Raw genomic sequence first — 72,089 nt, 5'->3', positions numbered from 1 at the left:
ACCTCCCAAAGAAACAGACTGGGTAAAAATAGACCGAACACATCAGGAAGCGAAAGAATCAGTCCATGCCGACTATGAAAGACTAATACTAGCTTTCAAGCAGTTTAGCGGAGATGAGAATCTTGGTGAAAAGGACCTGAGTCATTTTGTATATAGATTTGAATTTGGTTTACGTCCTGAAATCAGTGAGATGATTAAGCAGCACACAGTTGACTGGCAAAGCAAGAAAATTGATGAAATCCTGAGACATGCTAAATACTTTAGTGATGAGATTGAGGCAAAGCAACGAAAGCTGAAGGAAAAGGCAATGTGGGCACAAGTGAAAGTTGCAGAAAGACAAGAAGCTCAGTTAGTCAAACAAGCAAATAACGCAGGAAACAAGTAGAGATTTGGCCCAGGAAAAGGGAAAGGTAATATAGAAGAAGCTAAAAAGAAGTTTCCATGCCACAATTGCGGTAGGTTAGGGCATTGGAAATCCGAGTGTAAGTATCCTCCAAGTACTGATAATGAAAATCCATCATTGAATCCACAGGTGCAGTGTGAGGGGAGTGGCCAACAGCAGCAACAGCAGAAGGCTGTTAAACCACAGAATCAGGTGCCAAAACCACCTTTACCACAAAGCAGAAGCAAGCAGAATTATAGTACTGAAGCGGGATTCTACGATGAAGAGCAGGTAAACAAACCGCAACGCACAAGCGCTGTTTCACAATATTGGCTGCAAAATGACGAGAGTGATTCAGAGGAGAATTTCTGATGGTACCGAAGGGAGGAAGAAGAGTGCGTGCTTGGCGCAACTCTAGAGATAGACCAGACAGGACCATTTGTAGATGGGAAGGTTAATGATGAAAACATTACTTTTCTAGTCGACACTGGGGCTACGCGATCAACTGTCAGGTCAGCTGATGTAAAGAATCTTCCTCTTTCGGATGAAACAATCCAAGTAGTTGGTGTGTCAAACACACAGATTAGAACATACCTTACAGAACCAGTAAATGTCAAAATAGGGAAATTTTCAGAAATGCACCGCTTTGTTGTGTGCGACACCAGTCCTGTGAATTTGTTAGGTAGGGACTTGTTGTGCAAGATGAATTGCACTATATTCTGTACTCCAGATGGAATAGCTTTTGAGACACCAGATGAGGATGTCCTGTATAAAATGACCATAGCTAACAGAGAGAATGATGTTTCTGAAACATACGCCATATTCAATCCTGATGAATTACCACCAGAATTAAAACAGACAGTGAAGGCAGGAGTCTGGGATTTTACTGGAGAAGATGTAGGCTTTATGAGAAATGTAGATCCAGTAAAAATTACGGTAAATGAAGGAGTAGTTTATCCAAACATTCCACAATACAGGTTGACACCTGAAATAATTGAAGGAGTAACTCCAATAATTGAGAAAATGATCCAGCAAGGAGTCTTGAGGGAAATAATGAGTAGTCCATGTAACTCACCTATAATGGGACTAAAGAAGCCTAATGGAAAGTTCAGAATAGTACAGGATTTGAGAAGGATTAACAAAATTGTTGTGTCATGTTGTCCCATTGTACCAAATCCATCAGTGATTTTGTATCAGATTCCCCATGACGCAGAATGGTACACAGTAATCGATTTGTGCCATGCTTTCTTTTCAATTCCGTTACATCATGACAGTCAGCAAATTTTTGCATTTCGGTTTAGAGAGCGTATTTTGGCATGGTGCCGAATCCCACAGGGGTACACAGAGAGCCCCTCAATATTTAATCAGTTGCTGAAGAAATCTCTGGAAAGTCTAGCAATGCCTGAAAATTCAGTTTTGGTCCAGTACATTGATGACCTACTTGTGGCATCGAAAACGCGTGAAGCTTGTGAAACAGACACAATAACTTTACTGAATCATTTGGCCGATGGAGGACTGAAAGTGTCCCCAGCAAAATTGCAATTCTGCAAGAAAGAAGTACAAAACCTAGGACACAATATTGAGAAAGGGCTGAGAAAAGTGACAATAGACAGAATCAGAATAATCAAAGGAATGAGAGCCCCTATGACACAAAGAGAAGTGAGAATGTTCCTAGGGATGGTTGGCTACTGTCGTCAGTGGATAAGTAACTTTTCCCTCATTGCCAAACCATTGGTAAAATTGACAAAAAGTGAGGTTAAAGACCCTCTTGAATTAAACAAGGAAGAAATGGCAGCATTTAGACAATTGAAAGACAGTCTTTGTGAAGCACCTGCTCTGGGTATGCCAGACTATGAGAAGGAGTTTGACTTGTACTGCAGTGAGAGAAACGGATGTGCACTCTCAGTGTTAATACAGAAACATGGAAGATTGAGCAAACCAGTTGTATATTTCTCGTCAATGCTAGATCCAGTGGCTGTAGGGTTGCCAGGATGTCTGAAAGCAGTGGCTGCTACATGTCGAAGTCTAGAGCAAAGTGAAGGAATAGTGATGGGATATCCAGTAAAAGTGTTTATACCTCATGATGTGGCGATCCTTTTAACAAGGAGACGAACACAGTTCATGACACATAGTCGGCTTACTAAGTATGAGAAAGTCATTCTAGGTGCAACAAATGTGAGTCTTGAGAGATGTGTGAATGTGAATCCAGCCACACTATTGCCAGATGCTGAAAGAGTGGAGGTAAGAGATGATGTTGATCATGATTGCTTGGATGTGCTTGATTTCTGTACAAAACCCAGGCCTGACATAAAAGATCTGCCATTGCCAGAAAGTGATTACGTGTTGTTTGTGGATGGATCATGTTTAAGAACGGATGAAGGATTGTTGAGTGCAGCATATGCAATATGTACAGTTTCAGAAGTCATGGAGGCATCACACTTGAAAGGAGTTAAATCCGCTCAAGTAGCAGAACTAGTGGCATTGACAAAAGCATGCAAAATTGGGAAGAATGTGAGAGTGACTGTGGTAACTGATAGCCAGTATGGCTTCGGAGTTGTCCACGACTTTGGCCAACTTTGGCTGCAGAGAGGTTTCCTGGCCTCTAGTGGAACTCCAATAAAGAATGCAGAAGTGGTTGGAAAATTGCTTGAAGCGATACAGTTACCTAAAGAATGGGCTGTTGTAAAATTTGCTGCTCATGGTCAAGGTAGTGATTACATCACTACAGGAAATCATTATGCCAATGATATGGCCCAGTATTGTGCAAGAAATCGGTATTCAATCAATCGGGCAAAGGAAAAAGAAATGTCTTCTTGCTCCTTAATGTTTACTAACGTTGTGGGAACATGGGAAGAAGTGAAAGCAGTTGCAGGATGAAGCAGTAGATGAAGAAATGAAACAGTAAGTAAAAGCAGGTTGTGCGCCAAGGGAGAAAGACCATGTGTGGGTCTACAGGGATGGAAGACCAGTAATGCCTGATAGCATGATGTCTACCATGGCAAGGATGTATCATGGCCAGGGAAACATAGGGAGAGATGCCATGATAAGGGCCTTTAAGCAGACCTGGTACAATGCAAAATTCAGGTTGATAGCAGAGAGTCTCTGTCAAAGATGCCTGATATGTCAACAATACAATCCTGGAAGGAAAACAGTGGTGAGCCTAGGCGCAATAGGCCGTGAGGGAGGACCTTTCACCAGAATGCAGATAGATTTCATTGAAATGCCCCCTTGTAATAGGTTGAGGTATGTCTTGGTGATAGTTTGTCTGTTCTCCAGGTGGGTGGAAGCATTCCCAACAAGAAGAAATGATGGGCTAACAGTGGCTAAGCTATTGTTAAGAGAATTCATCCCAAGGTTCAGGTTCCCAGTAACCATTGAATCAGACAGAGGAAGACACTTTCATAATGAACTAATGGGATTGATCTGTGAAGCATTGAGTGTACAGCAAAAACTACATTGTGCCTACCGACCAGAGGCTTCTGGTGTGGTTGAACAAATGAATGGTACCATCAAAAACAGAATAGGGAATATGTGTTTAGCCACAGGAATGAAATGGCCTGATGTCTTGCCTCTAGTCTTGATGACGATTAGGTCTACTCCTGACAGAACTACAGGTTTGAGTCCTCATGAAATCATCATGGGACGCGCCATGAGACACGTGTGTGTTCCAGTCAACAAGTTGATGACTATAACTGATGACATGGTTTTGGATTACTGTAAAGGCCTGGCTGACGCAGTCCATTCTGTGTTTCACCAGGTTGGAGCGGATGCCACCACACTTGAAAGGAAACCAGGCCATGATCTGAGCACAGGGGACTGGGTGAGAATAAAAGTCCACAGAAGAAGAAATTGCTTGGTTCCAAGGTGGGGAAGGCCACGGCAAGTTGTCCTGATCACAACAACTGCTGTGAAGTGCGCTGGACTAAAGAATTGGATACATGCAAGTCACACCTTGAGAGTTCCAAGTCCAGGTGACAGCATTGGCAAATAATATTTTGATTCAGAATCGAGTGCTGATTCAGATGATGAGAAAATAAAAACAAAAGAAAATCCCGAAAGGGGGGAGAAAAGGTCAAAACCAGTTCAAACTCCATGAGAAGAAATCTTGAGGAAAAGACTGCAGATTTCAGATATAAGTTCAGATTCTGGAGACGAGCAGGAAATACCAAGTACCAGTAACAAACACAAAAAAAAGAAAAGAAAAGAAAAGAACACTTCAACAGAAGTGACATTCACACCAGATGAGGGAGTAGGAGAAGTCCCACCAGAAATAATTCTTGAAGAAGAAGAAGGGACAGGTACAGAGAGAGAGGGACAGATTGCGGAAAACCCCCGAGGAGGTGTAGGGACAACCAACACTGAGTTAGATGAAGGGACAAGTAGCCAGCAGGAAGATTGCGTGTCGGAGACCCGAGGAGGGACAGAAGTAGGGCAAACACAAGAGGTGGAAAAAGAAACTGTTGGAGGTGAAAAGCCAATTGAGACATAATCTGAAGACAGTGAAAGTGGAATACCTGAAGGTCGAGTTCTGAGAAAGAGAACTTGGATCGAGGAGAGAAACAACAAAGAAGGTAAATCAAGAAGAAATGCTAAAGGAGACCTTTGGCCCAACAAGATAAAAAGACTGAGATATCGATTGACACGAGTTAATCACTCAAAGGCTGAACAAGTAAATGAAGTGACAAGTCAGAACCAAGCAAAAGAGGGAGAGACAGGGGTGTCTGAAGAAAACAAAAGAACAAGAAAACCAAACCAGAACTTTAAGTCCCCTGAATGGACGTATGTGGCACTACCTGAACAAGGAGAAGAGGTAGATAGTCAAGGAAATCCAGAGGAGACTTTACTGAAAGTGGTTGAAGAAGAAGAAACAGCGGGAATCCTGAGAGTTATCTTCTCCGATATTGGGGAAGAAGCGGAAGATCAGGAATTTCTCTTTTTGCATGACAAAAAGGAAGTGAAAAATGATGAGATGCCAAGCTGAGTTATCCCAAGAAGGCATTTGTGGAAGAAAAATAAAGAGACTAAAACTAGAACTTGAAGGACTAGAATAACCTGCTAGGTGCTTAGTGCCTTAAGGTAGAAAACTCAGTAGTGGAGTAGAAGAGGCTAAGTCAAAAGACACAGTCTATTTAACAAGATGGCTAACATAGATGATAACAAAAGCAGATGCATCTTTTTGAAAAGATGGTGTAAGATGTGTTGTTGCTGTACAGGATTATTAATGCTTCTTCGGAGCATACTTGCTCTACTGATCTCTTTCAAAGTAACTTTAGATACATTAGAAGGGCATACTGAAAATATGACTAACATAGGGAAAAGTTCTCAAAAGATAGTTCCGGTTAAAACAAGCACTGAACATATACATAAGGATAGGTCTATAACTGATTTTTCTAGTAATGTGTTTTCAAAATTGTTGTATGAATATGTAAAAACAATGGATGTAAGGGATTGCTACGTATGTATGCAGTTACCTGCCTCTGTTTCAGAAGGAGTGACTTATCATCACCTCCCAGAAACTTATGGAATAACATGTAGTGTGCTAACAAGTATATTTTATCAAGTAAGGAAATTAGAATATAATTTGTCAAACCTAGATAATATTCTTGGGCAATTGCCTATGAATAATGAGTTAAATCCTGCTAAAGCTGCTAATGTGTTGGGTGAAATTTTTATAGAAACTAAAGAAGTAACATTAGAATACATTTTTAGAAACAATTTAACTTGCAGTTTGAAGAAAGAAGAGAACACATTTTTGGATATGGTTGAGGAAAGAAGATTAAAAATGCACAGAAAAGCAGAAGGAAGTAAAATGAGTAAAACTGTGTGGGACATAGATGAAGGAAAAGAGCTGAAAAATGAAGCCAGTCCAACAATGGCTATAGATACACCACAGAAAGGCAAATTATGTATTATGAGGGAAAGATCACAATATGATTATTATTGTATAGGGACTAGTAAGTGCCATGATACATATTTTATTGCATCTGAATGGGGATTCAGAGGTGGAAATGATCCAGTCTTTCCTGGATTATACTACATTTGTGGGAACAAGGCTTATTACAGGTTGCCTGACCATTGGTATGGCACATGTTATGTTGGCCTGGTCTTTCCAAAAATCTTTCATATGGATAGAGTAGAAAATAGTGGACAAAATAATCTACTAATGCGCAGTAGAAGAGAAACTTGGTTAGAAATAGTAGATGATATTTTTGGAGCCTTGATACCAGCAGTGGGAATATCTTTGAATGCCAATAATATTCGGAAATTGTCAACAATAGTGGATCGCTTGTCAACAAGCACCGCTGGAGGATATCTTTTGGTAAACACTGAAATGGTTGCTATGTGTGCCATGATTATGCAAAATCGACTTGCCTTTGATATCTTATTGGCAAAAGAGGGTGCAGTCTGTGGAAGGCTGAAAGTTCAACATTGTTGTACTTACATTCCTGACGAAAGTAAAGATCTAAAAGTCTATATCAAAAACATTACAGAATTGCATGATGAAATAGTACCACTGGAGGTTGAAAGTATCTGGACTAAAATGAGTAATAAAATGGCTGCTATTAAGAATTTCTTAGCTAGAGTAGGTAGTACTATATTAGGAAAAATATTATTTCCGCTAACGTGTGTAATTTTCATATTATTAATATTTAGACTAGGATGTATGTGTTGTAGACATAGAAGAAATAAAAAGAAAATTAAACGAGAAATGATAATAAAGAAAGAAAAGAAACAAGAAAGAGATTTTGAAGAAATAGAATTGGAGGAGTGGAAGGAGAGTATGTATGACAAAGCAAAAAGAGAAGATGAAGGGGAAACAGAATTATAAATTGAGCAAGAAAACATTCCTTGAATTTCCGTAAAAGGGGAAAAACAAATTGAATTTGTGGGTTTTGTTTTGTGGTGATAAAATCACCAAAGGGGGGATTGATGGAGCGGGTAATATGTTTTCTTTTTATATACCCAATCCATTTTCGTATGTTTATATTAAAACGACTAATGAATAATTATAATAATTAATAGTTTGATGGTTTGAAATTAACCAACCTTATTAACAGAAAGAATACACGTGGGAATGCATTTTGCATGGCTAAAATAATAAGTGTACCAAGCCTGTACGCATATTAATATGATAAGCGTTGCGTGTGTAATGTTATTTGTGATTTGTGCCTAAATAATCAAGTATTAATGGCTTTGGATGTTGCATATGGCTAGATAAATGCACACACATATGGGTTTTAGCAAGGGAATAACACTGTTATAATCATTTCAATGTATTAATTACGTTTTTGTGTTTTCTTTGCTTAAGTTGACCATTTGGGCCTGCCATAAAATGGCTGCCGACTGAAGCCTGACTAAATTTATGACATCACTACTGGAACAATGGAGAAAGGCGCCTGTACTGACTTCAGCAACCGTGTCCCCTGTGTGACCGGAGAGTCTGTGCCCATGAAGGCCACCTGGGCGAGGCGCCAATGCCCCTAAATGCGGAAGAAAAAAGAAACATTTAAAACTTATGAATCCAAACTGATCATGAATGGACGATACTTTCTCTATATGGGAAAATATTCCGATGTTGCCTGATGAACTAAGATGCATTCAAATGAGCCAATCAGAACACTGTGAAATGTCGAATGTAACATTGTGTATGTAAAATTTAGTATAAATAATGGTAGACTAGAGTAGTTCGAGAGCGTGACGGTTGAGCAGATCAGATGAGGGTTCATCGTGACGTCGTCGTTTCCAGTATCATGATTGTTATGCTGATGGAGAGGACGGTGACTTTAACAAATTAACTGAGGACCAGATTCTGACTTAGAAAACGACAAATAGCCAGAATAGGTAAATATGACAAAAGATGATATTGATTTATTAGGATTTAACCTGCATTTGTTTTAGATAAAAAGAAAAACATTAATTGAATTCATGTGTCGGGTTGTTATTTCATTGAAATTTAATTTTGAATAATTTAGAGTGTTAAGGTATTGCTAAACTCAATCCAACTAAAAATGATTCATCGATCTTTATAGATGGAAGTGACATTAGGGTGATTTAGGGAAAGTGGTACTTCCATCTGAAGAAAGCAGTGTGGATCGGAGAAACCGAACAATCTCCCTTTGGTTAGGTGCGGATAGTTTGATATAATGAATGTTGGTGTTATGGGCCCCACCAGCGTATTATGTGTGTGTGTGCATGTGACTGAGAAATCATTCTGTCCGTAGAAGCACAGGGAGATTGTGTAATCCGATCTGGATCACAACCACATCAACTGTTGCGTGGCTAAACACTTACACGGTGCCAAAGGCGAGACCTATAGGCTATGCCAATGCTTGGTGTGGTTGTGTGTGTGGTTGTGTGTGTGTGGTTGTGTGTGTGTGTGTGTGGTTGTGTGTGTGTGTGGTTGTGTGGGTGTGGTTGTGGGTGCGGGTGCGGTTGTGGGTGTGTATGTGGGTGTGTGTGTGGTTGAGTGTGGTTGTGTGTGTGTGCTTGTGTGTGGTTGTGTGTATGTGTGGTTGTGTGTGTGTGGTGTGTGTGGTTGTGTGGTTGGTTGTGTGTGTGTGATTGTGTGTGTGTGTGTGTGTGTGGTTGTGTGGGTGTGGTTGTGGGTGCTGTTTTGGGCGTGTGTGTAGGGTTGTGTGTGTGGTTGTGTGTGTGTGGTTGTATGTGTGGTTGTGTGTGGTTGTGTGTATGTGTGGTTGTGTGTGTGTGGTGTGTATGGTTGTGTGGTTGGTTCTGTGTGTGGTTGTGTGGTTGTGTGTGTGGTTGTGTGTGTGTGATTGTGTGTGTGTGTGTGTGTGTGGTTGTGTGGGTGTGGTTGTGGGTGCTGTTTTGGGTGTGTGTGTAGGGTTGTGTGTGTGGTTGTGTGTGTGTGGTTGTATGTGTGGTTGTGTGTGGTTGTGTGTGTGTGGTTGTGTGGTTGTGTGTGTGTGGTTGTGTGTGTGTGGTTTTGTGTGTGTGGTTGTGTGTGTGGTTGTGTGTGTGTGTGTGGTTGTGTGTGGTTGTGTGTGTATGTGTGGTTGTGGTTGTGTGTGTGTGTGTGTGTGGTTGTGTGTGTATGTGTGGTTGTGTGTGTGGTCCATGAAATTTGGCAATTCCACGGTTAAAATTAAAATATATCCTGTTTGGTAAATCTGTATTTTTTCCCTACTACCTCCGGGTGGAGAGTGGGTTTTGGGAACCTGCCAGCTCCATTACATTATAGTACTAACCTTTACTTTTCTTTGTAATGAGCGCGTGTTTTGCTCCAAAGTTATCATTTCCCAAGCAGCAGTGGAGCTGGCTCTGAACATTAGCCATACCATTGATCAAGAGGAAGGCTAATCAGTTCAGATTTCTTGCTGGCAGCGTACCTTTGTGGTCTTGCACATAAAAGTGAAACCTGAGAGGCTTCAGCGTTCCAGGCTCAAAGCCGCTAGTTTTACTACAGGGCTGCAGGCACGCTGTGCTGCCTCCCCTGTACTTGACCTCCCGTGACCCGGGCAGCTGCGTGCTGACGTAGATGCGGAGCTCTGCTCCGTGAGCGGCTAGTGGTCACACACATGACCTTTAATGGTCAATAAAATAAAGATGCCTTGTCTAGATTGGTTTTCCTGTACTTTAGTCTCCAATGCGATAATTTACCTCTGCTTATTGGCCTTGTCAGTTCATAGAAGGAGGCTTATTCAGCAGTAGTAAAGGAAAGGGAATACACTGATTGAAAGTCGACGAAATACACTTAGAAATTGTTTCAGTGTTTGCCTTTCACCTCTGATTCAGAAAGTAGCTGGAAGCATGGTAACCAAGACACGGGTAAGAAATTGACATTAATGCGAGGAGAGGGGAGAGGATGTGGACTAACGGCCAGAGTTGCAGATCTTGGAGCTGGTGATGCAAGTTCGACCCTCGGCTTCGGCTCAACACCCTGTGATTCTGGGCAAATCAATCACGGAATCTCTCCCTGCCTATCAAAACTGGTGCTCATGTAAAGGGCTCCAATACCTTCAGGTCGAGTTCGCGCTATGTAAACCTGAAAAAAAGCGTTAGTCTGAACTTATCAATGAGACGTAAAACACGAGCTTCTCTGGGAAAAGTCGGCTGTTCGTTTATACTTTTGTCAGCCCTAAAGACCGGGTAATGCACTTCATTGTATTACGGTTCAAAGCGCCGAGCCCAAGCATGGGTACCGCTGCCAATGCCTCATCATTCAAGCCATGCCTCCCGCCCCTCTTTAATATGAAAGCTATAAAAGAAAACAAAAAAGGCCCAGGAACTGTTATTGTTAAAGCCAAAAATGAATTCGTTGTTGCCTCGTGTCGTTACATAAATCATAACATAACACCTCGCGATGTGTTATGTGAAAAGTCTCTTGAAATAATGGCCTGCTTTTTCAGATTTTATAGGTGTACTGAGTGTAGTTTTCGCTGGTATTTCCTGTTTCCCTTGCTAGGAAACTGGCTCACGGAGCACATCAAAGTGGCCCTGCGGCCGCGAAAGTGATCGCAATCGCAATCAAACATCAAAGCGACCGTGCGGCCGCGAAAGTGAGGGGCGCACGCCCGCACACATGCACTCTAGCTCTAGGCCACAATGGTAGCACTTTTTGGAGCCCTCACAAAAAGTTTTGCCAGACCAGCGCATGCGCTGGGTCAGACGAGACCTAAAAAGGGAAGGTGACAATACACATTCCTGCTCTCTCAGCTTCCTCTGCTTCCCACAGCGTACCTGTATATAGTTATTTTCATGAAACTTAACTATAATTGCTAACAATTGGGATGTCACACCCATTGAAGCAAGAGATTCCCATTGTGCCTAGGGACCAGATCAAATGCACCCCTCAAGTTCACAAATGCAACGTTTACATTTTCCTTTGCGGATGTTGGAGTACTTCCATTGAATCAAAGAAAACCAGAGCACTTGATCAATATTGTCGACTCCAGATGTGAAGCCAGCTTTGAAAGGGGATAAATCATTTTTTTCGCTCATGTAATACTGCAATATATTTAGAAATTTTCTTGCAAAGATTTTATGAAAGTAATCCGCTACACTATTGGTCTGCAAATGGTTGTATGAACCGTATCAACCTTTTTATCAATAGAAATAATTTCCACCCCTAAGCAAATATCTGGTACATCGCACCAGTCCCTATCGAATTGGGGAGAAGATTATGTAAGGCACCCATAATGAAACTTCAGAATGAAAAGGTCCCCGAAATTGTATTGCGGACTGGTTATTTACCCACTTTCAAAGACTCTATATCAACCTTCATCTCTTTAACAGTCAAAAGCATGTCAACTAGATTTGTAGGTGTACTGAAGTCCTCTGGGATATTGTATCTATATTCTGACTTATGTAGTGTTAGAGATTCAACAGAATAAAAGACCTTAAATTTGTGCACTCAAAAAACAGCTTTAATAAAATGATCAGCTGAGGTGTTACTCTCTTTGCATCCATGGCCAAAGGAGCTAGTGCCGAATATAATACATTATATATATATTTTTGTATTTCCTCACTGGCTAATATTCTTGTTCCCAATTTTTGGTTCAATAGGGATCTTGCAGTTACGTGAGGGGGAGAGAGTCAGTAAACTACAACTCATGGAAAGGTGCAGTACATAGTGGTCACTATCAATTCTAGGAATCACTCTAAAATCTATCTTTTTGCCCCATAGGATTATATCGAATGGGTAATAATCGATCCTGCATTTCTATTCCCTGCGTAGAAGGTACACAATCTTGCAAGATCAAATTTCGACTGACTATAGCAACCAGTAAGACTGTGAGTGAGTCTCAACTGGGCAAGTTGCACAGCCAACCCTGTCCCGGGAACACACAAGACAGTATTCAATATGAGAATATATCTCACTTCATCTTCACCTTCAGTACTAAATGCATAGGATCCAGAGGTTCAAAGGTAACGTTGAAATCTCCACCAATCAAAAGAGTGGGCTTTGGGTTTAGAGTTGACAAACGCAAGTTTAACGCAGCAAGGGTTAATGACACCTTGTTGTGTGTAAGCACCTAATTATAAATACAAGTACAAGTTTAACACAAATCCATTTGCCCCTAATGAGCTTAATCCCAGGATATCTGGTTTATCAATCGGCAGGTGTTTGATGACACAATTTAATGTTATTTTATCCAAACAACTAATCTCTCATTGTGCATAGCTTGACCAGCAGCTGAATAACTAGCACTAATGAAATAGGTTTTAACCCGAAGTCTATAGACTGAATTAGTTAGTCATGTTTCCTGGAACATTAGAACATGGAGGGTCAACTAACTGAAGCCATTTCAGATGATCCAGCTTGTGATGCAGCCCAGCACCATTTCAATACATAATAAATAGGGGATACACATCACCTGTGTCCTTACAAAGACAACTAGGGTCAGAACTCATTGTATAGTCACCCTTTCCACGCAGAGTACGCAAACCTACCTCTCTCTCAATATCGAGTAGGGGGCCATTTAACTCTACTATAGAATTATAATCATAGAAAGGTGCCAAAACAGGTTTAGGGGGAGTCAGTTAAAGTTGGTGCTGTAGGACCTAATCTTGGCGAGAAACGGGTGTGACTGGACTGAGCATAGCTTTTTTTTATATGTACATTGGGGCCCAACATCCTGATGAAGGGAGCCTTGGTAATGGGGTTGGTTGTTTCTGGGCTAGGTATGGCCCCTGTAAAGGGAAAATGTCTCAGTAAAGGCAAAGTATTAAATGTATTCAACTTAAACTGGATCTTGAGAGAATTTGGTGGGATCGTGCATGAATACATAGTGCTGGAATTGCTGTCATGAAGGGTAAAACCAGTTGGAATAAATAATGGCAGGGTCATTATATAAGTGTGAAGAAGGAAGTACGTTACGAGCTGCAACAGTATTTCCTTCGGATGTATTAGGGTTCGGTGGTGTTTTTTTACTTAGTTTTAATAGTAATAAGAGAGCCTTTCCCAAACCAGGTGCCACCCCTTGTCCTGTTGTTGCTAAAGTTTTTTACTATAAAGATTAAGACCATATTTTGATTCAGGCTAGACACAAAGGGGTGAATGCCCTTTAATGATAATGCTATTTGGAGGGATGAAACCAGCCTAATGGGCTAAGGAAACAAGAACCTAGTTATGTTCTACCTGGATGGCATGGGTCAACGCAGGAAGGTGCCGGAGTGAAGCCCCCTCCCCCCGTTTCTCCAAGATTGTGCGTATAAGACATGTAAGACTGTTGCCTCTTTAGTGGCTAGTTTGGATGGGGTGACTTCACTTCTTGTCCTGATGCTTGGCAGTTGGGTTGTTATTGTTACGTTTCTGGGGTTGTTTTGTCTCACTTACCCTGCCTCCGGCACAACTATCCTTGGGCGACGGTGAATAGACTTCATCACCAAGCTCGATGCTCGCATGCACATACCTAACTTGCACTGCTACCTCTTCGACCTGCTTTGGCGTCCGCCTTAACTTACATGTTTAATAGCTGGAACTCCAGAGCCTGAAAAGCATGTCCAAAGGATATAAAGACCATGCATGCCTTACACGGTGAGGGGCACATGTTGCCTTCCTCCAAGAAACACACATCACTGGCCTTGAACGGGATGCATTACACAAGAGATGGATGGGCAGTTATTCGCCACTACTCGCTTTGAGTTTGCCTGGGGGTCAGTAGCGGTCCGTGGAGGGAGTTCGGTGGGGCAGTGAGGCGGGGCGGGGAGGGGCAGGGTGGGGAAATGTAAACACCGGAATATGGATGAACGGAGGTAGGTACACATTTAAATAAATAAAACGAATTCCTTTGCGTGCGCTGCATCGCAAAATGCGATGCAGCGCTCACAATGAAATTCGTTTTGTTTATTTAAATGTGTACTTACCTCCGTTCATCCATATTCCGGTGTTTACATTTACCCACCCTGCCCCTCCCCCGCCTCACTGCCCCACCGAACTCCCTCCACGGACCGCTACTGCTGGGGGTCTTCATTTGGGTTCACCCGAGGTTCAGTTTAAAAAAACACACAAACTCATAGATCCCACTGGAAGATATGTTCTGGTGTCAGGCAGGCTAGCTGGGCGCAACCTGACTATAGTAGGACTTTACGCACCAAACTCAGAGCAGGGGGGATTCTTTGATGACTAGTCGAGGAAAATGGTGCCACACCTCATACAACCTATCCTATTAGGTGGAGATTACAATATTGTCGCTGACCCTTTACTGGATTACTCTCATCCACATTAGGTGACTCCCCAGTCCTGAGAACAGCATGTTCCTTAAGAGACAGGCAGCAGTGGTGGTGACCCATTGATTTCTGGTGACACATGCACCTGGAGGTAAGAACTACTCATTTTTGTCAGGCTGCATGACCTCCATGTCCGACTGGACATGCTCCCCTGACTTACAAGGGCAAGTCTGTAACTTGGAATATTTGTGACGGACGATACCTGATCATAATTTGATCATTTTTATATTGGACTGGAATGGGGAGAGACTATTGATTCCTGGCTGTTATCTCAAGGTGGAGGCCTTGGAGGATCCAGTATTCCAGCAAACTATTGGTGACGCCATTTGTGACAATTTTGCTGATAATGCAGATTCAACGGCCTCTCTCCTAACTGATTGGGATGCCTTTATGGCGGTCATCCAGGGCAGGGGCCTTTTTGAGGTAGTGGGAGTCTGTTGCACCTGCTGTCTGAGGTGGAGGCCCAGGAGGACCAAGTGAAGGACATGGAAAGGGCGCACCCTGGGCAGGTGCACCTACAGCCCCACCTATTAGAGGGCAGGGACCTCCTTGCCACTTGCACTGAGAGGCTCTTCTGATTTCACTATTGTGAGTACATGACGTGGCGCACGTGGAATGATATAAAGTGGGAGCTGCTGGCGTGTTTAGCCAATCTGGTGCCCAGGAGCTGGGTGATACCTGAAATTGACTTGGGGACTGACGATATGGGCAAAAGGATATGAACATTAGCTTTAATGACTATTACATGGCCCTGTATGCCCCACGTGCCAGTGCTGGGAGCCCTGGTGGAATTTCTGGACCCCATATAGCTACCCCACCTTGATAGGAAGACCAACGAGGAATTGGGGGCTGTGTGACTCCTCAAGAGGTCTGTGGTGTAAGGTAAGGAACAAGGGACATGGCACGAGGTAAGGAACCAGTGACAGATGGATTCCAAGTGGAATTTCATGTGAGAAATAGAGAGGAACTGACTCCCAAACTCACCAAAATCTATGATGCGGCTTGGGAAGCAGGAAGACTCTTGACTACAACTAGCAAGGCACTAGTGATCCCATTACTGACACCAGGCAGACCTCCTCAATATGTGCGGTTCTATCATCCATTATCAATGTTGAATATGACCTATAAAATCTTAAGTCGTATCTTAACGACTCACCTACTCCCCCACATGTCTCCGCTTATCCACAGGGATCAAAGCGGATTTATACCAGGGAGAAATGCAGCTTTGCATATTTTGCAGGCTGCTTTCTATATGGAGACAACCGGACCTGATGATGACAATGCGGCCATTGTCTCCATCAATAAAGAGAAAGCATTTCATAGCCTAACTGGGATTACTTGTACCAAGTGCTGAACAAAATGGGATTAGGTGAGGGTTTCATCCAGTGGAACAAGCGGTTCTATTCTAATCCGCACACATGTCCGCACTGACATAGTGGTGTCCCACTCCCATGTCGTTGGGAGAGGTACCAGGCAGGGTTGCCCTTTCTCACCATTGCTGTTCACCATTGCAATTAAACCTCTGGCCAGCGGTTTGCGCATGGGGAATCATTAGAGGAACCTCGAGTGGCACGAAATCCTCCATAAAATTGCGTTGAACGGGATGATATGCTCCTCTTTATCCAGTGTTGAGGAGGACCAGCCTTGGGCGATATCATTGTTGGGGCGGTTTGGGGCCCATTCTGGTTTCTGCTTCAACTGGCAGAAATCACTCATACTCCCCCTTAATCACACCATGCCTATCCCATCTGAACTGTGTGGTTTATCATGGGAGAGATCATGCATGAAGTATCTGGGAGTTAAACTATTTCATGATACGTGCGATATCCTAGATGACAACATCGGTCCAGCCGTTCGGATGCTCCGTACCAATGTGAACTTCTGGGGGCTCTCCCTCTGTGGGTGGCTGGGTGGGTAGCTCTCACAAAGATGGTGGCACTTCCTCGACTGCTTTACTACTTCTCGACATTGCCCCTTATCATGCCCAGCAAAACATTTGCAGAGGTAGATTCACTGTTGCTAGAATTGATATGGGGTGCGGGAAGACTCAGAGTAGCCCTGACCAAGCTGCAAAGGGGGTTAGCAGCATCAGAATTTGAGGCTTATTACCTGACAGCCGAATTTCAATGGTTCAACCAATAGCTCCATGACTGCATGCATCTGATGAGGGGGTCTCCAGTTGTACCTCCTGATCTCCCTTTGCTCTGCAAGATTCTCTTGGCCTCCAGGGGCCCCCAACCAGGGTATTCGGGGGACATACCAGTTGTGTGACATGACTGGTGGTTCTGCCTGCAACACACTTGATCTTCCCTGCCTCACACACCTGATTTGCAATTGCAGTGTCTAACAGCGCTAAACAATTCAGGAGCACTGAGAAGGGTCACAGACTGGTTGGAGTTGGGAGTGACCGATGTGGGAGGTCATTTCCAGGATGGTAACCTACTATTGGTTCAGGAATTAGCAAACCTCTATGACCTTCCTTGGGATAGCTCCTGCTGCACTGTGCAGTGACAGCGACCAATAAAGGACATTGGCAGCTAGGGCTGGCGGATCCACCAGCTCAGCAGCCGCGTACTCTGCATGACTACTGGTAGGTGGGGGGCTGCACCCCTCTTGTACCAAGTTTTAAGGCCAGGTATCAACAAGCCCTTTGAGGAGCTACAGCAATAATGGGTGGGAGGAGGATGTAGCCCTCCAGATTACAGACTCGAACTGGACAACAATACTAGCTAATATATACAAGGTTTCCCATAATGATCAACTTTTATTTCCTACACAGGGCATATCTTACCGCAGGGAAAATGATGAGATCCTTTGAATCACAGGATGCAGCATGCCCCAGGGAGCAAAGATGCCCCAGGGAGCATGCCCCAGGGAGCAGAGATGATTCATATGGTCTGGGAGTGCCCTGATTACTGGGATGACGTTGTGACCTGTATAAATGAGGTCACTGACAGGACGATCCCTTGTAACCCCTGGCATGTCTCCTGGGAGGGCTTGCACGTCTACCAAAATATAAAGTGACCACTCCCTAATACTAGTAAAGCGCAAAATCACTATAAGGTGGAAAGATACTGACAGACCCCGAGAAGACCCATGGATGGACATATTGTTACTGTGGTCAGGATATGAGGGTGCTACTCTGCACTTGGAGGCGAGACAGGGGTGCTGTCAAGTGGACAACTGTCTCGATATTTGTCCCACCTGCACAGTATATTGTTGTGTTATGAAAAAACTAAAATGTGTTTACAAAAAAAAAGCTCACCTTTTTCCTTCCACTGATAGAAGTGAGAATTTTAGTTGGCTTATCAGACATTCAACTGTCATTATCACCACTAAACAAAGTCTCCAGCTCGTGCATCAGAGCATCGATCTCAGTTAAAGTACAATTTCCTGCTGCATGCCTTGGGGGTTTGGGCACTTTGTTCGCTCTCATTTGCGGCTTTCCGTTTACCCATTTTGAAGTCAATAGTGAAAGAAAAAAGAATTTAAAAAAGAAAAAAGGCAACAATAAGAACAATGCTAAGAGAAAAACAAAGTCATCAAGGAAGTGATCCTCTACTATTAAAACACATTACAAGTCCATTGAGTAAGAAGAAAAACAGAAAATTGAACAACATAGAGTCAGTGTGTCAAAAGGAATCAAGCGGGGTGCTGCAGCCCAGTCTCTTCTTGGTAATGATGGGCGATGGGCGCTGCTGGTAAGATGAATGCGCTATATAGCGCTGCTGGCCCCACCTCCCCGCTCCTCTCCTTCTCTGCTTGGCAGGGGGTTACAGGCCTTGCAGTTCACAGGTTGAAAACAACCAAATGCGCGTCTTGTACTGTAGATGAGATACACACACTATATAACACTGCTGGCCACACCGCCTCTGCTCCTCTGCTTAGTAGGGGGTTATGGTACTTGTAGTCCCCAATCCCCAGGATGAAAACATCCAAATGTGTGTCCCCCCATGCACTATATTGCACTGCTGGGCCCACCTCCTCTGCTCCTCTCCTCCTCTGCTTGGCAGCGGGTTAAGGTCCTTGCAGTTCACAGGTCCCCAGGTTGTCAACTGCTAAATGCCTTAGTGTATATTCTGGGCTTGCCCAGCCTTAACACCCCCACTTAAAGGCACTTAGTGGCAAATACATTGAAAAATGTTCTTTCTGTATTATTTGTTTCTCCTCTCCTCACTTCACTTGACATCACCTCTTCCACATTAACCCTTTCTTTTAACTTCTCTATCACTCCTTTTATATGTACCTTCATCCTCTTTCTACATACGTTTGTTGGAAGATGGCTTATTAAAAGGTGCAGGTAGTTACCTACAACTAGTAATAACACCACAATCACAATAAAGTCAGTCAAGTTCTCAATAGATTAATCCTTTCTCAACTCTTAGTACCTCGGCTGCGAGCAGATAGAATTAATTTAGGAGACAGGTGTGTAAAGTATTTAAAAATACCAATACATTATATAAGAACGACACAACACACAATAAAAATCCAACACCAATTTATAAAAGTAGGAAATATTGCTTTGAATAAAATGAAACCAAAACAACACAAATTCAATGTAGGGACCTAGACACATGAATTTTTAAATTTTAAATTATTTTTAGTGCCTAAAGGCCAAAAGCACTAACTTGGGTCATCAAGTCATGCTTAACTGGGACAAAGTTAGAATTTCAGGCAGAGCGCGATGGAGGATTGGTAGGATACAGTAAGCAGAGCTCGATCAAGTTTTTACCTTCTGACCTAATCACTTTTTTGGAGCTTTTCCTCTTGTTGTAGAATGAGGCTCCTCATTAGGCCGGCTTGCAAGTCAATGACAGCAGCATGCTTCAGTGTGAGGCCTGGTGCAATCCTGGAGGTCTTGGAGCTATGGAGCTTTCAGAGGAATGTATCTCAATTTCAGGCCAGGTCATGGTTCGATGTCAGTGGCTTGACTCTCTACAATGGATTGGTCAATTTATGGAGCTTTTTCATTAAAATTCTCCGATTGATTCCAAACTTCTGGTTCTTCTTCCAGAAGGCTCTTGAAGAGTCCAAAACACCAATCCAAGGTTCCAGAATCTCTGTTTTGATCCTCTGGAAGTTCGGACTACAAGACCCACAGTCCACCTGGCCAAATCCTTAAAAGCTCAAGTTAGCTTTTATTGGTTTAGTTAGTTAAAAACATAAAATTTTTGCAGAGTTAAAACTGATAGATTGCAATTTGTCAGTATCATGAAAAGTGAATCTGAAAGAAAAAACGAATTCTGTCAAATTGTGCATGTTTCCCACTAAGCTAAAACTTTAAAATAAATTAGTGTACAGGAGACGCAGAGTTAAAACTTGTTGTCTACTTGGGTGGTGCTTAAAACAAATTAGTAAGTCCAGTTTATTGCATGTTTGTGTTAAATAAGCAAGCATTCTAATGTATTTACCCGGCCAGTCACCAATAGACATGATAAAATACGGGTTAGAGTGCATAATAGGTGCATTCATGATATTGTGGATGATGCCGGATGGATAATAAACAAAACTTTAAAATTTTACAATTTAGGGGGACCGAATCGCAATGACAATCCTTTCTATTTTGGCTATTACATATTTACTATCACTATACTGGGGATATTTTAGTACTTCCTGTCAATATGCATGATACAGTGCGTGACAATTACATTCATAAGTTAAATTCAAAGGCCTGGGGACTGTGTAGCTTCCTTTGCCATGGCTGTAGAATGAACATGTGTAGTAGATTTTCTGGCACCAGAGTCTTCCCGACAAGCTATTTCCAGGAACTTGGCACATTTCCAATTGAACAGTGGGTCACCGGATACTGAAACACGCTAGTATGGCTGCACTGCATGAACAACTGTTCCTGTTGTTAAAACTGTTCTTTAAATACTGCAGCCTGGGAGTATGCAGAAGAGGGCAGATGAAAATCAGGTGGATAAGATCCTCTTCTCATCGTTGCAATGCTTACATATAGTTGTACCGGTTTGTTGCCCATGCGTAGAGACAAGAAGCTATGTTTGATGCATGCTGGGATTTAAATAGACATATATGGAAGCATGTTATAATGCTTTATTATTATCCATGCGTGTGAGAGGGAGCTAAATTTACTTTTGTCTTCTAGAGACCATATCAATTTGTGGCTCTGTTGGTTCCCCTTTTGAATGCATCATAAGGCACACTTGCCACTCATAGTTCTGTTAGGCTCAGTAACTTAATAGAGGTGTGGAGAAGTTTTTGGTGTTCCGATTGTTGGTTGTTTTGGAGAGATGATCATGAGGCCTGATTTGGGGTGTCTTGTGCACGCTAATCGTGTACCAGTTTCTTATCGCTGCTGCTCTTCTGGCTGGATAAGACCAAGTTCTAGTCAAAATTGGGCTATGGACAAGTTCTGAGATAGAGTGAATACTTGCCTGAATGTGATGATCTGTATTTTCACCATCTCATCGCCACACTCGCTAAGGTGATTGTTGGCAATAACTTGGAAGCAATTAGTGTTAAAAGTGGCTAAAATGAAGGCCAATTTAATATCAATCAATCAAGCTTTATTCCATTTTTACATGAAAAGCATAAAAGAATCCATTTAACAAGCATTGCCATAGCCAATAGGTCTCGCCTTTGGGACCTTATAAGTGTTTAGAAATGCAGCAGTTGATGTTGTTGCACCAAGGATATTGTACTGCATAACTAAATACTTATAAGGTCCCAAAGGCGAGACCTATTGGCTATGCTACTACCAGATACTTAAATGGTTAACTGTGTTCTAGCAAAACTCCTAAGAATTATTGAAACCTGAGACATAGCACGGCCTCTTGTGCTCTTTAGGTTAACCAAGTTATGTGGCGTGAGACACTCAGGTACAAACAAGAATAGGCTGGGTGAGACAGTCACACCTGACATGGGGTAGGTAAAAAAACAACTCTCACTATGTAGTGTGAGACACCCATGTCTGACCGAAGATATATATATGAACTGACTGAATGAGACACTTGCAATGGACTAGAGACATCCTAAGAGCCCTAGTGAGACACTTGCACTGTACATGGGAGAGTCTGAATCTCTGATTCGAACATGGTAGACACACCGACAGGAGGAGTGGCAGAGCCCAGCATAGTTTCAATGAAACACACACACGTGGCACAAGACAGCCTGGGACCCCCTGCATAGACAATGGGGGACACACCAACCAGAGGACAGCTACAGATCCCTGCATAAGGTTGATGAGACAAACACCCCTGACAAGGATCAGCTTGAGGTCTCTAACAGATTGGAGTGTGCGCCTATCGGAGCACAGTCATGAACAGGCCTCACAAAGAGACGGACTCCTTGCTGCGGCCTCTCTCTCGACTCAGCGAGGTTCAGCCAGTGAGTCGCTGTGTCAGACCCGGGTCTCGCCAGCCTACCTGAACTTCGGGCACAGTGAAGACTTCGGCATCCGTGGTGCAGTCCACCAGGGTGAGGGCGTCGAAGTCCATGGTGTGGGCGGGCATCCTTCCTGCCCTCTGCAGGGGTCGAAGTGAGGGTAGCCGCGGGCGAGACCTGCCCAGTCACAGCCGCTCCGGAGGTGCGGAGGTCGGAGTGTGCGGTAACTTCGGACGCAGGCCACTCACTCTCTGTCCTGGCCAGCTGCACAGCCCACTCCAGTACCCGAAGGTCTGTGTGAGGTAACTTTAGACGGGTGCCTGGAGAGTGATGCGGTAATTACAGACCTCAGCGTGGGGGTCAGTGTGCAAGAACTTCAGATGCAGCCACATGCACACAGCCCTGGCAGGGTGCACAGCTCCCCTTGGAGGATGGAGATCAGTGTGCAGTAACTTGAGATCGGCACACAGCCCCGGCCCGCTGCAGAGCCCCCTCGGCCCGCAGACCTCCCCCTCCCGCCGGCAGCCTCGCCTTGTAACAGCACCGGCCCTCTCCAGGTCGATGATGACAGCGCAGGCCCGGCGGACGCCAAATCCATTCTCCCGTGCCCTTTTATCTCCGGGCGCTGCAGAGGAACATTATTATGAGCTAAATTTTAACTGGGAGCACCTCGATACATCCGTGTGCCCCGCCGGGCCTGACACACGCATCCGCTGCTGGAATACAGGCACCCCCTGCAGACGGGTCTCGCTGGCACCAAGGGCCCGTTCAACGAAGCATATCTGAAGCGTGCACTTTTTAAAAATTGATATAGAGTGCCTAATGCTGTGTGTTCAGTCTGTTTACAACTTCTACGAGAGCCGAGACATGGGAAACAAGCGCTGAAAGACCAGCGTGGCCCCGTGGCTGGGAAAGTTAGCCGAGAGCAGCGATGCGCAGCGTTTACCTTAAGGGGGTGAGCGTGATAATTGCTAACAGATAGCGCCGCTCGCTCCACCAAGGGAATCGCCAAACGTGCACGCGTTGCCAATGAAAGCAATGCAATGCGTGGACGTTTTTGACCTAAAAAGCGAATCGATTTCCCAGAGGTCTCCTCCTATGTAGCGCATGTGCGCTGCGTAGGCAAGACCTAAAAACACATATACATAAATGATTAAGAATGATTGCACAATGATCAGTTAAATAAAGGTTGGTTGAAAGCAATGTATACACTTCTAAACTGTAAGCTGTATTCAGTTCATATACTGATAGCTTTTCTGCATTTAATTGTGCTTTTTAAGAATAGTGCAATTGATTTTGAAAAACATTAGTTTTCTAAAAGTTGCAATACTAAAAACGCTGGCCGACATTGTCTCAGACCCCATGATTTAGAAAATAGGTAAAATCCACCTCCTCCTTTGTATAATGAAGAATAAAACAACGTGCATTGACGATTGTTGAGACATTTCGTCACACGGGCAGTTACTCAATGTTTTTGACCAGTCATTTATTGTGGGGAAGCTTACCTATCGATAAAAGAGACCCAGTCTGAGGCGAATCAGTACAAATCTATCGTACCCACCCGGTATAGTAAACAGATACGGCTGAATACCGGGAGTACTTAAAATCATTTGATTAGATTGTACCTAAGTGCTTGATGCCTCAGCGGCAAATCTGATTGCTCCAGGTGTGACATGCAGAGACTTTTAAAAACCTTTCTGGAGATAGAACACATAGCAGGTGGGTCGTCATAATATTCAGGATGGCCCATCTCAGTCATAAAACCTTTTATGTATTTTAACCAAGGAACCTCTAGTACCCAATCAAGCTTAAGACTGTCTTTTATAATATCACGATTGAAATACATTTTTGTTGAGGTCCAGATCATAAGAGAACCGGTTGGGATTTTATTGTATCTGAAATATACGGTATCCCTAACTCTGCGTGGCATACATAAGTTGGGGTCCTACAGGGAACTGCCAGCAAGAATTTTAAAAAGGTGTTTTCAACCTGCTGGATAGGTTTTACATCATGGTATCCCCACACGCCTGCACCCTAAATGGCCGTGCTGACACATTCAGCTCGATAAATGTGCAGCATCTCAACTGGAGGTCTTCTTCCTAATTTCTTTGTGAAATTTACTAGAGCAGCCGTGGTTTTCATAAAAAGTCGTTTTTTGGTCTTGACAGCCTGGCACCATGATCCCTTATGATAAAATAATATTCCTAAGTAGGGGTATGTGGTAGTAGTTTCCACCCTTTTACCGTCAATAAGTATATCCCTACATTTCACACTGCCTTTCCAGCATTTCATTATGAAAGTTTTAGCAGTGTTCACTCTCAAACCCAGGTTTTTCATGTACTCATTGTAGTTAACGAGTGCCGGTAGGAGACCCAATTGTGTTTTGTCCATTAGGACTGCGTTGTCCATGTAGAGAAAGGCAGGTATAGGGTGGTTGTTTATTTGTGGCAAGTCCTGGCACTTTTCTACCATGGTTTGCCCCAAACCATTGGTATAGAGTGTGAATAGAAAAGGTGCCAGGACACAGCCCTGTCTAAACCCCCTCTCCACGTTGAACAGCGCAGTACATTTGCCCTTGGCTCCATGCCAAACCCTGGCTTTCGATTTACTATACAGCTGCCTCAGAAAGTTTATAAGTGGAGCTTCCACCCCCAAATTGGCTAGAATGATCCATAGTTTGCCATGGACTACAAGATCGAAGGCGGCCGTAATGGCCACAAGAGCCAAATACACTCTTCCTTTTTTGGACAGCGTGTACTTTCCCAGTAATACATTGAAATTAACTCCTTGTTCAACTGTGCCCAAGCCCTCACGGAATCCAAACTGTAAATCTGATAAAACATTATTGTCTTCCGCCCATTCCTGGAGCCAGTTGAGCACTATTCGCCCGGCCACCTTGACCAAGGAATCCAACAGCGATATAGGTCGGTAGCATGCTGGGTTCTGTCGGTCACCTTTTTTGTATTTTGGGACCACTATTGATTCCGACCAGGTCTTTATAAATCCAGTTGAACAGCAGGCTGCCAAGTCCTGCTTTAGAAGCGGGCGACATAAATCTATGTTAGATTTAAAGAGATCTATTGGTGCTCCGTCCGGGCCTGGTACCTTTCCTCCTTTGTTAGCTTCTATAGCGCAGTTTGCCTATTCAATATTTTTGCCAAAGAGATGAAGGTGTGGGTTAGAGCAGACCTCTTTTGCTTTATGTATTATTTTTGCTGCATAAAGTTTCCTTTTGAGTCAAGGTATAGGCCCAGATATTGTAGTATGTTACTGATACAAGCTGTGTAGTTTTCAGTACAAATCTTGCAACACAAGCCAAATGAGTACAGTTACGTACTTTTAGTTAATTTTTTCTGCATAGTGAGTGAGTACATTCAGTGATTTTTGTAGCCCCACTTTGGTATGACTGAATATCACAATCTAGTCTGCATATGATAGGCGGGTGAGATGGAGGGGACCCAGGTTGGGGAGGTGGGTATCTGCCTGGTCCTGGGCTGGTGAGAAAACCACCATGAAGAGATTAAAAAGATGGTGCACTAATACACACCCTTGTTTTAGGCCTAGATATCCTGGTATCTTTGTACACAGTCGTGTACTGTCTCTGATTTTTATTTGTACCCAGGTATCCGAGAATAGCATGTAGATTGCCCACACCCGGGTGTCTAGTAGGCGCAACTTCTTTAGTTTGTGCCACAACAGTTACTGGTAAATGTGATCAAAGGCAGCTTTAAATCTTTAAACCAAGGAGTAATTTGTTTTTATACTGGTTGCATTGATCTGCCAGAATGGCAGTGGTTAGTATGTTTGTTATTGTGCTCACACCTTTTCTGAAACCAGTCTGGTTATGCAGGATAATGTTGTTGTTGTTTGACCAAGCTGTGAGGTCTGCTAGTAGCAGAGATGCATAGTGTTAATGGATTCCCGAAGAAACTGTGTAGACTGAGGGCCACATCCCTGTGTCTTGCATGTGGCTGAATGGTGCATTTGTAGACAAAGTTTCTCAGGGGTGTTGACCCCTTACATGCAATGCAAGCATCACCTACAGTATTTTTTTAATGTAGTGCTTTCTTGTGTCACGTCATTTTGACTTGAATTCAATGAGAGCTGTCATGCCGGATGATGTCGATGTGGCTTTTATGTTGGAACTACGACTTCCCTAACAACGAGGTCACATCCACGACCTTGTCTAAACCATGATTATTTTTACCGCGCATTACTTTCCACAATTTTTCGTGGTAAAGGAATGCTTGTTTAAAAAAATGCTTTCCAAATAGTACCCCGAACCCCTACCCCTTAAGACTATTACCTCCACCCTAAAAATAAACACGATCAACCACACACACTAAACTAATTACCCCTCCCTAAAAATAAACACGATTACCAACACACCCTAAAAACAAACACGTTCACCCACACCCACTAAAAACTAACCCTCAACCCCTAAAAACTAACCCCAAACCCCCAATCCCTGTATCCTAGCCCCAACCCCCCGCCCTCTATGAACTAATTCCCCCACTCTAAAAATAAACACGATCCCCCACAAACCCTAATAACTAATTCCCCCTACCCTAATAATAAACACAATCACCCACGCACCCTAAAAACATAAACGATCACCCAGTCCCCTTAATAAACAAACTCTTCTCCATAAAACTAATTTCCCCCTCCCTTAAAATAATCACGATCACCCCCACCTCCTAAAAACGATCTCAACACCTTATAAACTAATTCCCCCACCTTAAAAATAAATACGGACATACATACCCCCTAAAAACTAAACCCCAACCCTAAAATCTAACCCTAAACCCCCACCCCCTGAAAATTAACCCCTCTTACCTGTTCCTCTGCGACGCTCCTCCGAACTCCGCCCCGCCCGAAAACTAGACCGACTCAGCCTTAAAGACGCACATGCGTGGTTAAGGCTGAGTCGTTGTTCGGGCAAGTCGTTGTTCGGCTTGCGTGACTCGTTGTTCCCTAGCCGTTGTTCAGGATGTTTCCTGTTGATGTGGGCTGGTCTGAACATGATGACAGGCAGAAACGCTGCCCGTCGCAGTTAAGTGAAATTGCGCAAGTGAGTCTGACCATTTTGTTTTTTACTGCCGAACTGACATGCGTACTTCAGATCTTTTCAACCTACGATGTGCAAGTGAGCCAGGGGGAACACAGAAGCAGCCTTCTAGTCTCTGATGGGGCACTCTGTTTGCCTGCCCCAACCAATCCAGGAGCTGCTGTCATGCTGGTCATTAATACAAACAACATGAAAGCAGCATGGGAAATTGCTGAGATGATACCCCATGGGCCGCGCATGCATAATAGCAGGCAGGCAGCACTGTGGCAGGAAGAATGAAGTGGCTGTGTGTCTCTCTTGTGTTCGGCGTGCACCTTTTATTTAGAAGTGCAACTGACAGCACTCACAAACCGTAAGGATGTAGATTGAGAGCCGTTTTGCCTTTATCAGATAGATGTCACCCCCTGAAGTGTATTTAGTGAATATATAAGCAGCCTTGTGTTGGTGTGTGAGAATGTGAATATTAAGATTGTTATATGTTGGAAATAATTAACTTGCATGCAACCGTAATAACTGCATTACCGACTCCAGATAGCCTGTGTGGTTTCATTGAATAGATTCATTTAAGGGCATGTAAGTTCTGGCCCAAAGAGGGGGTGAGGCACAACAATTAGAGGGTTCTCAATGATGACGCCAGGCAACTTAATGTCAGGCTTATAAGGCTGTTTAGGCCTAACTGGTTTTAATGGTCAAAGGTTGGGACTAAAGTCAGTAAAAACATAGCAAAAGGGGGTAAGTACTAAAGGAAAGTCCTGGGCTTTTTCCTCCTATTCGTAGAGGGATAAGAGCATCATAGGACAGTCTCTTTTATTCCCAATTCTAGTGGAGGGCCTTCACGTCAGGGTGCCCTTCTTCCTGGCTCTCTCGGATCAGTGGGTGTTCAGGTCTTCCCAGGGAAAGGAAGAAAACAGAACAATAACAAAACGGGGTTAGTCTTTCAGGCTTAATATTCTGTGAGTGCTACCCATCACCATCATGCTTTGTGACACCAAGGGTGAGGGAAAAGGAGAGAGGACTTCTGTCTCCTGACCGTTTCCCCCCTCTTTCACACTGACTCCCTCCTCCCTCCCAACCTCTTTATGTACTGTAACCAGGGCATTTGCCTGGAGCCACGGTCCTCTGGGACCATAGCAAGGGGTATTGCAGCATCCTGAGATCCTCTGGGATGTCCGGATATTTCTGCGTTTTCTTTCTGGAGGATCGGGTCTCCTCCCTGGCCTCCTCCGGCTTCCCTGATGCTCTGCTCCGCCGTCTTTGTTCCAGTTTCACCAGTCGTTGCCGCCACTTCCTTGTCTCCATCTCTGATCTCCTTCCCCTTTCCGTCCTCCGGCTACACGTTTTTCAGTGCCTTTTCCTCGGCATCTGACGTCATCGTTAGGCGCAAACTTCATTTGAGACCACCGACCGCTTCCCCGCGTAGCCCAACGCTGGGGTCCATGTTAGAGTTTCCGGCTAGCGGGAGCTCCATATTACAGTGCATTGTCTTTGATATGTGCAGTACTTTTCAGAGCTACCTCCGTAAGCGTAGCCATTCGGTCCGTTTTTTACTCATTACTGGAGCATTTTAGATGGGATGCGTGTAGGGGTGGGCGGAATTTGCGAAATCCACTTTAGCAAATTATCACGAAAATGTTTAAAATTATCGCAAACAACCGGAAATATCGCGAAGATGCGGAATTTTTTTTCCGCATGTTCGCGAGATTTTCTGCATGGTTGCGGGTCGCCAACTTACCCATGTGGTTGCTCGCGGGCGCGGCCATCTTGTTTTGAGTTGTCTCGCGGTGCATGATCGCGAGAAGAAAGACGTGATCGCGCGACGCATGACGTCACTGCGGGCGCGAACTGTCGCGAGACAGCGCAAGTGGCTAAAAACAATCCAACATCTCATGGAGAACGCGACCGGATCAAGAAAACTTGTCGGCGAACGCAGGGATTCAGGTAAGGCGATCGCGCGCGCGCGAGAATGTATTATTTTACAGCGCGAGCAAGAAACAAATTATCGCCAAGCTGCGGAAAGTGGAAATTTTGACATTTTCGCGCTCTCCGCGGAACGCGAAAATGTCAAATTATCGCAATTTCCACAAACGGAACGAAATTTTCGCCCAGGCCTAGATGCGTGCCCTTTCATTATGCCATTTATTGCCCATGGGAGAGAGACCCTGTCTACTCCGCTGCCTTCGCTGGTGAAAGTGTCCGGCTCGGCCTGCAAGTAAACCATGAAGTTTCAGACATGACTGACTGACATCGGATAAGGCAGTGGATGGGACTGAGGTGTAGTTAGTAACATGGCAGGCTTAATTTGTAAAGATCTGTAGAGGTGTAGCCAAATCACTCACTGAGCAAGCTCGCTTCCAAACCATTAGTTTGGCTGGGGTTGAGTCAGCCATGGCAGCTTTGCTTTTATATACTAAAGAATTAGCATGATTAAAGCAAAGCCAATAAAGTATTACCTTCAGGGCCCTCAAATAGTGAGTTTAATGCATGACATGTCTTTCCCTGAGATGTCATCCTTTCCAGTTCATAAAAATGCTGCTAAATATCTCGAACTCCCCTACTCTATCCATTTTTAAACTTGATTGCATCCATTTAAGGTAATGCATCCAAAGGGTCAAGTTGCCTTTTCTTCTTGTTGTGGATGACCATGAGTCATAAATAATAATTCTACATTTACAAATTTCAACTGTGTTTCAAGTTCAAATGCCTCACTATTTGTGTACAGCCTGCTTGTGTTTTCCTGAAAGGTAATGTACCTTCTTTCTAATCTATTTTGTTAGTTATAGCTCCCCTGTAATTAATAATTATTGGAATTGTTTTTTATTAAATGTATTGGATTGTAACCAAATTTTGTGTTGTAATTTTTATTAACATTTTGCAAAATGTTATCACAATAATAGTAATAACATCTAATATGTCATAATAGATAAATGGATACATTAAAATAAGATGAAAAAATGTATGTAGCAAATACTATTTGTTAATAAATAGAATATATAGATGAATACATAGTTGAATAATTAAAAAGTTGAATAGTTAAATAATTGAGAAGAATAGAAAAGAGAGAAAAGGGAGAAGCAAGTGCAAAGAATTAAGAAGCAAATCAAAATATGATCTAACAAATACATGAATTAAACCATTATAACTATAATTAAGTAGTAATATAATTCATTTATTTATAATTCTTGGATCAGTACATTGAAGTGATGGAATAAGATAAAGTGAATCAGGAATATAGAATGAATAAGTTAAAAAAATAGCTTATATAAGGAGTGAAATAAAGTAAGATAGAATAGAATATAAAAAGGGGTGAGATACTATAAGATATAATGAGATTAATGAAATAGATTTAAAGGGAATGGAGTCAGGCGGGGTGGGAAGGGTGAGGAAGAGTAATAACACTAAAGAAAACAATGTTGGACTAAGGGATAGGGATATCTGTTTTGGAGATATCATTATCAATATCGCTACCACTATTCATATTCAAGAAAGGTGACCAAACCTGAAGAAATATTTCAGTTTGATTTTGAAGATTATAAATCACTCTTTCATGCGATGCTGTGTGTATCTTTGTTTCCAACCATTCTTCTTGTGAAGGGGGTTGGAGATTTCCAGTATCGTAAGATACATATTTTTGCTGTAGCCAGTGCTGTATGGAAAAGACGACGTTGTGGTTTAGAGATCTTTGGAGAGAGTCGTAAATCGTGGAGAAGGATATTAATAGGGGTTAGTGGAAGACATAAAGGCATTATGTAGCGTAAGACTTTACCCATATATGTCCAGAAAGACTGTATCATTGGACATTCACATACAATATGAGTTATGTCACAATTGGTGTTAGAACATCTCCAGCAATTAGCATGGGAAAGTAGCCCAGCTTTCTGCAGTTTCACGGAGACCAGTGCCAGTGATGGAGGATTTTGAAGAGGCAGAATTTTAATCTAGGTTCACAAGTTCCTTTTGTCTAAGCCTTCCATCAACTCCTCCCACTCCCCTGCGGTGTAGGATATTGAAAGCTGAGCCTGCCACTTGAGTTGTAGTGTCTGTGAGAGAGGATAAGAATCAAGGTGCATTGTGAAATTTTTATAATGACCAGATATTACTCCTTTATGTTTGCTCCAAGTATTTAAATATGATGCCATTTGTGAGTTTTGAAGTTCCCTAGAAGATATACCTAGTTGCTTTTTCAAACATTGTTGAAGCTGGATATATTTCAAGGATTGATGCATTGGAAGATCAAATTCTACTCTTAGTTGTGTGAACAATTTAAAATCACCATTGTGAAAAATTTGATCTAAGGTTTGAATACCCGCTGACTTTCATAATGGCCAGGATAATGTTTTTCTATTAATGCGAATACTGGTGTTATCCCATGTAGGTGCTTTTTTAATGACTATTTGGACTTAAAGCTAATAATCGATGCACCTGCTGCCAAGAATTGTGCATAGTTGATAAGATTGGGTTTTTGGGCTTCTGGCGACTAATTCCAGTACCATATAAAGCTGAAATACATGGATCCGAGGATAAAAGGTGTTGTTCTAAATTAACCCATTGTGGAACGTCAGAAATTCCCGGTAACATATATGATAATGGAAAGATTTGCAATGCTAGGGCATAATTTTCAATTCATGGAAGACTCATTCCCCCATAAGAGTAAATGTCGAGTATTTGTAAAGCGCAAACAATTACCCAAGGTTGTCAAGGCGCTGGGGGCCGTCAGGAAGATTAAGCGAGGTATTGCCTACAGTCAAATGGTGCTAGGCTGTTCTGCTGCCGGCGCCGGGGATCGAACCGTGAACCCCAGTTCTAGAGTCAGCCGCCCTGGCCGCTGCGCCACACCTCTTCCTCAGAGCTCTTAATTTTGCCACAGCTAAGCGAGGTATTGCTGAACCCCATATAAAGGTTTTTATCTTGGAGTCTATAAGTCGCAGCATAGACAAGGGAAAGTGAAGAGGAGGCATACCTAGAGTATATAAAAAACATGGGAGAGTGACCATTTTAACAGCTTGAACTCTATCCCACATCGAGAGGTTTAAGATTTTCCATTTATCAAATTCATGCTGCATTTGTGCGATCAGTGGATTCAGGTTGTCTGTAATCATACATTCCATACCTTTGTTTACTAGAATACCCAAGGCTGCCAATGGAAAGGGAATCCATGTATAGCTGCTTTCGTGGTTTGTTCGGAAATGAGTAATGCTTCACTTTTGTCCCAAATATTTTATTACCGGAGAAGAAGGAAAAATTGTCAGTGATTTGAAGTAAAGATGATAGGGAGCGAGAGAGATTAGTAAGAGTAATTAGTATGTCGTCAGCAAACAAGTAGAGTTTGGATTCAGCCATAGGAAGATGTATGCCCATCACTTCCTCTGATTGGCGAATAGTGGCCGCCAGAGGTTCCATAGCTAAAACGAAAAGAAGTGGGGATAAAGGGCCTCCCTGGCGAGTTCCTGTTCGGATTGGAAATGGGTCAGATAAAAAACCTCCAAAGTTTACTTGTGCAGAGGGGTTGTCATATAATAGTCGCACTTTAGAAATAAACTGATCCCCTAATCTGAAACGTTCTAGTAATTCGAAAAGTTATTCCCACTCAATGCGAACAAACGCCTTTTCGGCATCCAATGATAAGGCTAGTGCATCTTGTGAAAGGCTTTAGAAGACCATAATGTATGAGCCAAAGTACATAAATGATTCCTTGATGAACATCCTATAACAAACCCCACTTGAGTTGGATGTATTAAGGAGGGTAATACTTTCTTGAGACGAGAAGCTAGAATACTGGCAAATATTTTGATGTCACAATTCAAAAGTGAAATAGGGTGGTAACTGGCACAAATCAAGGGATCTTTTCCGGGTTTAGGGAGTACAGCAATTATTGCTTTGTTAGAGAGGGGACCTATGGAATTGTCACGTTCCGCCTCTTGGAATGCAGCATGTAGCGAATCGATAACATTATGCCTGGTCCAACGATAAAATTCAGCTGGAAAACCATCTTCTCCGGGGGCCTTATGATATGGTAAATTGAATATCACATGTGCAATCTCATCCCTGTTAATCTCTCCCTCAAGAAAAGCTCTACCTTCATCAGAAAGACGGGGGAGATACACCTTCGAAAGAAAGTTAGTAAATCCATCCAAATCTATTTGCGCTCCTGGTGTGTAGAGAGATTTGTAAAAAGAAGCAAATTAATTTACTATGTCTTGTGGCTGAGAAAGTATACTACTTTGAGATGACCTAATGGCTGGGATAGCCGTAGCTGCTTCCTTTTGTCGTAGTTGTGCCGCTAACAATCTGCCTGCCTTCTCTCCTTGTTTATAGTGTCCCCCTTTCATTCTTTGGAGGGCAAATTGTGCCCTGGACGTAAAGAGACTATTTAATGCCTTTCGGGCTTGTTCTAAAGATTTACGGTTTTGTAAGGGTGGTCGTGTTATATATATGTGAGTATACAATAGTATTTCCTGCTCTAGTTCTTTTTGTCATGCAGCATTCCGTCTGTTAGCTAATGCTGCCTCACGCATTCATTGACCTCTTATAGTAGCTTTAGCCGCACCCCACATTATTCTACTTGAGAACACAGAACCCTGTTTTGTGAAAAGGTAGTCTTGAAAGTAAGTTTTTAATTGAGGTTTACTCTCAGGAGATTTATGTCGCTGGATGTTCATGTGCCAAGGTTTGCGTCCGGGTCTAGGTATTCCAACTTCCAGAGCTAAAGAAACCGGGGAGTGATCAGATAATGCTGCTTCTAAGATGCAGGATTCTTGAATCAATTGGACCCTTTTTTGAGACACTAAATAATAATCTAGACAAGATAAAGTACCATGAGTAGAAGAGGAGAATGTATATTCAGTATCAGATGGGTGAGAGAGACGCCAATGGTCAATTAAGCCGTTGTCTGCTAATATATCATCCATTAGTGCCCTGTCTGCAGCATTATTTTTGTCTAAAGGGCCTGATTTATCTAAATGTGGGTCTCTCACTATATTCCAATCACCACCTATGAGATATTGTGAGGTGCCTATCTCTGTAAGTAAGCGGTTCAGATGGAGGAAGAATGATTTTTTTGCTCCTGTGGACCATAGATTAATCCTACACATATATAGGTGTCTCCTATATGCAACTTGGCGAATACATAACGACCATCAGGGTCTGTCCATGACTTTGGTATCGTGACTAGGAGAGATTTACAAATGAGGATTGCTACTCCACACTTGCGAATGGGGCCTGTGCTTGTAGATTCTCCCTTCTGTACACTACTACGGATCACCTTGCCCAACCAATCTCTACATAGTTTTTCTGATTCCAATGCATGTTATGTTATGTTATCTTGGGTTTTATTAAGCGCTCAGCTACTCAGCAGAGTGTCCCGGCGCTGACAGACCCGTGAACCAAATAGCTACAACCAGGGGGGAGAGTTAAAGGCTAAACAGCCATGTTTTAAGCGTCTTTCTAAAAGTCGTCAAGTTGTCGCTCTTTCTTAAGGCCAGTGGGAGGGCATTCCAGTCCCGAGGTGCAAGGTATTTAAAAGAACGCATTCCGATCCGGGCGCGCCTGAATGCCCTGACCGAAGTGAGTGACAATGAGGCAGAACGCAAGGCTCTGGCAGGCCGGTGACAACCGATCCTTTTCCTCAAATAGAGGGGACCGGAGCCATCAAGAGTCTTGAATGCCAAAGTAAGTGCCTTAAATTCAATGCGCTTCTGAATAGGGAGCCAGTGCAAAGATTGCAACAGCCCTGAAGCATGGGAACGGTGGCTAAGGCCAAAAGTAGCCCGAGCAGCCGAGTTCTGCACAACCTGTAGCCGTGAGAGAAGGATCTTCGGAAGACCCAGATACAGGACATTGGCGTAGTCCAGCCTAGAGCCTATCATGGCCTGTACCGTGATCCTCCTATGGGCGATGGAGAGGACAGGAAGAAATTTCCTTAACATTTTTAAAATGCCAAAGCATTGGCCAACTAGGCTCATAATCTGTGGTTTCAGAGTGAGACCATTGTCCATCTTCACCCCAAGGTTTTTAACCACTGAGGCCACGTCAGAAGGGGGGGACATATCAGCAGACCACCAAGACCTCCAACAGGGATCCGGAGGGCAGCCAAAAAAGAGAACCTCAGATTTATCTGAGTTGCATTTGAGCTGATTACATTGGAACCATGTAAAGACCGCATCCAGACAACTCTTGATGCGATCTCCATTGAAATCCGTGTCCTTATCACATGTGAAAAGGAGCTGGGTGTCATCGGCATAAGAAACAATCTGGGCTCCAAAAGACTCGACCAGCGCCGCCAGCGGGGACATATAGATATTAAAAAGGGTCGGGCTTAATATGGATCCTTGAGGAACACCCACACCCAGAGGCGGCACTGTCGCAGAAAAGGGAGGAGCCCAGACTGTCTGTTGGCGATCGGTCAGAAAGGACTTGAACCATTTGAACACCGTTCCTCCCACACCTATCTCAGCAAGACGTGCCAATAGGTGATCATGCGGAACGGTGCCAAACGCCGCTGAAAGATCGAGCAGCACCAGCAGTGCATTACCCCGAGTCCTGAGCTTCCTTGATGGCCTCAAACACCTCTAACAGCGCTGTCTCCGTGCTCATATTCGCACGAAAGCCGGATTGAGTGTGGTGCAGAAGGCCATGAGACTCCACAAAATGAGAGAGGATAGACTGAACATGCTTTTCCGCCACTTTGGCCAGTGCCGGGAGCAGAGAAATAGGTCGGTAATTAGCATGGATGGCACGGTCAAGAAAAGGTTTCTTCAAAAGAGGAATGACCATTGCCTGTTTCCAGGCAGACGGCACAATCCCTGTTGACAATGAACAGTTTAAAATAGGGTTGACCATCGGGTTAATAGCGTGAGCTATTTTGGCAAGACACTTCGCAGGGCAAGGGTCAAGGGGAGAGCCCATTCTAGTTTTAACAAGAAGTTCCAGAGAGGCTTGAAGTGTAATTGGAGAAAAACTCATCAGACTGTGCTTTTTCGAGTCCAGTGTAGTGGTCTTAATTTCGGGACAAAGCGCTCCCACCTTCATAAAAGCAGGAAAAGTTGCCTGGATGCTCTTGATTTTATTGGCAAAGAAACTAGCTAATTGCAGAACCCACGGTTCCGAAAAAGAGCACCTAGGCGTGATAGCCGCTGGTGAAGAGAATTCCTTCACAATTGCAAAGATTTCTTTGCTGGTATTAGCGGCCTCATCAATCCGTTGAGCAAAGTAGGCTTTTTTAGCCCGATAAATTTCCTTATGATAAGCCTTGGTACAACTTCTATAGGCCTCCTTCATAGTATCCAGGTAATTAGTTCGCCAAGCTCTTTCGGCTTTTTTACAGAGCCTCCTGCTAGAGTTGAGCGACTGCGAAAACCATGGGGCCGATGTTCGTGAAGGTTTTATATACGAATGCCTCGGCTGGACTAAATCCTCCAAGCACTGTGTAAGCCACTCTTGAAAGCGGGCAAGATCTAGTTCCAGGACCCCGGTAAGAAAGCAGGGATGAGTTAGCCGATATTGCTCCATCATTTCCACGGTGACTGAATGGAAAGGACGCGACAGCCGGGCAAGGCACCCCACACCTCTACTAGTCGCCATGGTTTGGGACTGAATATTAAAAGTCACCAAAAGGTGGTCAGACCATAACACCGGAAGGGGGGGTACAACTGTCACCGAAGAAGATGAAAAAATCTGATCCAATATGTGACCTTTATTATGAGTAGGGCACGTTACGTAGGGTAAGAGGCCCAGAGGCGTAGTAATATCTACGATTTTTATGTTGTCTGGCGCATCTATATTATCAAAATGGACGTTAAAATCGCCCAAAAGAATGAAATGCTTAAATTGAATGCTCATGACCGAAATCACTGCATTCAGCTCCTCGTTAAAAGAACCAACGGGACCAGAGGGCCTATAGACCAACAAGCCCGCGCAAGATTGGCCGGGAGAAAGTGTAAGAACCCCAGTGCTTCCACCCCACTAATGTCCTCAGTTGGTATAATGGAACACTCATAGCGTCTGTCAATCACCAATGCCACTCCTCCCCCTCTGCCTGATTTCCGATCTTTCCTCAGTATGAAATAGTTTGCGGGCATGGCGTTTGCAATATCAGGACCTGATGCTTCGCCAAGCCACGTTTCCGTGAGAAATAAGCAGGCGGGTTTAAAATCGGAGAGAAAGTCGAACAGGTCCAGAGCATGTTTACTCATTGAACGAGTGTTCAGAAGGGCACAGCTGAAGAAACTATCAGCGGCAGCCCGCTCGATAGGTATAGTTATATATAGGCTAGGCTTAACGCCATCCGTTTCCGTCAGCCCGTTCATCAACGACCAGCCACAAACCGCGCAAAGATGTTGAGTCTCACTTGCAGGATCAAGGACACTGCAGCTGCTGTTGCATGTTTGTCTAAGGGTACGAAGCCGAAGAGCGGAGTACTGAGTGATTTTCTCATGACAATGATTCTGTACATTACCGCCACCGTCCGCCACCGGGACGCTGACGGGCGCAGACGGGCTTTCCTTTGGCGCTCCTTCGGCGCGCAGTCGGCGCTCCCGCTGCACACGTCCGCTGCGCGTCCGCCAATGACACATATTATATAGGAGGGAAGGCGGCGGCGGGGGGCGTGGCCTTTGTGAAGGGGCGTGGCCTCGGCGCTCGCCAGAATGGCGTCCCGAGGTGGGACTAGAGGGCTTGCGGCCGCTACAGCGAAAGACCAGCTGCGCGGGATGCAAGATTCAGCAGGTAGGCAGATACAGAGTAAAATATATACAGTTTTTAAAAAAATATCGCACAAAGCACTCACGGCTTCCGCCTCAGGAGGTTCAAGGGTCTAACAAGCGCTGACAACAGAATCCTTTTTATCACGGCGGCGGGGGGCGTGGCCTCTGTCAAGGGGCGTGGCCTCGGCGCTCGCCGGAATGGCGTCCCGAGGTGGGACTAGAGGGCTTGCGGCCGCTACAGCGGAAGACCAGCTGCGCGGGATGCAAGATTCAGCAGGTAGGCAGATACAGAGTGAAATATATACAGTTTTAAAAAAAATATCGCACAAAGAACTCCCGGCTTCCGCCTCAGGAGGTTCAAGGGTCTAACAAGCGCTGACAACAGAATCCTTTTTATCACGGCGGTGGGGGGCGTGGCCTCTGTCAAGGGGCGTGGCCTCGGCGCTCGCCGGAATGGCGTCCCAAGGTGGGACTAGAGGGCTTGCGGCCGCTACAGCGAATGACCAGCTGCGCGGGATGCAAGATTCAGCAGGTAGGCAGATACAGAGTAAAATATATACAGTTTTTAAAAAAATATCGCACAAAGCACTCCCGGCTTCCGCCTTAGGAGGTTCAAGGGTCTGAATGCATCTAAATGTGTCTCCTGAAGTAATGCCACATATGCCCGTTTTGATTGAAGATATGATAATACTTTTTTCCTTTTGATGTAATGTGTGAGACCATGCACATTCCATGTTAATACACATGGGGGGGTGTTTGTCGTATAGGACATGTCTAAAGGGGACAAATGGATTTGGGTAAACTTTAAAAGTGTTCCTATAAATCTTTATAGAGAAGAAAGGCACCCTGAAAAGGTAAAATAAAAGGGTGAAGAAAGATATGAGGGGAGGGAAGGATAGGAAAAAGGGGGTCCTGGCTCCTAACAAAGATATGAATAGCCAATTGAACAAAGAGTATCTAAAGTGTTACAATAAGAAATTTATAGATGTGGTAAGACCACGAAAGGGAATGTGAATAGAATGCGTAGATTGTTGTGTAATAATTCAAGCACTAAGAATACTAAACTGTTAACTGCAGGTCTAGTTCCCCTAGGGCACCACGGCAGAGAGGAGCGCCGACAAAAGGATATTAAATATGGCAAATCTGAGGGAATATATATATCTTACTATAATTTAAAAATGAAAACTATGATAATACATCAGACCTATTTGAGAACATGAAGTATAATCACATGTATGTTGAGAGGGGAGATTAGGAAAACTATATTGGGATTGTTTTTTTGCAAATATATTGAATATTTTATATATCAAAAATGAAAGCAATAGTTATTAGGTATAGGTTTATATAGGCTAGAAATGAGTTGAATAAATATGCTAAATATGTTAAATAGAATACATTAAGTGATACAAATTAAATTAGGTAGTAGTATACAGTATGACAAAATATAACAACCTATAATATGATATAGTCTAATATAATATAATACATTAAATTAACATTCAATTACATGAAGAAGTTTCTCAGTGCACAGCCTGTAAGTGAATAATCAACCCTACTCTAATGATAGAAGTGTAAGTTATTAACACAATGCTTATCTCAATTTATATAAGTGAGATGAATTGTGGTCATCAACTATATCTTTGTAGACTACTGTTGTCAATCCACATCTGAGGCAGATTTAAGAGGAGGGCAAGATTTGTTGCTATGTTGCTTTTGCGTAAAAACAGAGACAGTATGCAGCACTGAGGATTTGTCATCTTGGGTACGAACAGATCTTTCAGGGTCTCTTCCTCTGTGCTGATGATTGCTAACATTACGTCTTTTGTTGTCTAGTATTTGTTGTGAGAAACCTAGACTTGAATGAGCTTGATTAATTGAAGTACATTACGTGTCCAAGTCTTGTATTTTCATGTGATCCAGGAATTGTTAAAGATCTATCAGATCATAGAAATCTCTAGAGTCTCCATTCTTGGTAATAAGAAAGCGAGCTGGCTCAAATAAGCCATATTTGATGTCCATTTGTCGTAGTTGACGTCTGATAGCGAGGAATGCTTTGCGTTGTTCAATAGTCTCTTTAGAGAAGTCTGCAACCGTATGAATGACATGTCCATTATGTGAGAATGAACCTTGCGAGCGTGCTGCAGTTAGTAGCTGCCTAACTTGTTCATGCCTCATGAAACAAGCAATGAGTGGCCTCGGTCGAGCTGTATGATCCTTTTGTGGAGGGCCGATGCGATGAGCTTTCTGTATTTCTAATGGAGGATCACCGGTAATGCCGACTAATTTTGGAAGGATGTCACATTAAAACATTCTAGCATTTTGACCTTTACTGTTCTCCGGAAATCCAAAGAAGCTAACGTTATCTCTTCTACTACGTTCTCCCAAGTCAACTAACTTACTACAAAGGAATAGAAGTTCTTGGTCTTTGTTTTGCACTGCGTCAAGACGACTCTCCACCACTGTCAATCTTAGATCTAATCCGTCAGTTTCAGTATGAAATTCCACAAGCTCTGCCCTAATAGCTTTGGTCTCAGCTGCCAGGGATGATATATTAGCATCCATGTCTTCCAGACTTCGACTGACAGTGGATATTTCCTGTTGAATGCGATCCATTGCATCACCTTGTGTAGAGGTGGTGGTACTCTGAGGTGACACTTTTGTGGAAGGAGCAGCCCTTTTTGTGGGCATTCTGCTTGATTGCTTAAGAACTTCAGCAAAGAGGAGTTGTGTAAAGGGGTTATTCCCGTGCTTATTGCTTGACATCAAGTCAAAACCCCACAGCAATGTAAACAATATCTTGCGATTTGTACTGTTCTCAAGCAGCTACACTTAATTTCTCATGGACAAATATCTTCGCCATCTTGCTAGGGTTGACAGGTGTGTAACTTAGTCTCTGGACTACTGCTCCAAAATGAGGCCTTGGAAATTATTAAGTTCAACAATTTCAGTAAAGTAAGTAGCAAGTACAAGGACTATTGAACGGAGCTTATAAATATGAGATTTAGCTCTTCATTTCTATCCTTGTAAGTTGGCCTCAATTGTTGAGTTTATTTTGCTAAAAGTAATTATTGGGAGATAAAGCTCAGGAAAACTGGCATCACTGCTGACAGGAATTGAGAATAATTATTGAATCCAGTCACCTCATTCTGTTTAATACCTTTCCAAGCTAATAGTGAATGTCACAAAGGCCAATTAACTTATATAAAGCTTAGCATGTTGTATTAAACAGTAGATTAGGCGGTAAATATGTTTTAAAAAATGACATTCCCCTAGACGAATAAATTCACCTCACTTTGAACGGCGTACATCACTCCGGAACTGCCACGTGATTTTCGGGACTGTCACAGCCATATTTATGTAGATAGACAGACTTTTCAGCATTTCCTCGAAGCTCTACTTGGAATTAAAGGCGTGCAGCAAGGGCGCATTTAGAGGGGCAGAGACAGTCACAGAGATCGCGGTCTCTGCGCATGCGAGGTCCGAGGACTTCGAGATTACGGAAGGCCAGCTGACGCCGTGCTCGCCTCAGAACACAACCTCTTCAAAATGAATCATACCGGGCCTCATACAACTCTGGACTTCAGGACAAAACATTTCCACGGGCTCTAGTGATGCAGAAACATCAGACTTTTTGCCCCTAGGACACAAGTGAAAGCGTCGCTTCCGTCAAAGACTCCTCTCATGGCAGAGCTCCTGACTCAGGCGGCCATTTTCCCTAGCAGGCAGACCACACCCCCTGTAACCAAATTTTCATCAAAATGTGCTGTAAATTACATGATTTTTCCTAGTGTTCTTAATTTACTCAGAGCCACTTTGTCAAATGGTCTTGCTTGCTTACTTTAATCACTTTGTGGAACTTGTCATCAAATGTAATGCCCCACCACTTTCAAAAGTCACCACCCTTCACTGAGGTTTCTGTAACTGGTTTGCTATGTTGCACAAATATGGGTTAATCAGGTCGAGCATGAGCCAGTGCGCAAGTGCTGTTCTGCTAAGAGCTGGGGTAGTTGAGGAGGGAGAGAAGCTTTACCCACTCCCCTACCCTTATTTTTCATTGGCTTGCGTGGTTGTCCTTGGTAAATGCTGGATTCCGATATATTATGAGGCTTGCTAGTCGCTCCTTAGCACAGCCATGTTGTCATTTGTATCCTCTCATGGCTACTGGCCCCTTTACTTGGATGTTACACGGTTCCTGTACTTTTTGTTTATTGAGCCAGGACAATGGCGTAGGCCTGGCAGAGCGAGGTGTCCCAGCTCCTGTGACTCCAACCACTCGGGAAAGGGCCTGCTCCTCACCGGGGCCAGACCGGGGTCTGCAGGCAGTCGGAGAGAGAGAAGGGGAATTTGGGTGTGCCGCTGGCACTCGCTGCAGCAATGATGAGCATAAAACCTAAGGCAGACATGATCTGTAGACACCAGCTTGTGGAGTTTATGCAAGAAAAAAAGCAAATCTGTGCTTACAAATGTGTTTGCCATTGCTGTATATACCCATTGTGTAAGATTGTGATATACGGGAGTTAGACGTGCAACATATAATAAATACAGGCAGCCATGTGTAGAATTTGTGATTTGGAACTCTTGTGTAAAGTAACTAGTGGTAAAGGGAAAAAAAATGTAAAACTTTGAGTGGTGTTGTCGGTAAATAAAATTGCAGTAATGTTGAAAATATGGTGAAAAGCAGAGTTGTGCAGAGGGGATTTGACACTTGAATAACAATGAAAAACATGTTTTAATACGGTTGCAATTTGGGGGGCGGGGAGGATGTGTGCAATGGTAGTTTAGCAGCAGAAAACAGCAACCTGCGAGAGGGAGATGTCCAACATACAGTAAATGTGTGCACCCACGGGGAGATCAGGTGAAGTGTGGAGGGCTGGAATGGGAAACAACCTTTACAACGCGGTTGTTACATTGCGTTCCGTAACAACGGGGTCGTTACAACGACCCGTTGTTACAACGCAATGCCATTACATCGACTTGCAATAGATGGTGCTCCAACACCTTCCCTACCTTTGCGCAGGGTGGAGTTGGAATAGTAAATTATACTATTTCTAATGTTGGAGCACCATCTAGTGCAAGTCGATCTAATGACTTGCGATGTAATGGCATTGCGTTGTAACAACCGGTCATTGTAACGACCATGTTGTTAAGGAACGCGATGTAAAATCATGCGTTATAGCATGCCATATTCGGCTGGAATATATGCAGGGCCATTAATAAGCAACGGAGTGAGGGTGCAAGGTGCAAGTGGCACAAAAGCAAGCTGTCGCAAGGCGGGGAGGAGGTATCATGGTGACGAGTTAAGTGGCCACTACGGATGCGGGATTGCAACAAAAGGCCTTTTTACTAATAGAAAGGGAGCGCCAAACGTCATAATACCATTTTGCCTTGGGAGCTAAAGGTTCTTGTGCCGGAGCCAGTGCCTGAACTAGAAGCAGATTTTAGAAAGTGACAGAAAAAGAGACGGAGAATATAAGAGGGAACAAACAGAGAGGACAAATCAAAACATTTGGAAGAGGAACAAACTGTGGGGCATATTATTAAGGAATGGTGTTAAAATTATCGCCGTTTTAGCGGCAGAAAACTGCCGCTAAAGTGCCGATAAAGGGCTTGATAATATGCCTTTGAGAATTCCCATAGAAGCCCAGGTTCTGGTGTCAACATGGGCTTCTATTGGAATTCTCATGGGCATATTATCAAACCCATTATCGCTGCTTTAGCGTCAGTTTTCTACCGCTAAAGCGGCGATAATTTTAACACCATGCTTGATAATATGCCATTGTGTGAGCAGCTTGCAAGTGCTAGTGTGCATGCAGTGTGCAGTCCTGCAGCACAGTCACAAGTACATCATTCTGTTGCCAGACATCCAATGCCAACAAACATCTGTCGCATGATAATGTTCCCCAAAGAAAAACCAGCTGCATCAGGCAAGGGCCGTGGATGATACATGGCAGTAAATGACAATCATAATCCTTCTCTTTTCAGCTTCTACCGAGCATCGGAAACACTGACTGATACCTAGAAGTGAGCAAAAAGTGACAATTCGCAAATGTGGGCCAGGGTTTTTTTGTTATTTCCCGGGCCTGTTTTTCTTCCAATTTTGACACTGTGTCTTCATTCTTAAGGCACTTGCTCAATAAAAAATGTTTGAAGAGCGAACGATCTATTTCCACAGGACATTGTAAAAGTTTAGGGTAAAATATTGCATGACTGGAGGTGGGATACTGAAGCAATACACCAATGGATTAAGGAAACTGGAGAAGGCAGGAGGAAATGGATATGTTCTACAGAAGTTGGCTAGAGGATTCAGAAGAAGAAAAAGGTTTATAACTCCTTTGCAGAATATCTCTTACAGGAAAGGTGCAAGCAATTCCTGTGCTCCAGAGAAATTATTTTGCCGCTGGAGCACCCCCTGTTTTTTAGGTCTCGCCTGACCCAGCGCATGTGTCAGAGGTGCGCTGGAATCTCCACGGAGGCAGAATGTTGCTTTTTCCCAATGCCCGCCTCCCGGAGCTCACTGCGTTAAGCAGCTTCTCCAGGCCGGGGGAAAGGGGAAGTGGACAGAGAAGAGACACTCGTGCTGGACCTGAACTCCTTCGTCGCCTTTCTTAGATGATACGGGAGCACCTAATGCACAGAGGGAGACAACACTTCAATACTACACTTGTACCTACTTCTGACTTCTTCCTCCTTATCGAGCTCTCTCTCTCTCTCTTTTGAATCCTACCAGGTTCTGCGTGAGTATTGCTTCTCTTCTTTCTTTTTCTGTATATTCAGAAGATTGCAGCTGGGATTGAGGGACAGCTACTTCCTAGTGCACATGGGAGAGAAAAGTAACAGTTAAACTCCCTTCCTAACCTACTTCTCTAATTCTTCTATGGGCCTCTCTTCCTACCTTCTCGCTAATTCTGCGACTACCCAATGGAGGAGTCTGATTTACAACATACAGCAGTTTGAGTAGTCTTCTTGATGAAACGATAGTCAGTACTTCTCATTGCATTCCAAATCTCTGGGAGGGAAGGCGAAGCCTTGGAATGAAAGCAGATTTCCTTATGCTCAGCTCCTAGGACTGTACGCGCAAAAAGGAAGCCAGGTAGGAGAAAAGGGTGGAGGTAAGAAAAGGGAAGCACGCATGAAAGGCAGGGGGGAAAAAAGGAGACTGAGCATTTATTATCACAGAGTTGTAACTTGCTGTGTTCACGACGCAGTCTTTACAAAGTCTAGCTCTTACTTGTCTCTGGTCACAACGGTATTCCACTGGCTCACCTCGTATTTGACGGTAGCCTACCGGAGCCGTGAAAACAGTAGGGGGATTCTCAGGAATTCGACGAGCAGAGGGAAGCTTTGAACTTCTCAGCAGAAGGGGCAGCACAGTTGACCAACTGCCCAAAACGAGGAGCTGTGATGAGGACGTACTAGTCTGAATGCTACTCTCCTCTTCTGAAGAGAATGTGCATTAACTATGAGGGACGCTACCAGTTTTGACAAAAACTGTAGCGCGACACGAAAATAAACTTCTACTCCTGTCAAGACTCAAATTGAAGTGCGCAATGGAATGTGCGCGCGCCGAGGATGAAATCTCGGATCACGCGATATCCATGCCTTAGCACAAGTACATCAGAAGAATTAGCAAATAGGGCGGCCATCTTAAAGGGGTCAATTCCGCCTAGACGTTTACCCAACAATTGCAACTAGAGGGCTGCACAATAACCCTACGATTGCAATTCTGATTCTCCATTACAGAAATGACGTTCACTAGGTTCCTGACAGTACCCCCTCTCAATGACCGATTGATCGGTCTTGGTTTGAAGGGGTGTTGCAAATGAAAACGTTTTATATGTAATGGAGCATGAACCTCTTCTGCAGGTTCCCAGGATCTTTCTTCAGGACCATACCCCTTCCAGTCAATTAGATAAAATAGTTTTCCTCTAATCTTTTTAGAATCTAAGATCCCTTTAACTTCGTACTCTAAATGTTCTTCAATTTTTAAAGGGGGGGGTGTCTTACTTTTCCTAAGATTTGATGCCACAGCCTTTAAAAGGGAAACGTGAAAGACAGGATGGATACCCAAATGAGCAGGTAGTTTCAATTTAACAGTCACTGGACCCAAGACCTGTTCTATAGGAAAAGGACCCACAAAACGAGGCTGAAATTTTCGATTGCCTTTCAATCTGAGGTGACGTGAGGACAACCAAACTGAATCTCCCACTTGATACTTTCTTGCTCTCTTCCTATGTTTGTCTGCTTGCTTCTTATAGCTTTCTTTTGCCTTGAGTAGGTTAGATTCCGCTGACCTATGAGCTGAGGATAACTCTGTAAATAGATCCTTAACTGAAGGCACCCCAAAATCTCCTTGAGTGGTAAAAGGATTTGGATGTCTCCCAAAATTCAAAAAGAATGGGGAAAACCCTGTGGAGACATTCTTTGCGTTGTTTTGTGCAAATTCAGCCATCCACAACAGGTCGGACCAATCGCCTCCCTGATCCAGAAGGAACAGCCGAAGGTACTGTTCCAACTCTTGATTCATCCTCTCGGTCTGACCATCTGTCTCAGGGTGGTAACTAGTGGAGAGTCTGACCTCTACTCCTAAACCTTTCATAAAAGCTCTCCAGAAGTGGGACACAAATTGGGGACCTCTGTCAGAAATTAGAATCTTGGGAATCCCATGTATCTTTACTATATGTTCACTAAAAAGCTTAGCTAACTCTGGAGCCGAAGGAACCCCTTTTACTGGGATAAAGTGACTCATCTTAGTGTAGGTGTCTACTACTACCAATACTGTGTTGTAACCTCTACTCAATGGTAGGTCCACTATCAGGTCTAATGTGACAGTATGCCAAGGGTGCTTTGGGATGGGTAATGGTTGCAAAAACCCCTGGGGAGCCTGTCTAGTGGATTTCCCTCGGGCACATAACTCACAAGAATCTACATATTGTTTAATCTGGGTTTTCATGTGGGGCCACCAGAAGTAACGTTAAATTAGATCGGTAGTTTTCAGGGTGCCCTTATGGCCAGCCAAAGGGTGATCGTGACAATCTTTCATAACATGTTCTCGAATCTCCTCAGTAGGCACGTAGAGGGTTCCATTAAAGTATGGTAAAGAATCCACGATCTCTCTTCCCTTTTCCTGACTTGCCCATTCTGTCATTTCAGAAGGAGACATGTGTTTTCCAATTTCTTCTTTGTAGTCGGTCAAAGAGAGAGTACATACAATCTTTGATTCTGGAATGATCGGCTGTGGATCTATCGGGTGTTCTGCGGCTTCTGTCTGAATTCGCGTTAAGGCATCCGCCTTGCCATTCTTGTTTCCTGGACGATAAGTAATTACAAAATCAAAATCTGCAAAATAAAGGGACCATCGCAATTGGCGAGGAGTTAAAGTTCGTGCGGACTTGAGGAATTGCAAATTCTTGTGATCGGTGAATACTGTAACCGTATGTCGAGCTCCAAGCAAATAATGTCTCCATTCGGCGAAAGCATCTTTGACTGCCAATAACTCCTTCTCAGCAATAGTGTAATTGATCTCAGCTTGACTAAGTTTTCTTGAGTGATATGCCACAGGATGCAATTGCCCAGTAGTTTTGTGCCGTTGGGACAAGACTCCTCCAATAGCTTGATCTGAAGCGTCTGCTTCCACATAGAATGGCTCGGCTGGATCCGCATGAAGCAAGATTGGGGCTGAAGTGAAACTCTTCTTGAGGTACTCAAAAGCTTGTTCCGCCTCAACTGACCACTGGAACTTTACACCCTTCTTGAGCAATCGAGTAATCGGGACAATCTTTTGCGAAAATCCTTGAATAAACCGGCGATAGAAATTGGCAAACCCCAAAAAGCTCTGGATCTCTCTTACATTCTTAGGTGGAGGCCATTCTATTACAGCTTGAACCTTCTTAGCGTCCATTGTGATTCCACCAGGAGACACTAAGAATCCCAGAAATTCTACTGACTGTACACTGAAAGCACATTTTTCTAATTTGACATACAGTTGATGTTGACGTATCCTCTCTAGTACAGCCTTAACATGACCAGAATGTTCTTGAGGATTCCTGGAGAAGATTAAAATGTCATCCAAATAGATGACAGCAATCTTATCCAACAAATCTCCCATGACGTCGTTGATAAAATGTTGGAAGGCCGCTGGGGCATTGCAGAGACCAAATGGCATAACCTGATATTCAAACAATCCATATTTGGTTCTGAAGGCAGTTTTCCATTCATGCTCCTCCTTCATACGAATAAGGTGATAGGCCCCTCTCAAATCTAGTTTGGTGAATATCTGAGCATCTTTAATCTGATCAAGAAGAACAGAGATCAATGGTAGTGGATAACGGTTTTTAATAGTTGCTCGATTAATTGCACGATAGTCTATGCACGTTCTTAAGGAACCTTCTTTCTTCGGAATGAAGAACAGCGGAGAAGAGACCGGCGACTGAGACGGTCTAATGAAGCCGTTGGCAAGGTATCTATCGAGATATTCCTTAAGGTAGCCGTTCTCTGCTTCGGTAAGAGCATAAATCCTACTGCAAGGCAGAGCAACTCCTGGTTCCAAGTCAATGGCACAGTCATAAGAACGATGTGGTGGCAACTTCTCAGCCTCTTGTTCACTGAATACCTCCTTGTATTCTTCATATTCCTTTGGAATTTCCAGGGTATCGATAACTCCAATGGATCCTCCCCCATAGGACAACAGAGTTGCTAGCGAGGGCTCCAAAATCTCTTCAGCTTGAGGGAAACAATGTTCTGAGCAAAAGGATGAATCCATGTTGACTGTCCGATTTTCCCAATCAATATTAGGGTTATGCAAGGAGAGCCACGGAATACCTAGGATAATTTGAAATTGCGGGGCATCAATTAAATTGAATTGGATATTCTCTCGGTGGCCGTTGGACTGAATGAGTTCCACCAATTCTGTATGATGTGTAATAGGGCCCGAAGAGAGGTTGGTTCCGTCAACTGCTCTAACTGATTCCTTACGATCCTTAAGCACCGCTTGGATTCCCATCTTTCTGGCATATTTAATATCGCAAAAGTTGCCAGTGGCCCCAGAATCAATCATGATGACCACTCCTGTGATTTCTTTCTTGCTGAATCGTACAGTCATTTGCAAAGTTAAATGTGGACTTAGAGTTTGAAGGGTATTCATAATTTTATGGCTCACAGGAGTCTGATTCCCTTGTTGCACCACCTGAGCGACTCCGCCTACAGATGGTTTTGGGAGTTTCCCGAAGCTACGGTCTTAGGTCTCTTAGGACACTCCTTCACAAAATGTCCAGCACTCCCACAATACATACAGAGCTTCTTTTGTCTTCTTTGTTCTTTCTCTTCTCGGGTCAAGGGACCGCGAACAGATCCTATCTGCATGGGTTCACCTTCCATGGAAGTTCCTGAACTCTTACTCTGATCAGCTCTTGCTCTATCGAATCGTGGAATATTCCATCGTATATCTCGTGACCTCTTTTCTCCTTTTCTCTCTGAACTTCGGAAATCAATCTCCAACACCAGGTCCACCAGTTCCGAAAACTCTGTAGGCCGATTTGGAATCTGTGCCAATGTATCTTTGATGTCATCACGTAATCCCCGATAGAATAGGGCAGATCTTTTTTCCTCTGGCCAGTTTGTTTCTACTAAAAGATTATTAAAATGAGTCAAATATGTTATAAGGTCTTTGGATCCCTGACGCAACTCTAACAATTCATTATCTGTAGCTTGGGAGATTCTGCGTCTATCAAAGATCCTCAAAAATTCAGCCTTAAAACGTTCAAAGTCATACAAAAAAGGATCATCCCGTGAAACTAAAGGCATGGCCCAGTTTGCAGCATCCCCACTCAGGTAGGATAATATAAAGGCTACTCGTGACTGAGCATCAGGAAAAAGAGTAGAACGACACATAAAATGTAAGGAGCACTACGTGAGAAAAAGCTGGGCCTTTTGTGGATCTCCACTAAATCTTTCTGGGGGGGCCAAAGGAATGAGTGGAGAAACTGAATGCACTACCTGTGCTACTGTGCGTTGGTCTTGGTCAGCTGGAATGTTACTGGACAAGGACTGGGACATGGGAACTCCTGTCGTGATTTCACTAACCCTCTTAGAGAGTAACATAGTCTCTTGACGGGAAGCTAATATATCCTGCCTTAAATTTTTGTTGTCTTCACTAAGTGTCCCCATTTCTCGCTGAATTCCCTCTAACATTTCTCCTAAAGCCTTTAAACTAAATCCCTCAGCCATTCTGCCTGGGTGAAGGAAATTCGTGGGCACTTCAATCTGTCAGAGGTGCGCTGGAATCTCCACGGAGGCAGAATGTTGCTTTTTTCCAATGCCCGCCTCCCGGAGCTCACTGCGTTAAGCAGCTGCTCCAGGCCGGGGGAAAGGGGAAGTGGACAGAGAAGAGACACTCGTGCTGGACCTGAACTCCTTCGTCGCCTTTCTTAGATGATACGGGAGCACCTAATGCACAGAGGGAGACAACACTTCAATACTACACTTGTACCTACTTCTGACTTCTTCCTCCTTATCGAGCTCTCTCTCTCTCTCTTTTGAATCCTACCAGGTTCTGCGTGAGTATTGCTTCTCTTCTTTCTTTTTCTGTATATTCAGAAGATTGCAGCTGGGATTGAGGGACAGCTACTTCCTAGTGCACATGGGAGAGAAAAGTAACAGTTAAACTCCCTTCCTAACCTACTTCTCTAATTCTTCTATGGGCCTCTCTTCCTACCTTCTCGCTAATTCTGCGACTACCCAATGGAGGAGTCTGATTTACAACATACAGCAGTTTGAGTAGTCTTCTTGATGAAACGATAGTCAGTACTTCTCATTGCATTCCAAATCTCTGGGAGGGAAGGCGAAGCCTTGGAATGAAAGCAGATTTCCTTATGCTCAGCTCCTAGGACTGTACGCGCAAAAAGGAAGCCAGGTAGGAGAAAAGGGTGGAGGTAAGAAAAGGGAAGCACGCATGAAAGGCAGGGGGGAAAAAAGGAGACTGAGCATTTATTATCACAGAGTTGTAACTTGCTGTGTTCACGACGCAGTCTTTACAAAGTCTAGCTCTTACTTGTCTCTGGTCACAACGGTATTCCACTGGCTCACCTCGTATTTGACGGTAGCCTACCGGAGCCGTGAAAACAGTAGGGGGCTTCTCAGGAATTCGACGAGCAGAGGGAAGCTTTGAACTTCTCAGCAGAAGGGGCAGCACAGTTGACCAACTGCCCAAAACGAGGAACTGTGATGAGGACGTACTAGTCTGAATGCTACGCTCCTCTTCTGAAGAGAATGTGCATTAACTATGAGAGACGCTACCAGTTTTGACAAAAACTGTAGCGCGACACGAAAATAAACTTCTACTCCTGTCAAGACTCAAATTGAAGTGCGCAATGGAATGCGCGCGCGCCGAGGATGAAATCTCGGATCACGCGATATCCATGCCTTAGCACAAGTACATCAGAAGAATTAGCAAATAGGGCGGCCATCTTAAAGGGGTCAATTCCGCCTAGACGTTTACCCAACAATTGCAACTAGAGGGCTTCACAATAACCCTACGATTGAAATTCTGATTCTCCATTACAGAAATGACGTTCACTAGGTTCCTGACAGCATGCGCTGGTCTGGCGAGACTTATTGAGAGGGCTCCAAAAAGTGCTACCAGGCCAGCCTAGAGCTACAGTGCATGTGCGCGGGTGCGCGCGCCGCGCTTTCCCGCGCTTACTTTCACTTTCGCAGCTGCACGGCCGCTTTGATCGCGATCACTTTCACTTTTGCGGCCGCACACCGCTTGTTCTACTCGCAATAGTGTTATGCAGAAGTACACCATAGTTTTCTGTGATGTTGGTCTGGCGAGACTTATTGAGAGGGCTCCAAAAAGTGCTACCAGGCCAGCCTAGAGCTACAGTGCATGTGCGTGGTCGCGGGTGCCACGCTTTACCGCGCTTTACTGCGATTACTGTCACTTTCGCGCCCGCTTGTTCTACTCGCAATAGTGTTATGCAGAAGTACACCATAGTTTTCTGTGATGTATACCTTATACAGAACCTTTTTTCAAACTATGTCCCAGCACTTACCTAGCTTTTTCATTGCTTGACAGAATGTTATTTTCAACAAAACACTTTGAAGTGTGCGCAAGTTATGTTCTTAATAAATGCATAAAATCGAACCCACAAACCTTGTAAGTTCTCGCATTTCACGCAGTCTTTGGGGTCATGTGTTTCGTTGTATTTAAGTTGCTTCCATGCAGAAGCTTGTCTGATTTCATCGTCATCTGTGGCGCCTCAGTCACCATGGGCAGAAAGCAATGTGCTGTGCCAAGTTCAGCATGCCAGCCAGACCGAAGGCCTAAGAAAAGAGACGAGGCGGCTGAGCCCGCCCAGGTCTGTCCTCAAGTCCTTCTTCCCCCTTCTCATTAGCAAGTAGCAGTCTCTACCTTCTTGTTGCTGCTTACAACCATTCGATTAAATCCGTATTTTGATGTTTAGAGTAAGTATTACTTTAGCTTATGTTAATGTAATCTTTTTTCTATTTCTTTTATTATAAATTAATACAATTACAAACAGCTTCAGGTCTTGTAATGCAGCATTATCATTAAGGATGAATGAATATGTTAAATTAGAATTACTGTTACACCTTCAATTTTCAAAAGGAGATTAGTTGCTGGTTTGAATATCTTGCAACCTCAATTAAAAAAAAAAAATATGAAAAAAACGTTGAATGGCTTGTCATGATGGTCTTAGTTTCTGATGTCTCTCCCCTTAATAACCTTGCGGGACAGTTTGTGTGATGTCACTTCCTGTCACGTCTGTGATTTTTGGAGTAACAGTGCTACTGTGCTTGGAGGGTCGAATGCGTGCATTCTGCATCTTGACTTTAATATATATTTGTTGTGACTTATATCGGCGTGTCTTCATCAATTCTGAATTGACCGCAAAATAACCTGCTGTAGCCCCCTAAATTAGTCGATCTCGCAAATTAACGAGGCAATTGATTTCTGAAGAGGAGTGTAAAATCACGTTCTCCTTAAATAAATTACTTAAAGTATTTTAAAATTAATTGTGCAAATGGCCTAAATGTCAGTGTTATGACGAGTTTGTAAGTCCTACAGAGGATGTAGTTATTGAAACATTTGCTGTTTTAACACCGTGTTTTCCAGAATATAAAATATTTTTTTGAGATTTGGTATTGCACTGCAGATGGAGTTACTGATGAAGGTCCTTCCTTATTTTTGAGGGCCTTTACTTATTTTAGTATTGTTTGTAGTCCAGTCATAATGAATGGTTTTCAGATGGCTTATTTACTACAATGTTTTGATAAAAGATTAATAGAAAATGTGTAGATGGTAATGTTCATATTTTTGTAAAGTGCCACCGCATTTTGTGATTTACCTACTTACAGTAGCTCATTTTTGGCAGATAAGGACAATGACTCAGTGACTACTTGGGCAGCATCATGGGCTTGGGTCGAGTGGGGAAGCTGGTGTTTGAACCGTGATCTCCTGGTTCAACAACATTTAAGTTAGTGACGAGGTCTGACCTCCTCTTCTGATTCCAAAGAAATCCGTTTTCTTCCACACTTGGGTATAGCAAAGTCCCTGGAAGACTTGGGCTGTTGCCAGCTTTTTGGTGTTTGTTCGCACAACTGATAATTGCATCAGTTTAAGGGAAGAAGACCAGTAATGCTGTGCATTTGGCTGAGTGTTTTTAAATGCCCGTGCTTGGTAAACCAGCTAGTTTGAGGACATACTACAAACAGCATCACCAATACGAGTGCGTCTAGGTGTCCATCGCTGGTGTGAGTTCAGCACTCACGTTGGTGGTCGTTGCATTGGTGGGCACATGCTGTTGTCGCCATGGGAAGGTGGATTACAGTGGTATTTGAGAGACAGTGTAGTATCTATTTAGACCTATTGAAAGTATGTCCCGCTCCCAGATTGGAATTCTCTAAGTAGGTAGACTGTGTTGTGTTACCTTAATTCGCTGTCTGCGGAAAACCGGTTTTGAGTTGTTGACACAAAATAAACTTGTCTGCAGGGTTTTGGAAAGATTACTGTTCTTGAATTTCATCCTCGGTGCATGTGATGTGGCAGTATTTCAGCTCGGACTGTACTGTTTCAGGTCTAGTTCACCTGTTGTGGTGGTGCCAAGTAGTAGATTGTCGGTGTTGAACTCTTTTCAAAACTGCTCTTATTGTGGCTGTTTAGAAAGGGCGTGGAATTAAAGACCACTCCAAGAGCTCCTCATTTCCTTATAGATGTGGCTGGAACTACAAGGCAAGGAACAAGCAGAGGTGTCTTCCACAGGTAATTAATCCCATGCACTTGTTGCCACTGAATGGCACAATTGTTGTTTCCTGCTGCACGTGTGTGGTATGCACAAGTGGTGTAGATGCCTCGCCATCCTTCCCTGAATTGACAAGGCACCAATGTGGGCATCAGAGCGCAGTACACAGAGGAAACATTTTTTACAGGGCAAAGAAAATCAAATATTGTAAAAAATAAATGCATTCTTGTACCGCACTTGTTTCCACAGGGTTGCAGCTTCACTGCGCTGTACATGCCAAGTGTTGGGATTCTCCCCACCAAACTAAGCATGCTTTAGTTTAGACAGTGGAAAGAGTGAAAGATATGAATGGGCGGGCACGCACAGATCTCTGCAGCAGCCCACCTACTGAGCAAATATGCTGTGATCCATCTACAAATTAACTCTCGGCAGCAGCGTGTCCTCGGTGCCACACAGCTTGTCACCGTGAACCACAACAGTTTGGGGGGCTTATTGGAGGACTTATTTTTCACCATCAGACTTTGACCTACCTAAAGAGATAGGAATGAAAGAGGATGGAGAGGAAACAGGTGCGTCATACCACAAAAATGTAGGTACAATTACAACAGGCCCTCCTTGTTTATCAGTGCATCCCTGTTACTAGCCAGACACAGATGGAACAAGCATTGGCATATTCAATAGGTCTCGTCCTTGGGACCTTATAAGTGTTTAGCCATGCAACAGTTGATGCTGTTGTACCAATGATATTGTGCTGCATAACTAAATACTTATAAGTCCCAAAGGCGAGACATATTGGCTATGCCAATGCTTGTTAAATGCTGTTCTTTGGCACGTTGCTTGTAATTTGGCACCTCCTATGGATGCTCCAGCCCTACACTTGTACAAACACTCGGACCCACCCCTTCCCACCGAGAGCCACATGCACAGTATGCAAATTACTACTTTGTTGGTCGCACGGTGACAAGTGACAACAACATATCAGAGCGCCTGCTTCTCTTTTCAAGAGGAGAGGTGCAGCGTATTAAGGTGCTCTAGTTTAGTGCCAGTTCTTGACAGATGAGTGTTTGAAGGCGATGATGTGAGAAGAGCAGTGGTTGGAGAGAAGCTGGCATGCAGATGCACTCGTAAGTAGTGGGAGATAACAAATTACTAAACAAATTACTTAATTCCCCGATGCTTGTAAAAATAAATGGCTGGCTGCTGTTCAGCATGGCTAAAAGATAGTGGGGTAAAGGAGAGAGGAGTGGAAAGTCATACAGATTGAGCGGAGTGGAGTGTTATAAAGTGGCGTAGTAAGTCGTAGAGTGTTGCAGAGTAGAGTTGAGTGGCGTGGAATGGTATTGAGTGGTGTGGAGTGTCGTTGCGTGAGTAGAGTGTCAGAGTGGAAGGGCAACGAGAGGAGTATAGTGTTGTAGACTGATGATGAGTGAAGCAGGTTGTTGTAGAGTAGCGTGGTCGAGCGTTGAGTAGTGTAGGAGAGTGGAATGGCATAGAGTGTTGTAGAGTCAAGCGGCACAGAGTAGAGTAGCATAGAGTGTCAGAGTGGAGAGGCATAGAGTGGAGTGGATTGGTGTAGGGTGGAGCAGTGTGTCGTAGGATAGATTGGAGTATAGTGGCATGGCGTGGCGCAAAACCCTTTCCTTTGTGTTCGCTTCTCTTAGGCATTTCCTGTTCCTTTTAAAATCTGTTGACGAGTTTGGGTGCTTTAGGCACTAGTTATGGAAATGACTAAATCTCCTTCTGTCTTTTGTATATGAACGACAAAGATCTGTTTAATTTTGGTTCTGGGTTGGATGGCATAAGGTTTTCGCCTGTTTGATGCTCTCTTATCGAAAGAGACGTCTGCCGCATTGTACATTTGACAGCCAGGCTGTCTCAGAAGTAGTTGTGCCTAAATCTAATAAAGGCTGAATTGTTTTCAGGTAAAACGGACTTATCTAGGCAGAAGTGGCTGAAAAATATTCCGTGGGTCTCGCATTTACGCGAGTTTAAGCTATTGGCATTGCAAAAACCAAAACATAAAAAAAAAGGCATTGTCATTTACAATGCCAATAGCTCAAACTTGTGTAAATGAGGGAAATATTGAATTTCAAATGCTTATTCTTTAGAGCTTCTCTCCATGAATTTTGGGTGTTTATAACCTTGCGCCCTTTCGTTATCTTATAGCGAGGATGCTAAGTAGGGGAATTAAGTTGGTCGGGACTAGAGGAATATCCCGGTTTATCTCGACTAAGTTTTCCCCTTCTTGATCTACTGGTTTGACTTAAGTCAGGCCTTCATGGGGTCCTTCCTGTGGTAATGAGGCCATGCGTTGTTTTTACTGAGTCAAACTACAGGTTTGATTTGTGATAGTTGGGTCAATTTTGGTTGCAACCCTTGCAATTTTGGTTGCAACCCTGAGTGTAGAATTGTTGTCAGAATTTCCAGGAGCGAGGACAATTTGTCAATTATTGAACCACATGTACATTTTGTTAGTGATGGTAATTGGATAGCTTGTGTCCTCGTAAATAAGGATGTTAGGGATTCAAGTTATAGGTTTATGCGCAGCCATCAAGTTCATTAAGTCGATCTGTACATTAAGCGTGTCTGACTGAAAATTCAAGATTTCGATTGATGATTGCAATGTTTTCAATAGGATTTCCCACCAGTTCTGGGACAGTTTTGATTGCTTGCCTCCAATTGGTGGAAACTCGCTTTTGCTTGTTCATGAGATCATATGACGTGATGAGGAGCATTGCCATCTGTTTAGGGATAGCTGTTACTCAGGAACCCCTATAGGTATATTTCCAGTTGAGGTTAATTTTGGAAACACCAATAGAGTTACCTTCTGTATTGCCTGGGTCACCAATATGCTGGCCTGGTTGTTACTTGGGTTTGGATATGGCAATGTGGCCTCCCTGTTGTGCCTTTCTTGCCTGTGGTTCCTTTCTTTAGCTAGTTAGTCATTTACAGAAAGGGTAGGTGTGGTTGGGCTGGGGGTGCCCTGGGGACTGGGGATCGCCTAAACATACTGTTCCATAAAAATACTTAAAAGTCCACTGAACGCTACTGTGCAGCTGGGTTCTTCTTGGTGGAGATGGTGCAGGTGGAGCTTTTAACCTGTTGCTTTCAGGGAGTGCACTCCTTAAATGTTTAGAGTCAGGCAAAGTCCTTCTTTTGCTGAAGCCCAAAGTGTGCAGCAGGTCCAGTCCTTCAGAGTGCAGGCCTCTTGGTGCAGCCCAGGGTTTCAGCATGGCAGTCTGTAGTGATGTTGTATCACTTTAAGTGGGCTCGTGGGTAGGAATAGAATCTACATCTGTATTAGGAATGTTAGTGTATGAGTGTGATTCTAACTGAGTGTCAGTTATACTGGATGAGCTGCTGATCTCTGGATGTACTCAGTTGTACTGGAATAAACTTTGGAGTTATCTCTACTACAAATGTCTTACTCCTAATTTGCATGGATGTACTACCACCCGATGCTACACAATTTTGGCGACGTTCTGGGATCTGCTGAATTTTTTTTTAAGAAACGCACTTTTGGCATTAAAGCTGTAAACTACGAAGTGAAATCGAGGAAGCACTGATATCGGATTATCCTTCTACGAAGAGAAATCGAGGAAGCACTGATATCGGATTTATCCTGGTTTTAATTTACTGGATGTTCCTGATAAACGAAGCGGACCCATCAATCATTTGTTTGGGTCTCTCGCATCGTTTTGGGAAAGTGTACGATGAAGTTTCGTTTTGCCTGGATTTAGGGCCCTCACCACCTCGCATTCTGCGGTGAACTATTTCGACAAATTTTGAACATTTGGAAATATCAAGAAGTCTACTCACATTTGAATGTAAGCATTGTCGTTGGAGTGCTCCGCGAGTCCATTTCCTCGCGTTGGATCGTCATCACACCGTCACGTGGGCCCAGCAAAGTGCACGTCATCACGTACCTTGGTTCGTTTTCGCACTGTCACGTGGTACCAACTAAGCGCACGTCATCACGTACGTGCTAAACACTCGCAGGACACCGTCGATTCGGTTGCCATAGTTACGCCTCGACGACGCAGTGTGCGCTCAGAACAAGGACTCATTTTCGCAGGAGATTGGGTTCGTAAGCATTTCGAGGTGAGCAGGTGCGCCCAAATTCACGTGAGTTTCAGGCAAATAGTAACGAAATAGTCCTCATGAACACAAGGAAGGTTAAATGATAGTGTTGACATTTAAGCAGCTCATTTTTTTTTCTTTATTTCGTTTTGGCTGAGTACACCAGGGAGTTTCTTGAAGTGGTGAGCTATTTAATACAGTAGCAACAACTGGATGTGGTGTTCACTTTCTGTCTGGAAATACCAGACGAACAGTTCGGAACTCGTGTTTTTGGATCTTCATTAATTTACAGTCTCTGTTTTTTTTTCTGGTTTTTCTTGTTAACCGTTTTAATAAAAAATGCCGTCTGACACTTCTTCATCATCCTCGGATACAAGAAATGCCGCTTCTGGCGATGGAATGTTTGTGAAACCACACATTAATTCACCAAAAGAATTTTTACCAACGCCTGGTGATCCAGTAGTCACATGGTTAGTGTGGAAAGAGTATTTCATCAACTACATTGCGAATTTGGAGGACATTAGCGGAACATTCTCTCCGGAAAGGAAGAAAAGGATGCTATTGTATTCATTAGGTCCCGAAGGATTACGGATTTTTAATGAAATGGTTAAGGTGGAAAGATCAGAGGGGGACACAGATGTTTTCAAATCGGCCATATTAGATTTGGATGATTATTTTTCCCCTTCTGTGTGTATTGCTGTAACTAGGCATGCTTTTTTCCACAGGAAACAAGACAAACTAGAGACTATTGAGGAATATGTGTCCGCGTTAAGGAAGTTAGCGAGCAAGTGCAGATTTGCTCAACTGCATGATGAGTTTATCCGTGACCAGGTGGTAATGTACACCAAGAATAAGTCTTTACAAGACAAATTGTGGATAGAAGGAGAGAGTTGTCTTAAGGACATCGTTGCCATAGTTAAGAAAGGAGAACTTTCAGAGAGATGTGCGAAAGCCACGCTTTCGAATGATAAAACGACCACTAGTGAGGTTGTGGGTAAAGTTAGTGATAAGAAAAAGGTGTACAGAAATAACACCAACTCACGATTTGATAAAGGTAAATCTGATGTATCTACAAAAAAGAAAACGGACTATGTAGATAACAGAAGCTCAAGAAGTTTGATTTGTTATAGATGTGGAAGTTATTCTCACTCTGCAGGTTTTGAGAAATGTCCGGCAAAATTGGCTAAGTGCTTAGAGTGCGGTCTAGTGGGTCATTTCTCTAGAGTTTGCAGAAGGAAAAAAAAATTGAACACGAATAGTAAAGTGAAATATGTTCAAGAAGAGGAGGATGATAGTTCTTCGACTGCTAGTGATGCAGATATTCAAGTGAATTGCATCCAAAAAAAGGTAGTACTGAATATAACTGGTAATTCATCGTCCAAGCCGTTATGCATGATCTCTTTAGGGGGCATAGTAGTACAACTTGCTGCTGATTCGGGATCTCCATTCACCATAATCCCACGAGATGTATGGAACAACATGTTTGTGGGTAAAATTGGGGAGTGGTTAGAACCCAATGATGTCTCTGCTGAGAGTTTCACAGGGGACAGAATAGACATGTTAGGTTTTAGAACGTTAGTTTTCAGGTTCAAAGAGAGAGAAGCAGTGGGCAAACTATATGTAGCTAAAGATGGTCCACCAGTGCTGGGATGGAAAGATCAGAAGTCGTTACATATCATCCTGAATCCTAATAGCAAGGAACAAGTTTTAGTCTCATGTGATGGGGAGGACACCAAGAAGTGGGTCGTACAAGAGTTTCCAGAGGTATTCACAGGTACCATGGGCAAGTTAAAAGGATTTACCCATCGTATCCATTTAAAAGAGGGAGCTATTCCCAAAATCCACAAAGCTAGGAATATTCCTTTTATTGTGAGGGATGAGGTTAAAGGAGAATTACAGAAAATGTTGGAAAATAATGTCATTGAAACAGTAGAAGCTGCGGAATGGGTTTCTCCCTTAGTCGTAGCACGCAAATCGAATGGTAAAGCCCGTTTATGCGTGGATTTGAGATATCTAAATGATAACATACTAGTTGACCAGTTTCCCCTCCCAAGGATTGATGAAATGCTGTCTGTAACGAGAAATGCAAAGTGGTTTTCCACTTTGGACTTGTCAGCAGCCTATCATCAAGTCGTCTTGGAAAAGAGCAGCAGGCACCTTACCACTTTTTGCACCCCTTTTGGGTGTTACAGATTCAAGCGCATGCCGTTCGGGCTGGCATCAGCCGCTGCAGTATTTCAGAGGCTTATGACCAACCTCTTTAAGCACATACAAGAAGTAGCTGTCTTCCAAGATGACATCTTAATCATGGGGAAGGATAGAGCACACCACGACATGATTTTAAGGGAGGTGTTGTCCATTCTCCGTGACAATGGGTTGGTGGCTGAAGGCAGTAAGTGTAAGTTTGCTGAGAAGTCGGTCACATATTTAGGCCATGAGATTAGTTGTGCAGGCATAAAGCCCAAATGTAGTTTGGTGGATGCGATTCTCAATGCACCCCCACCTAAATCAAAGGACGAACTTCGTTCTTTTCTTGGGTTGGCGGAATTTTATTCCAAATTTGTTTACAATTTTGCAAAGAAAACATATGAAATGCGAAATTTGTTAAAGAACAAGGTTACATTTGATTGGACGCCTGCGTGTCAGAGCGCATTTGTCACCATTAGAGAAGCAATTGCTCATGCTCCCACATTGCAGGGTTTTGATCCACAGGCGTTTTCTGTGGTCACGACGGATGCTAGCGGTACTGGTCTTGGTGGAGTTTTGTCCCAAGTTGGGAGTGATGGTAAAGAAGTTATCATAGCATTTGCGTCTCGTTCGCTTTCTCCCACAGAGGAGAAGTACTCTGTGATAGAACGCGAAGCCTTAGCCTGTGTCTGGGCTATGGAGCACTTTAGAAAGTTCATATGGGGTAAGAAATTCTTGTTGCGCTCCGACCATAAACCATTGATGAAGCTATTGACGACAGAGGGTTTGTCTAGGGCATCGGCGAGAATCGCAAGAATGTCTATGCGACTCCAAGATTTCGTATATGAGGTGAAATATGTACCGGGTGCAAAGAATATCATTGCAGATTTCTTAAGTAGACTCCCGTTACCTATGAAAGAAATTGACCTTGATCCTTGGAGTGAATTCTCTGTCGCTGGTGTATTTGATGATACAACAGGGTTGCGTAGAGATGATTGGCACTTGGAGTGCAACAATGACAAAACGCTGGAAATTGTCAGAAATAGAGTCATCCAAGGGTGGTCTAAAGAATGCAAAAAGGACGTGGCACTGAGAGCTTTTTGGGAGGTGCGCGACGAATTAAGCCTTGATGGGGAATTTGTATGTAGAGGAGGAAAAGTTATACCTCCGTATGGTATGAGGAGCAAAATTATCGTGATTGGGCATGAAGGTCACCCTGGCGTCTCTCGCACCAAAAGGAACATTAAGGCGTTATATTGGTGGCCAAGAATTGATTTGGAAATTGAACGGTTTGTAAGGGAGTGCGTCAGTTGTGAATCTTCGGATAAAGCACAGAAGACACTCAATCCCCCAATGTCTTCGTTATCATGCCCGGATTTGCCTTGGGAAGAAGTCGCTTTAGACATTATGGGTCCTGTGGAATGGCAAGATGGGGTTACCAAGTATTTAGTTGTGCTTGTGGACATGTTTTCCAGGTGGATTGAGGTTGAAGTGGTGATGAAGGTGAACACTGAAACGGTTATTAGTTTCTTACAAAGATGCTTTCTTAGAGAGGGTTTTCCTGCACGCATCCTTACAGACAATGGTGTTCAATTCAAGTCTGATTTGATGAGAAAATTTATGGAGTGTACTGGTGTTCAGCAACGGTTTACAGCTTTATATCACCCTAGAGGTAATTCGGTGGTAGAAAGGGTTAACAGGGTTTTGAAAGGTGTTTTGCAATTGGCGAGGAAAGGTAATAAGAATTGGGATGATGAATTGGACAGGTTAGTCTGGTCATACAGAATCACCCCACATGACACTATTGGGGAGAGTCCTTTTGGGATAATGCGGGGGAGATTTCCATATTGTAAAATTAATCCGGGGTGGATTGGCAGGAGTAGAAAGTATGATTGGGATGCTGAACGTGTAAAAGAAGCTATGAAGGCTTCACAAGGGAAGAATAAATCATATTTTGATAACAAACACGGTACAAAAGAACCGTGTGTTCAGGTTGGACAATGGGTAAGGGTCAAAATTGCTAGAAAATCTGGCAAGTTACAACCCAGATTTTCAGAACTTAAGACTGTTACAAAAGTTATGAGGAACACAGTGCAACTTGATGATGGAAGTGTCCATCATATGAGCCGCATTGCTTTGTCACAGGATCAAAGTAAAGGAAAAAATAATATTTCAGAGGAAGGAAGAGCATATTGGTGGATGGATGTTTTCCCGTCTGTAGGAGAAGGTAATGAAAGACTTGGGGATATAGATCTGGGTGTGAGTACGCAGACGGAACCTTTGGGTTCTCAGATGGAGCAAAATGGAGCACCTGAAGTTGTCTCTGATGAGGGGAATGTTATTGGTGGGAAAACCTTGGAAGGGAGTGTGCTGAAGGAGGGTCAAGTTCTGGGTAAAAGTGGTGAAGTAGCAGCACAGTGTGTAGAGCCTTTCAAGGATTGTGCAACTGGGAGTAGGGTAAGCAGGTTTGGCAGGTGTATCACTACTCCCCGGAAACTTGATGGTTTCGTTATTTGTAAGTAGCGTATTTTTGTAAATTGTGTTGTTATGATTTTTTGTAACTAAGTGTGTGTGAGTTTTGTAAATGTATTTTTGTGAATACAAAGTATTATTAAGAAGGGAGATGTGTAGTGATGTTGTATCACTTTAAGTGGGCTCGTGGGTAGGAATAGAATCTACATCTGTATTAGGAATGTTAGTGTATGAGTGTGATTCTAACTGAGTGTCAGTTATACTGGATGAGCTGCTGATCTCTGGATGTACTCAGTTGTACTGGAATAAACTTTGGAGTTATCTCTACTACAAATGTCTTACTCCTAATTTGCATGGATGTACTACCACCCGATGCTACACAGTCCTTCTCTTTCTTGTTTCTGCCAGACAGGTTGCTGGACAGCTCTTGCATATTTATCCACACTTCGGGGCTGACAAACAGGGAGGCACCCCTGACCAATGGAATTTAGGTTGCCACCCTCAGTGTTGACCACTTTCCCTGACGTGTGGCATATTCTTGTCAAAGAACGCTCTGTTTGTTAAAAAACAAAATGGATAAAATCTCTCCAGGAGCTTCAAGTCTGGCTAACACAACCTACAGATGTGGCTAATGTTACCTAACAGTCCTCTTCCAGCCCTTCTGACGGTCACCAGAGAATATGGCCTGATTACAAGTTTGGTGGTCCTCTCCACCAAACCTGTATGCCCACCGCCTGCCCGCTTATTAGTTTTCTCATGTCTGGCAGGCTTTTTTGGGCGGTCTCACGGCGGTGCCTTTGAAAATGGGCAGCGCAATGGGAACGCCAAAAAAAGTTCCTGCACGGCATGGACTGTAAAGTCCATGCTGTGAAGCATGCACACCGGGCGGCTACATGTTGTGCCTCCCTGCATGCATCCCCATGCAAATGGGCAAGCCTCCTTTGTTTCAGGATCGCCAGCCTTTTCAAGGAATAAAGACCTCTATGTCACTGCTGGCTTTCCTGAAATTCGTAGTATGCATTGTGCTGTCAACGGTGGCACAACCAGCATATTCCTGAGGCCTTGACCACTGCACCAATGCCAGGGAACATCAGTTCCATGGCAGCTGCGGTGGTGCCATGGTGGTCCGACTGCCAAATTTGTGAGATGGCGTTCAGACCACCATTACAGCAGTGGCTGGGCTGCCACCACCGCACGCCTCGCGAGTATGACGGTCCTCAGACCATCAGACTCGTAATTGGGCCCTCTTAGTTTTTGGCTATTTTTACTGCTGCTTTTCCATGTACCCGTTTCAGAAGCTTTAACATGTAATTCAATATTGTTTGAAATCACGAGGGCTTGACTGAGCTGAAAGGGAGTTAAACATTTTAAGTTATTCCAAATAGGGAGCTCCAAAATACATATTGCCCTCGGACCCACAAATCCATAAGATTTCACAGGAGTTGCGAGTTTTGTTTGAGGGAAAGGAGCAGATTTTCTGTCATCTGGGTGTAGAGTTTAAGGGGCAGATTTACAAGCCCTGTGCGCCACATTTGCGCCGCCGTTGCGTCACTTTTGTGACGCAGCGACGGCGCAAAGCTAGCGCCATGCTGCGCCTTATTTTACAGCGTGACGCATCTAGGGAGATGCGTCACGTTGTAAAGCCCTGCGCCACATTAAACCTGCGTCAGGTTTAATGTATGCAGGGTGGGCGTTACGGCGGAAAAAGCCTCGGAAAAGTGACGCAGTGAAATCTACGAGATTTCACGCAGTCACTTTTCCGACGCTGGTGCGTCAAATCCTTACGCCTGCTTCAAGCAGGCGTAAGGCGTGACGCACCATGTTAGGATAGGGCAGGTTGGAACAGTGCTCAAGTTGCATCGCGCTTGCGACACAACTTCAGCACTGCGCCAACCTTACGCCAGCAGATGCGTCACGCATCTGCTTGTCCTTGCGCCATGATGCACCGCATTGTAAATGCGGCGCATCTGCAGTGGCGCAAGGGCAAACTTGCGTGACGCATCTTCCCTGGCGCATCCCTGCTGATTTGCAAGGATGCGCCAGGGAACGTAAATCTGCCCCTAAGTTTCTTTTGTGACATCAGCACTAATACCTTTGAGACGGTCACCCAAGGTTTTGAGGCTGTCCTAGTTGTTGCTCTCCGGTTATGTCTGCCTGTCCTGTGCATTATTATGGAGCACATTTCCCAGTGTTAATTTGCAATGGCCAAGATTAAATACTTCTAGCCCTGTCCATAACACACTGAAACGTGGCATCATGTTTTCACTTCCTTTCTTTCAGCATTGCTTGGAAACCGTAGGCAGCAAACCTGGATAGCGATGCATTTATGTATTCCCTGCTGTAAAACAAGTCCCAAAGAAAAAAGCAACAAGGCTCCTCTAATTGCTGCATCAAGGACGACAGGGCAGCAGACTTAAACGCAGGGCCTTGGCAGACAAATTCGATTGCAACCCAAAAATAGCAAACCCATTAATGCGGCTGTATCTGAGGCGGCTGCTGGCAGACTATCTTTAGCCTGACTTTGGCTCGGAGAAGCCGCATTGATGCACTGCAGCAGAAAGAAAGCACCCAGGACTTAAGCATTGCTGGTATGTGCCACTCTCACCATGACCCGGGCAAAGGGTAGCACTGACAAAGTATTTAAATAGTGCTTGCTTTCTCAGTCAGACAGTGTCAAAGCGCTGCAAATATTAGCTCAATGTGTTTGTACTTATTATACACAGTGATGGAAGTGAAAAAAGCATATTCTGAAATTCAAAATTAGCGGGGTGGGGGTCTACTTGTAATGCAGTGGCGCCAACCGATCACGGTGTTAGGCAGCTAATAAACAGCTAGACAGAATCAACTTCAAGGACCCATCATATTACCATTATGTTAGTACTGATATATTGCAAGATGGCTTCCATCCTTCTAATTTTACAGTACCATCACTTTCCAGCAAGTCTGCTATTCTCATAATGGACAGTGCCAGTTCTACCAGCAGGGGGAATACCAACATTTTGATGCAGAACTGACATATCCTTAATAGGGCAGGTATGCTGCTTCTCTCATTAACCATCTACTCTAAATGATACAGTTCTAACTCTACTGTCCAGTAAACTTTCTAACACAATTTGTATCCAAAAAGGAGAGCCATGTGGCCTTCCCTTGGCAAAACCGGTGACCATATGTGGCATATTATTGGCATCCCTTGATATCCCTTGATATGACTGTGGTAAATCATGGCACATTGTGGCACCCTTGTGATGGTGCCCACTCCTGGTAAAAGGCTGACCCTTGCTTAGTTATGACAATTTTTGGCATAATGTGGGTTTCCAGGGCACAACATCCTGCATGGTGTAGGCCTCGGCATAAAGGTTGTAAAGAGAACCAAACAAATAAAAAAGCATTTGCAATGCAATAGGTCTCGCATTTACGCAAGTTTAAGCTATTGGCATTGTAAATGACAATGCATTTTATTTATGTTTTAAAAACCAAAACATAAATAAAAGCCATTGTCATTTACAATGCCAATAGCTCAAACTTGGTGCACAGACAGAATATGAAGTTTTTTATTTCGACCTACCATAATGTCGAGTTTTAAATATTGTAGGTCAAGAATATCAACATCAAGAATATCGTGGTACAGAATATCGACAGGTAAGAAATATCGTTTTATTTAATATCGAAGACAGTAATATCGTTTGTAAAAATATCGTTGTTAATAATATTGATGTTTATATTAGTGTTCTGTATTTTAGTATGTGTGTTAAAAGTATGTGAGGTCATTTTTTGGTATAAGTGTAGTTTTTTTTAATGTATGTGTTAAATTTTGAGCAGTAAATATTTTTGTGTAAAATTATTTTTGCGTAATTTAGGGGCTCATTAGGATGGCATAACGATCGCCCCATGCCGGGCCTGCAGTGGCGATCGTTACGCCATCCTACTGTGAAATACCCCCTGCCATATTATGATGGCGGGGGGTATCGCAGTAGATGCAAAGTCAGTCCATCGCTTTTCCACTGGTCGGAAATCGTTACGATTGCCGGCTGTGCGGAGCTGGGCCAGTAATATGGTGGCGGTGCCATATTATGATGTGGGTGGTTTAGAGGCCTTTCCATGGCAGCATCGCCGCCATGGAAAGGATGGCGGGGATTGGCTTTGGGGGCCCGTTGCGGGCCACTGGGGGGTGCACTTGGGGGGTACCCATGGTACCCTCCTGCAGTTCCCTGCACCAAGTGGTGTGGTGCCTGCCACACGGTGGAGGGAAATGTTGTGCATGCCCTTTTACCATTGCGGACGGTGCTGCAGTCAGCAGCACCGTCCGCAATGGTAAAAGGGCAATTAGGCCCATACTGGCGGGCGCATCCTAATTGGGCCGGTGAGACTGCAGCACATCTGGCGGTCGGTCCCATCACCGTTATAATGGTGTTCTGACTGATGTCTGCCCGCCATCATAATGAGCCCCTTAGTTCTGTAGCAATTTGTTTGTTTATAGGGGAATAGGGTGGGATGTAATTTAAATATAATTAAGTAATTATTAATGTTCCTTTATTCGTATGTATAATTAATTTCTTATTAATTAATATTAATTGTTTATTATTTATTATCAATTAATTAATAGATAATTATATAAATTGTCGAATTTCTTTAGGAGCGGGTTGTGGCTTTATAGGGGAATAGGGCGGGACGTAATTTAATTATAATAATGTAATCATTAATAAATATTTATTAGTATTTTATAATTAATTTAGAATTAATTATTAATTTGTCATTAATTAATATTAATTTTGTTATTTTTATAGGAGCGGGTTGTGGGTTTATAGGGGAGTAGTGTAGGAAGTAATTTATTTTAAATAAAGTAATTATTAATATTTATGTATTATTATTTATAATCACCTTAATATTAATTAATTACAAATGTGTTTATTAGTTAGTATTAATTAATTTATTCGTGATTATATTAATTGTGTTTTTTATGAGTGGGTTGTGGGTTTCTAGGGGAATAGGGTGGGAAGTAATTTAATTATAAAAAAGTAATTATTAATTTGTATTTATTAGTATTTATAAATAATTTATAAATACTTTATTATTAATTGGTTATTTATATTTAATAATGATTTAATTGATAAGTATGTAAATTGTAACCTTCTGGTATTCAACACTTTCCCTTCTGTTCCACTCACAGGAGTGGGAATAGTAATTTTATCCCTCCGCTATCCAACACTTTCCCTACTGTTGCACTCATTGGAGTGGGAATAGTAATTTTCACCCCTCTGCTATCCAACACTTTCCTTACTGTTGCCCTCACTGGAGTGGCAATAGTCATTTTTACCCCTCCACTATCCAGCACTTTCCCTACTGTTGCACTCACTGGAATAGGAATAGTAATTTGTACCCCTCCGCTATCCAAAACATTCCCTATTGTTGCACTCCCTGGAGTGGGAAAAGTTATTTTTACCCCTACGCCAACCAACACTTTCCCTACTGTTGCACTCATTGGAGTGGGAATAGTAATTTTTACCCCTTCGCTATCCAACACTTTCCTAACTGTTGCACTCTCTGGAGTGGGAATAGTAATTTTTACACCTACGCCATCCAACACTTTCCCTACTCTAGCACTCTCTGAAGTAGGAATAGCAATTTTTACCCCTCCGCTATCTAACACTTCCCCTACTGTTGCACTCACTGCAGTGGGAATAGTAATTTTTACCCATCCGCTATCCAACACTTTCCGTACTGTTTCACTCACTGCAGTGGGAATAGTAATTTTTACCCTTACGCTATCCAACACTTTCCCTACTGTTGTACTCTCTGGAGTAGGAATAGTAATTTTACCCCCCACTGATATCAGATATACTCTCTACTGTTTTAGTTAATGTAGTGTAAAATGTATTTTAAAAAGATTAAAAATATTGTAATAATGTAATTAGTTATATATATTTTTTAATTATGTGTATATATATAGCTATATGTATGAGTAATTTTTAATATGTTTTAAAGCAATTTATAAGTTATTAAAATAAGTATTTAAAAATATTAAGTAAGTATATATATTATATTTTATAGATATATATATGTTTAATTGATTTTTACATTATATGTATTACTTATAATTTTAAACATGTTTTAATATTTTTGACCATGTTTATTTTAGTTATATGTGTTATTTACTTTATTTTACATTATTTTTTATACATTAAAAAACCCGATATTTTTAACAACGATATTTTTAACAATGATATTTTTTATCAATATTTTTGTACTTACCATTATGCAGATAGGACTTCAATATTCTGGACATCGATATTATTGTGTCGATATTTCTGTAGATCGATATTCTGACTCTGGATATTCTGTCAGTGATCTCTCAAACTCGTGTAAATGCGAAACCTATTGCATTACAAATGGTAGGTGTTAGAAATGGGGGTCTCTAGTTGGCAAGTTTTTGCACCTTGGTCCAAGTACGGACCCTTCCTTCTAGTCAAGATAAGGGAGTTATACTCCTAAAATAACGTCTGCTCACCCCCTTGGTAGCTTGGCACGAGCAGTCAGGCACATCTTAGAGGCAGTGTGTAAAGCATTTGCACATAACCAACAGTAATACAGGGAAGACACTACAAAAGGACACCACACCAGTTTAGAAAAATATCCAATATTTTTATATATCCAAAACAAGACCAAAAACAGTAAAAATCCACCATACAGTTCTCAGAGATCTTCAGTAATCAAAATAGACTTGAAATACAGTTCCTTGAAGTCGATAGTCCCATCTGGGGCTATAACGGAGTCGTGAACAACAAATCCAACAGTTCTGGCTGAATGCGGCGTCGCAGGCCAGCTACATGTCGGGAAGATACATAAAATAGTACCTGTAGAATTGCAGGGCATTGGGGACCTCTCAATGAGCCCCGAAGAGCTGGTGTCTGCAGGAGTAGGTTCCAGAGGTTGGGGCAGGAGTCGTCAGGCCCTTGAAGTCACACGCATTGCAGATCAAACTTGTGGTTGAAGTCAAGAGCGCCGGCATCAGTGGGCAGTAGGGCTGCGGTGCAAAGTGATGCAGTGCTCGTCACGGAGCTGGCAGGTCACGGTGCAAGCAGCGGCATCATCGTTGCTGAAGATCTGACGTTGGCTGACAAACTGGAGTCGATCGCGCCGGAGTCGGTGAGCCAAGGCTGCGGTGCCGGACGAGGACAGTGTGACCTATGAGCAGTGCCCTCGAACCACGGTGCAAGCAGCAGCATCGATGTCGACAAGGAGCAGTGTCGTAGGGGATACCAAGGCGGCATCATGAACCAAGGTGGTGCAAAGTGCGGTGCCCACAGGTCTCAGTGCAAGCAGCGGCTCGGTGGCGGCATCAGATGGTGTCGTCGGTGAGACCAGGGTTGTGGTGCGGCATGCGGCGGTGTCCTCTATGGTGCCATCAGGAGTCAGCAGCGGCATCATAGATGGCGCGGTTTGCTTTTTCTTCTGTGGCCATTATAGACTACTGGGGTGACCCATTCACTGTCCGTGGACCTGGGTATTATATGGTATAGAAAAACAATTGGTCCTTGGACTATTCAAATGAAATTAAAGCAGCTGGTCTATTTTATTTTAGAACCAATGCCAAAGGTAAAAAACATTTACCCATAATCAAACCATCAAGAAGAACTCTTTGCTGTTCCTGAGACTTCTTAACCTCTTCTGTGCCCATGACGAGATAGTCTCGTCATGGAGCACGGTTGTGCTGTGCCCATGACGAGACTATCTCATCAGGAAACCCGCCCACTAAGGAAATGCCCGGCACAGGAGGGGGAAAGGGCGTGGCACCGAAGGGGTTAAACAGAGTACAAGCTCTACCTCAAGCCCTTGGAGAAACTCAATAAAGAAGTTGCAGAAAGTTCAGTCCAGTCCTTTAACTGCCCAAGTCAGAAGCACCCACTGCAGGCCAACAGAACAAAGCACTCAGCAAAGTGGTAGTTCCTCCTCACAGCTTCTCCAGCTCTTCCTCTTGGCAGTCTTCTTGGTCCAAAATAGTTATCTGAAGTTTTTTATATCCCTGAGACTTCCAACAGGAGGCAAGCTCTACTTCAAGCCCTTGGAGAAAACTCTAACATCAGAATGATGAAAGTACAATCCAGTTCTTTTCCTGCCCAAGGCAGAAGCAGCAAGCAGCAGGCCAACACAGCAGAGCATGCAGCAAAGTGGCAGTTCCTCCTGACAGCTTTTCCAGCCCAGCTTCCTGGCAGGTTTCTTAGTTCAGCAGTTCTAAAATACTGGGGTCTGGGCCCCAATATTTATACACCAAAATCCTTTGTTCTCTCGAGGCAGAGAGTGTCTGTGCTAAGCCAAAACCAGTTCTGCCCTCTCTGACCCAGCTTCCCGGCAGGAGGTGGGGACAGCATTGTCTAAGGCAGACAGGGCCTATTTAGGTACAAAGGAAATCTCCTCCCACCACTCTAAATTCAGACCGGGCCTATTCAGGTGCTAGTGAAAACTTCTACTCTGAATGCTGGTCCTAGACAAAACTAAATCCTATTTATGCAACCAATTCATAGGAATATGTAGGCACATTTACAAGAAACATCACAACATAAAGCGGAAGCCACTATGAAATTCATTAAATAGCCAACATCAATTTATTTGTGCTAAGTATTTTGAACCATATATGTACAGGCATAACATGCACCATTAGACACGGTTATTGTCAAAGGGGGACAGAAGAAGCGTGAAGATAAATGCTCATGTGGAGAGTAGAAAAGAAAATCATTAGAAGGCATAAAGTGACAATTCAAATTTGTTATGGCAAAAGAAGGATCCGGACAAATCACATTCAGAACCAGTATCCCTACGGTCTGTGGCCTACCCCTACACACGATTCTAATTTCTATTAGTTTTCAAAACTTCTTGTCACAGTATAACTTCATCTGTGGTTGGGGGATGAATATTGGGTGTAGGCCCACTCAGGGGGTGGTGACGTTTCGACCCTAGCGCAAAAGGGTTGGTAGATTTCATTACAAGACCGGAGGCTGCCATTATGCATTATCTTTTTAATGCAGCTTCAAGCACAGCCGCCACTAGTAGTTACATCACAAAGAAGAACATCTAGAACAACAAGAGTATCCAGGCAACGGCAGCACAAGGATCAGCCTCTTTTAAATGCGGCTTCAAGTCAGATAAGTTGCCTTTCTCATACCTCCTGTACCTTTTAACCTTTCTTTGATTAATTAACCTTTCTTTGATTAATTATACTAAGATTTCCTTATAAGATGGAATATGATATTGCCTTTTCGTTAAGATTGTACGTTATTTAAGCTTATTTATGATGTTATCTTAGTCTTTTTCTTATTTATGATGCTATCGCTTATCATTTTTATTTTGATGCAATACACCCTTTGTCTTTGAAATCGCTCGCTGAGTCGGTCCACCAGTGTTGTGTACGACTCTTC

The sequence above is a fragment of the Triturus cristatus genome, chromosome 11, assembly GCF_964204655.1.
Source record: "Triturus cristatus chromosome 11, aTriCri1.1, whole genome shotgun sequence".
In the NCBI taxonomy this organism is placed as follows: Eukaryota; Metazoa; Chordata; class Amphibia; order Caudata; family Salamandridae; genus Triturus; species Triturus cristatus.
Note: the sequence above shows the minus strand (reverse complement) of the source record.